General features: G+C 36.7%; 1 long non-coding RNA gene and 1 pseudogene across 1 annotated transcript; one reads left to right on the forward strand and one right to left on the reverse strand.

Moving 5' to 3' along the window:
- Positions 1 to 4105: 4105 nt before the first annotated feature.
- Positions 4106 to 4917, reverse strand: LOC140496937 (pleckstrin homology domain-containing family A member 3 pseudogene; annotated as a pseudogene).
- Positions 4918 to 18825: 13908 nt separating this feature from the next.
- On the forward strand, positions 18826 to 60466 carry LOC140496939 (uncharacterized). Its single transcript, XR_011964455.1, has 4 exons — positions 18826 to 18911; positions 20090 to 20140; positions 59097 to 59182; positions 59623 to 60466. It is a non-coding gene; the product is annotated as an uncharacterized lncRNA (long non-coding RNA).
- Positions 60467 to 72089: the final 11623 nt, after the last annotated feature.

Genomic DNA, 72089 nt, shown 5'->3' on the forward strand with positions numbered 1-72089 from the left:
GACCCGGTCTGATACATTGATGACAGCATTGCTTTTTATTTTCCTTCAATTACTCTTTACTTAAATGCTCTTTACATTGCTACCCTTCTCTAATTCCTGGTTTTCTTTAAATGAATATATGTTCTTAAGAGAATGCAATCATACCCATATTACCCCTTTACCATTCTTGTTTCTTTAAGCTAATTCACAGTCTTATCGATCCATGATCTCATTCCACCAAGTCTTAGTTATATCTAAGGTGTAAAATCTGTTTACTAGCAATAGAATGTCTAGCTAATCTAGCTAGTTAGACACTTTTTTTTTGTCTGCAGATATCTGAGGTTATAGTTTCTACTATTGACTTCATTCTTGGATTTTATTTTACTTGTTGACTTGTTTTGACCTTTTTTCTTGTTTTAGGTTTCTTAACTGGTATCCTTTTTATTTTGAAGGCACTCTTTATGGTCTCTAGCTTAGTGACAGATTTCTCACACCCTCTTCCCTTTAATCTTAAAGCTATCTTTATTTTTAAAAGTTTTTACAGATTGTTTTGTTTTTACGTCACAAATATTTACAGATTACTTTTAAAGATGTTAATAAAAGAAGCTATAAATGGTTTCCTTATAGTACTAATAGTAAATATTAAAAGATAGTATATATCATGTCTGCAGAGATTAAGGTAAATATTTTAAGATTAAGGTAAGTATTTTAAAATGTTTACAGTTTCCACTTCAGAACAAAGTTAAAGAGGCAAAGAAACTAACTTGTTTCTAATTTACATATGTTATCCCGTAACAAAGTTTTTGTATGTTTGTGGTTAGAATTTCACATTATGTCTTATAAAGTAAATGCTGACGAATTCAGTCAGTTCTTAGTCTGATACAGCTTCTGATATGTGCATAATTATTTTAAATAAAGGGGCATCATGAGTACTACATAGCCCTGATTATGCTGATTGGGAGATGATTAGTGATTAAGAGATGGCATTAATTTCCTCCTATTGTCAAATAATTACAAGTTAAAATTTTAGTTTATTATTTTTCTCCCTCCTACTTGAATAAAGTTAAGGTGGAAGAAATAATAATGATCATATTGAAATAGTTGGCAAGAATTGTAAGTAATAGTTTTAAATCTCAGTGAGGAGCAAAGTTGGATGAATTCCATAAAATAGCACGTGAACATTCTCACTATGTACTTATGTAGAGGGTTCAAGGTTCAATAGTTCTTTCATCCAACCTGGGAAAGTTAGGTTACCATTACATTTGTGTTTCACTGACCTCTGTGAGCATTATGACTCTCCACAAGGGACAATATTTTACAACTCCTTAAAATATTAGTCATCAAATTAGGCTATCTGGAATTAGTTTTTACTAATATACAATGACCCTGATCTCATTGCTGTGAATATATTCTCCACTGACAAAACATATAGTCCATCTAGGCCTTTCTTTTACATATTATAGTTTTCTTCTCTGTGTCCTCCACAAGTTGCCATTGAGGGACCACCCAATATCCTTGGAGCCTTCCTAGACTCTCTTACTATTTTAGAGTACCAGTGAAACATATGGGTTGTGTGTTAAATATTCCTCATTTTCATTATGTAACTAACCTATTTATTTTATGATCATACATTTTGTTGATATCATTCTTTATACTGCTTTTCCTTAACTATTCATTATTTATAATGTATTGCAACTTTTCCATGCTCACCATCTTCTTTATTGAACTTTGAGTGTCCCCTAATGTCACTTCTTCAGAGATTGCTAAATTTTATGACTCTTTGCCATACAACATCATCAGAAAAAAGTATTGTTATTGAAAATTTGAGTCTTTTTTTTCCGAGAACTTTGGGGTCACCAAGAGAATTCAGTAATTTCTTAAAGGCAATATTATCTGTTTTCTTCTTAGGTTCAATTCTGGCTATCTTCATGTCTTAGATAAAATACCACCTCATGACAGAGACCTTTCCTGATCTTCCTCCAGCTGCTAGTGCCTTCCTTTTATTAGGTTACATAAAATCTACTTCTTGTATTTCCTATGGTTGGTTGGTCTTCATTCTGAAAGAGGACCAAAATGACATCACTATGTTGGGGTCAAGGTACAGTATGTCTAATAGTGATTGATTAGACCAATACAAACTCACAAGTCTCTGCCACAGGTGGGGCACAAATAGTCCTTATAAAAATTTAGAGCAGAGATGTATAAATTTATGCATTTCATGTTTCTTTTGAGTTACTTCAATTCTGCTTTGTTCACACAGTACCCTACCATCTTCAGTGCAGGCACACTATCCTGGGTGATCCTGTGCCAGTGTCTCCCATGCCTCACATTTGATTCCAAAGACCTTCAGAGAGACTTTGAAAATGTTCTTTTATTGCTTCTTTTGACCTCCATGTAAGTTCTTGCCCTGTTTGAGTTCTCTATCAAACAGTCTTAGACAAAAGTACATTTGGCATTTGAACAATGTGGCCAGTCCATTGGAGTTGTGTTCTCTGAAGCAGAGTTTAAATGCGTGGCAGTTTAGTTTGAGAAAGGACTTCAGTGTCTGGAATCTTATCCTGCCAGATGATTTTCAGCATTTTCCTAAGACAATTCAAATGGAAAGGATTCAGTTTCCTGTCCTGGCACTGGTAGACTGTCCAGATTTCACAGGCATACAATAAGTTCAGCATAATGGCTCTGTGGACATTCAGTTTGGTAGGCAATCTAATACCTCTTCTCTCCCACTCTTTCCTTTAGACACTCTCAAAAACTGAACTAGCTCTGGCAATATGTACACCAACCTTATCAACTATGTGTACATCTTTGGAAAGTGTACTGCCAAGGTAGGTGAACTTATCAACAGCATTCAAAATGTTTCCATCTATTGAACCTGTTTTCTTGGTGTTGTTAGACCAAAATTAACACAAGCAGCAGAGAATTGATGCGTACAACAACAACCAAAAAATCACGCACCTACTCTCCCTCCACATAAGTCTCGACTTGTAGCTTTTCAAGGTAAATAATTTACTGTCAGCATGGTAGCTGACTTTGGTGCCATTTTCATCTTTCGTCACTCTGACATCCTGACTGCTGTCTCTTCTCCTTACGATGACATAGTCTATTAAATGCCAGTATTTGCTGTGAGGTGTATCCACAAAGTTTCAATGCATTTAGGTAAACAGAAGACAGTGTTGGTCATGAGAAAGTCATGAGATGCCCAAGTCTTTGGTAGTAAGTGATCATTGGTGTTTCTGACTCAGTTCCTCTCAAGGACTCCCTGCCATTCTAATAGTCTGTGCCTTCTCTAGTGTCAAAGTCACCAAGAATTAAAAACTTGACCAATTTTGGCACATTGATGATGAAGGTGTCAAAGTCTTCAAAATTTTTTTCCTCAAAAAATAATTTTATTTCTGTTTTAAAATGAACAAATTCACTGCAATATTAACCTCTTTTTTTGGTGCAACGCAGCTAACAACAAATGCACATCTCAAATTTGGTTGTTCACAAATCAGAATGCTGTCCTCTCTTTTTGATGCAGCAGAAAGTAATAAATAAGTGAAAATTAAATACTTCATATTAACAGTTTGGTATCAACAATTCAGCAGCACCACCCCCACATCTGAAGGACAGCACAGTCTGGTTTTATAAAAAAATACTTGATATGTCATGTCACTTGGGCTAAAGATATGTTAAGATATTATTAGCTGTTCCTTTCTTTTCTTCAGTGAAGGCGATGAGATCACCGTCCACCAGAGCAGTGCACTTTTAACAGGGTAAATGAGCAACTGGTCCATGGCACAATTGAATATTTCACACCTCTGTCAGAATGACAGAGGTGCAAAAGGCTCCATGTATAGAAGCTGCAATACAAACTGAAGATACCATCAGTCCTTCACACTTAAAAAAAAACAAACAAAACTACATTTATCCTCATAAATGCCTAAATGTTAAACCATAATTTTTTCAAAGAAAGAGATACACATTCTTATTTTGAAGTTATTAGGAAAATACTTTCACAAATAAACTATATAAAGATAAAATACACTTTAAAGCCTTTTTGTAATTGCTGAGTTTTTTTTTAAACATTTTTCTATAAAGTGCAGAGAAATTCTTCTAAGTAAAGGGAAAAAAAAAAACAACTCCCTATGACATCAATATAATTATAGCAGTTTTTGCGTAGCAATACTTAAAGAAAGTTGGACATTTCAGTTTCCTCAGGAAAAGAAGGATGGAAGAACATCTTCCAATTGAAATCATATGTTGGACATTGTTCTGTTTTCTTTGAGAATGGTTGCTGATGCCAAATCTCCACTGAGAATATTTCCTGAAGAGTTAACAGGTCTATCTGGGTCTTCAGGGGAAATATAATTGTAGTGTGTATCTGAGTAGGTTCTTCTACAGCGTTGCAAGATTCAGTGAAGTGAAGGCCCTGGTTCTTTTATAGTGTGACTACTCCTCTCTGAACTGTAAGAACCAGGGTGACTGATGGACCGTTTCTTCATTTGAACAGGTGAAGGTGATACAGGAGAAACTAAAGGATCTGGATGAGGCAACTGTAACATCTCTGATTTAAACTTGGCATTTACTATCTTCACACATTCTTGGAGTGCGGTGATGAATATACTACATGTGACACTAAGTGGAGATGAAGCTTTGCTCATATTCTCTACACTGGGGGATGAAGGAATGTCATCATGATGTACGAATTCTTGTATGGTACGAACTCGCTTTATTAAGAGGTCACAGTGAAGGCGAAGTTTTGGTTTTGGTTTTCAGAGATTCATTGGTTTCACTTATTTCTTTAATTTCACAAACTGCCATCTTTATACTTCCTTTGTTCCCTTTGCACACATCATCCTGTGAATCATAATAGGATAATATCCCATTATCTCAAACAAACTAGTGAGGTTGCCAATCTATGAGATAATTGATCCATTTGTACAGAACTCCTTCCATTCTTCAGGACTCAACCCGACACATTCTCCTCTCGTGGTGCCACTGCTCCTGCTCAGGTTGCCCCGCCCCAGGGCCTGCACAGTGAGTCCCCTGCGGGAGCGGCTGCAATCAGTTAGCTCCTGTGGGAGGGGGCTCCTCGCACCGGAAAGGTCTGAGAGGCCCTGACCCTGGGTCTGATACAGTAGTGGCTGGGCAGCAGCAGGCCATGGGCCTCGTCATTGCCCTCCAGGGCTCACAACTGTTGGGAACTGAAGCCTGAGCCCCAGGCAGCTGCCCTGTCCAAAATTTTTTTCTTTGACCTCATCAGGGTTCTTCATGGTGGGAGATCATTATGGTAGTATGGTGCTTTCTTGCAAGTGGCAATTATTGTCACTAACTTGTCATTCACTTTTGAGGGAGGCATACAAGCTCGTTGACTAGATTAATTTTGAGTAAATCTGTTGCTAGTTTCTGGGCCACTCCCCATCACTGTGGTCACTCCAGAAAAATGTGTATCAATTGCCTTCATCAGTAAGCTGGTCTTCATTTGCCAATCTTGTTTTCCTCATCACTGCTATTTGGTCAAGATAGCTGTTGAGTTCTCTTACAAGAGCTGTTGGATTTCTTGTTGTCCATAAGTGTGATCATATTCCAGGTAAGTGATAAGTAAATGATAAGTGAAATTATCTTCACAAAAGTGTGTGTGTGTGTGTGTGTGTGTGTGTGTGTGTTTTGACCACAGGGTAGCATCCCTTCCTTGCACAATAAGCAGTCCAAGGTTAGGTTTGGTGAAGCAGTCAGGGCACCTATTCTAGCCCCTTCATTACTCCAGGAGATGAATAGTGTGGTCCTTAAAAAGGCTATTCAGACACCTGTGGGGCTGCAGAATCCTACTGCTGTTTCAGTCTAGTGAGAAAATGACCTTATGCCTGTGTGCAGTGTTGTGATCACAGCTCCCAGTGTATCCATACTTGCTGCTGCTTCTCATTGCCACAGGACTTTGAGGTATGTAAAAATGGTAAAATGGTAATGTCTTTTGACCTTTGCATAAATCAGATTTAAGTGAGGGAGATTTGTACAAATCTATGACTTTACTCCCTTCCAGAGTCCAATGACTCTGAAAGTCTAGTAAAGAGACAAAAGTCAAGACGACTGTAGATGACCCAGGATGAAGTTGATAACCTCAGCGTTTTCAGTGTGTAACTAAGCTCTAAGTGTTCCATAGGCCCAATTTTCTCTGCCTTCATGGAAAAAAATCACTCACTTCTGCCCATTCCACAGGGGAAGTCATTCTGCACTTGGGGTACACTGTCCCTATCCCCAACTCACTGACAGATAGTAGGCTTGTTGATTACCTTCAATGTGAGTTAGCCTATCTGCCAAGTTAGTTTTACTGGAGTGTGGCTGTTTCCATGTTACAGCTTCTCGGAGACACAGGTGAGAGTTGGGTGGCAGATGGACACCAAAGGTAGAAAGCAGCCCTAACACCCGAGATACTGGTCTTCCTTGACACTCATACACCTTGTATTTTCTATACTATGCACATATTGTCTTTCTCAATATTATGTAAACTCCTTTGTATTAAGGGTTATTTTCAAATTTTATTGGTATGACAGCATTTAGTACAGTGCCTAGCAAATGCTTAATAAATGATTTATGATTGATGAATTAATTGCTTTAATTCACTGGCCTCCAGCTTCATAGTCTAGAAAATAGACATTCTTAATCAACTTTTCCCCCTAGGTGAATAGTTAGGCTAAAATCTTTTAATTGATTATAGATCACTTTTGAGATATTTTGGAATATTCTGGAGCTTGATGCACCTAGCATAATATATCTCCCACACATAGGAGAACTTCATCATCTTCAGTAAATTTTTCTGTGAGCTCTATACTAGCTCTTCATGAAAATGTTGAAAACTTCGGACAAGAACATGACTCTCTGTTTCCTACCTTGCTTGACATTAATGATTAGAGGGTCACTGAGCAATATCCAATCACTGTAAAATTTTGACATATACATGATAGAAACCTCTTTCGGGAAAGTCTTCAAGGTCATGTTTTTTTCTCCTGAACCAAATAGATTTTTCTAGTAAACTCTTGGAATGTAAATATGTAATATATGTAACTGTTGCAGAATCAGACCAAGCCTTTAATGAGAAAAAGCAAAAGCCTTCCATTTAAAAAGAAGGTTAAAATGTTTCATGGCTATTAGACACAGTTAGTAATTTAAACCAAAATGAATATAAAATGCAGAAATGTGATTTCCTTAAAAATAAACATGAGCTTATTTATTAATTCAATTATTTATTTTCATAAAGGGATGAAACAACAACAAGAATACAATATGCCAACAACTCTTAAAGATCAGAAAATTATAATTCTTAAATATTTAAGGCTGTTTAAATTCTGACAGATGCCACTCTGCAGACCGTCTATAAATTATATTATTTTTCCACTTAGCTGCAAAGCTTTATCAGTCTACATAGAAGGCCAGCCGTGTAGCATATCAGTAGAAGGAATTTGGGACTCAAAGGGAAAGCTTTCAAGTCTCTGTTCCAAAAGTTTATTTTAAATTTTCTCAGTTTCACTCTCCCAAATTTATATGATGAGGCAATAATGAGCATTCCCTACCTGACAGGGATGGCATTAGGAAGTCTATAACAATTTCTTTAAGTCATTCAGAGAACTTTCAAAAGAATAAAAAGGTACCATCTGAACAGAAATGATCTACAGAGGTTCTTAAACTTGAGTTCATTTACTTTTTGTTTTTTAAAAGTATTTTGATAGCTTTTGATATAATCAATTTACTTTGTAATCACTATGTATTTAAAAATATCAGTATAAGGAGTCCACATGCTTCATTAGACTGCCAAAAGGGCCCATGACATAAAACAGGTTAATAATGCTTTAGATTCTCAGATTATTACTTTTTCCACACACAAAGGAGCCTTTCTATGGATATTGTCAGTCCATATGAGGCTGAAGCTAGGTATATTTGTAAGGTGGAGGGAGAACAACAGGGGGTGTGGTCAGAATAAAATTGTGAGCTTCAGCAGTACTAAATGGGCCTTGAACACCAGCTAAGGAGAGGACATATAAGTCTCCTCAATAAACAGACTTAATCTTGAAGTAAGCAACTTGACTTTTAGAAAGTGTCAAGTATCTGTTATTTGAAATTTTGGCTTTCTAGCTTCTTCCAGGTTCTCTCAAAGGTCAGTTAAAGTTGGGTTTTGGCGTGTTTGTTGGGGGTGGGAATGGGATAGAGTCTGCTGCTGATCTGAGTACATTTAGCCAACACTGCTGGTATATGTTATGTTTCTAGTCAGTTACCCTTTGTTGTAAACTTCCAGGATTCTAGTCAGAGAATGCCACCAGAATGGGAATCACCCGCAGTACAGCTAACTCTATAGACTGAGTGTTTAGTAGGGGTAGATCACTGAGTTCAGAAGAAGACGTTTTCAAATTCTGTCTCAGCGTCAAGTGTGCTAGCTCTGTAACTAAACTCTTCTGTAAAAATGGAATGCAACATCACCTTTATCCCAGGGCTTTTATGGAACTGAAATGAGACAATCCATATATCCATATATCTATATATGTGTATACAGTGTGTACATGTGCACACACATATATACATATGTATGTGCACACACATGTGCACACACATACATATATGTGCATATACATACATATGTATGTATGTTTGTGAGTGTATGTGTGTGTGTGCATACACACACGAGCACGCATAATGCTTTGCAGACCTTGAAGCTCTACATAAATACGAGCTGCCTTCTGCTTTTCCTCTAGTTTGTTCAGTGACTTCCCAAATCTTTGATCATCTATTTTCTTCCCAAGTTACTGCTACACAAAAAGAGCTGCTGTGAAGATTTGGGGAGCAGTGGGACTTTTCCCTGTGTTTCTGATCTCCTTGCACTATAATGGGGTCTCTGAATGAAATAATATCAACAGAATGACTTTTCTTTCATAGTTTCAAATTATGTTCCAGAGAGATGAGGTCAATTCACAGCTCAACCAAAGGTGAATTGTCCACATAGCCCCCACAAAACTAACTCTATTTTTTTCGTAATTATTCTGTTGGGTCTGAGTGAAAACTCAGGAATGCTTTAATTTACATTTCTTAACATTGATTTGGAGCCGTCTTTAATTGGGTTCTTGATTATTCTATATTTGTGTCAAATCCCTATATATTTTGAATAACAGACTTTTATCAGAAATGTGTGATAAAGATTCCTTTCCCAGTTGACGATTCATCTTCCCTTCTTATTTGCATTAACTTTGTTTCCTTTGAAAGTGATTAAAATATTTTATGTAACCTTTTATATATGACCCTGCACCAGCATCTGACATGGCATTACAATAACCATGGAGATGAGGATGCTTTCCCAGGATTCTATCTGCCTGACATCATCAAACTGGAACTGTGCTCATAAGGAGTTCAGGGAAGAAGAAAGAGAAAGGAAGTAGAGTCAAGAGAGTTCATTTTCATTGTTGTCTTTCATTATGATGCCATGTGAACTCATCAAAATCAAGCATTTGTGCTCAACTGCCTTGTTCCCAAAGACTCTGATGGGGCTTGTTTTAAACCATTGTCATTGGAGCATTTGATCGATTCAAATTATGCTGAAAATAAGGTTCAACTTGAGCAATTATTAGGTAAGATGACCTCTATCCTTCCCTTCTTGTCTCAGAGTTGGGAAGGACACTATCTCTTTAATTAAATAATCTTTTGCATCTTCTTTATGAAGGGAAAAGAGATGGATTGAGGGAAACCACACTTGATGCTGCTTCTTTTTGCTTTTCCTGTAATTATTTTTAATGAATTTTATACTACTCAACTCTGTTTAATCAATCTATTTCTCCCTTTTCCCTCTTGAGTTTCCTATTCTCTTTCCTGACAATGGTCAGTCCTAGTTTTATATAAGGAAATTCCCAACCACCACCCTTTGCCCTATTTATGATACCATTCTTGGTGATAGAACTTGTGGAACTTGGAATTCTGGATAAAGGTATAATATTTGTCTAACATTTAATATGAGGAAATGGGACAGGAAAGCTAGTGTTTCTCCACAAATACTCTCACTTAGTGTGCTCTTATATTTCTTACCCACCTAAAGATGGTAAGCAGGGAGAAATTAGAAACTCAATGAGAATTAAAAAAGAAAATTCCCTGAAGACTAGTAGATAATTTTGGGAGTTGTTATTTTTGTTGAGCTTACTCAGGAATAAGAGGATTATGGGTTATGTAATTCTTTTTTGTTTACTTATATGGAACTCTCACTATGTCCCTTTCCTTCCTCTTTCTTATTCCCTGAACTGCTTGTAAGCACAGTTCCAGTCTGATGATGTCAGGCAGGTAGAATCCTGGGAAAGCCTCCTCATCTCCATGGTTTTTCTAATGCCAGGTCAGATGCTAATGCAGAGTCATATGTAAAAGGTTACATAAAATATTTTAATCACTTAAAATCAGATCAAGAATAACACAAGGATTTCTGTTATCACTACTATTTGATATGCTGTTAAAACTGCTGTCTATAGCATCATGATAAGAAAAAAAGAAATTAAAAAAATAAACAGTCAATGAAGAAATAGTTATTAATGTTTTGCAGTGTTTTTAAGAAATTTAGAGTCAACTAAATTAATTTCAAATACTTAATAACCCACAAAATTTCAGGATACATAAAAATCTATTTAAATTATTGACATTTCTATATATTATCAGTAAAATACAAAAGGAAGAGATAGAGATATTTCATTTAGAATTACTACAGACTATATATACTTAGGGCAGCTAGGTGAAACAGTGGAAAGATTGCCTAACCTGGAGTCAGAAAGTCATTTTCTTGGGTTCAAATCTGACCTCAGACACTTACTAGCTGTGTGACCCTGGGCATGTCACTTAATCCTCTTGACCTCAGTCTCCTCATCTGTAAAATGAGCTGTAGAAGAAAATGGCAGACTACTCTCGTGTTTTTGCCAAGAAAAACCCAAATGGTGTCATGAAGAGTTGCACATGACTAAGCACAGTAAACAACCACAACGACAGAAATATGAAATACTCACAAGTATACCTGCCAAGATACTCATAGGAACTACAAGAATACAGCTACAAAATATCATATACAGAAATAGATTTAAATAATTGGAGAAATATTGATTGCTTATGAGTAGGCTGAATGAATACAATACAAATAGCAATTTTATCTAAATTAAGTTAGTTATTTTCATTATCCAGCAATGAATTATTTTTATAGCCCTAGAAAAAATAATGAAATACATCTAGGGGAACAGAAAATCAAAAATCTCAAGGGGATAATGAAACAAAATGGGAATGAAAGGGGCTTCACAGAACTAAATCTCAAATTATACTCCAAAACAGTAATAATCAAAATGGTTTGGTAATGGTTGAAAAATAGAGAGGTCAATCAGTGGAACAGATGAAGTATAAAGCATCTAGAAACAAGCAAACCTAATAGCCTGGAATTTGATAACTCTTCCACCCCGCTGCAACTGGGGGAAAGACTAAGAAAACCAGATCAGTTTGACAGAAATTAGGTGTAGAGTATCATATGCCAAGATTGTCGTTGTAGTGTTTTGTTCTTCATTCTTGAAGAGGACCATGACATCAAGATGACATGACTTGCAGTTGACTTTGATTTGAGTGAGGGAGGGCTGTGCAAGGTCACCAACCTCACTTTCTTCCGCTGAGCCATCTGGATCCAGTGGCCTGATATTCATCAGGGTGGCTAGAGATGGCCCAGGATGCAATGTGAGACCCTGGCCCTTTCAGGCCTTATAGCATTCTCCCTTTGAGTGAGATACACTCATTCAGTGAATAGACTTCTTTAAGCAATTGCTCAAGGGTTGGCCCCTTTAACAAAAAAAAAAAAAATCAAAGTGGGAAGAGAAGACCGTCAGGGTTACTGGGTAAAAGAGAAACAGTTACTATTTAGTATTTAAATCCACTCTGTGCTAGGTGGGTGGGAACTTAATGTCCAGTCTATGGCTCTAGAATGAATTGGGTTTGAGGCTTGATCTCTGAGCAAGAAATGTAACCAGTAAACTCAGAGAAAATAAAAGGTAGCTATGGGGGGGGGGGAAGGAGGAGGAGAAAGCTGCTACTCACTCAGCAGTTGTGTTTGTCCATTGCTCTCAAAGAGGACCATGACATCAAGATGATGACATGACTTGTAACTGACTTTGATTTGAGTGAGGGAAGGCTGTTCAAGGTCACCAACCTCACTTCCTTCTTCTGAGTCATCTGGATCTAGAGATGGCCCAGGAGGCGATGTGAGACCCTGGCCCTTTCAGATATGCCAAGATAATATCCAAATAGACATATGATCTAAATAAATATAAAAGGGCCACAAGTAAATTAGAGGAATGAAAAAAATTACCTTTGAGATCTATGTATATGTTGAAAATATCATGATGAATCAAGAGACAGAGAAGATTGCATAAGATAAAATATGCTGTCCTGATTGCAAAAAATTAGTAGTTTTTGCAGCAGCAAATTCAATGAAGCAAAGATTATAAGGGAGACAGTTGAGGGGGAAAATTTGCATTGTTTTCCTGCTAAAGGTCTCATTTTCAAAATCTATAAGGAAGTGATTCAAATTTGTAAACATAAAAACTGTTCCCAAATTTATAAATGTCCAAAGAATCTGAACAGGCAGTACTCAAGGGAATAAACCTAAGCTATTTATAACCATATGAATAAATATCCCAAATCACTATTAATTAGGGAAAAGCAAATTGAAGTTCAACCTAAGATTAATCAAACTGTCAATTTTGACAAAATGGAAAAATGATGTATGTTTAAAAGACTGTGAGAAAAGAAGCACTTTAATTCTGAAGAGACATTTGGAACTATGCTCCAAAAGATACTAAATTGTATTCCAGTGATACTATAACTGGGCCTATACATCAAAGAGATAAAAGAAAAAAGGAAGTGTCCTGTATCTAAAAAAAATGTTTGTAGAAATTCCCTTTATAGTGGCAAAGAACTGGAAACTAATAGGATGTCCATCAATTGGAGAATGGCTGAGTAAGTTATTGTAATATGAATGTAATGAAATACTACCATGGTGTAAGAATAGAAAGGTCAGTTTATGTCACAATCCTAAAGAAGGGCAATGCCAAAGAATGTTTAAATTACTGAATAATTGCACTCATTTCACATACCTAAAGTATATCTAAGATTTTGCAAGCTAGACTTCAGTAATATGAGAACCAAGATTTCAGAAGAGTAGACTGGTTTTTGAAGAGGCAGAAGAACTAGAGACCAAATTGCCAATATTCTCTGAATTATGGAGAAAGCAAGGGAATTCCAGACAACAAACACACAAACATTTATTTCTGCTGCACTGGCTACACTAAAGCCTTTGACTGTGTGGATTACAACAAAATATGTCAAGTCCTCAGAAAGATGGGAATACCAGATTTGTTTCCTGAGAAATCTGTAAAACCGAGAAGCATCAGTTAGAATTGAATGTGGAACAACTGATTGGTTTGAGATTGGAAAAAAAGTACAAGACTACATATTTCCATCTCAATTATTTAACTTATATGCAAACTATATCATGTGAAATTCAAGTCTGGAGGAATCAGAAGATGGAATTAATGTTCCCAGGAGAAATATCAACAATCCCAGATATGCAGATGATACCACTGATGGAAGAAAGCAAAGAGGAATTAAAAGGCCTCCTGAGGAGAGTGAAAGAGGAGATTAGAAAAGCTGGCTTGGAGCTTAACATAAAAAAAACACACTAAGATCATGGCAACTAGTCCCATCACTTCCTGGAAAACAGAGAGAGAGAAGAAATAGAAGTAGTGTAAGATTTTATATTCTTGGTCTCAAACATCACTATAGGTGGCTGCTATAGCCATGAAATCAAAAGATGCTTGCTTCATGGGAAAAAAAAGGCTATGGCAAATTTGGACAGCATACTAAAATGTCAAAACATCACCTTGCTGACAACAGTTCATGCAGGCAAAGCTATAGTTTTTTCTAGTAGAAATATATGGCTGTGAGAGTGTACTAGAAGGAAGCTGAGCATTGTAGAAACAACATTTTTGAACTGTGATTCTGGAGAAGACTAGAGAGACCATTGGATGGCAAGGAGGTCAAATTAGTTGATACTTACAGAAGTTAATTGAATCTATTTACTGAAAAGTCAAATACTGAAGCTGAAGCTGAAATACTTTGACAATAAGTGAAAAGATGGGATTTACTGGAAAAGACTCTGATCTTAGGAAAGATTGAAGACAAAAGGAAAAGAACCCAGCAGATGGATATGGAGATGGATAGATGGTGTCATGGAAACAATGAACATGAACTTGGACAGACTTCAAAAGATAGTGGAGGATAAAAGGGTCTAGTTTGCTATGGTCCATAGGGTCATGAAGAGTCGAACATGACTGAACAAATGAATAATATGTATAGGGAGATATTGAATGATAGGTTATGGAAGAACTGACAACATCTGAAATCTGTGTGTGGTACAATATTTTTCCCTTTAACTATTACCAATATGTGCCTACCTTAGAAGAGACTTGATGTCCTTCTGTGATACATTTGAAGTGGAAGAGACAATAGGGAAAAGTTTATAGAGAAAACTGATTTTCACTCTGACAGAAGCTACATAGCCTTTGGTGGACCAGATGATTTTAAGTTATTTATGATGCATTTATTCTGTAGTTCTTAAGATGGAGCATATGCATATTTCTTCCAGTCTTCATCAAGCTTTGGTATTTTGAATAATGCAATAGATGGATTAGAATAGCCACAATTTAGAATGATATCACTGATGATGGATTGGTAGGGCTATATTTCTACAACTCTATGCTATATGACTAAAAATCAAACTTAAGTCCTACTGATATCAGTCTTTTAAAGCATCCTTTCTATATGAACAAAGAAAATGAACAATCTTTACAATGCACCAACTTCTTCTGGAGGACAAATTACACAGTCTGTCTATACAATATCACCTAAATATCATGAATGTTAAAGATTGAGATATTAGTAATGTTCATTATCATTTCATTAATAATATCTTTATACACACATATCTATACATTACAACTTACTATTGTTATTCAGTTGTTTCAGCCATATCTGACTGTGTGATCCCACTTAGGGTTTTCCTGGCAAAGGTACTGGAATGGTTTGCTGTTTCCTTCTCCAGTTTAATTCACAAATGAGGAACTGAGGCAGAGTTAAATGACTTGCCCAGGATCACACAGCTAATAAGTTTCTGAGGTCAGATTTGAACTCAGGAAGATGAGTCTTCTTGACTTCAAGCCTGGACTCTATCTATTGAACCATTTAGCTGCTCCTCTTATTAGATATATTGTAGATATAATCATAGATATAATAAACTATTATTATATTACATATCTATGTTTGTAATGTAGAGTCAGTAGGTATAGAAAGACTCTATTAAGCCTCCTCTACAGAAAATAGAGAAATACCTAGCTTGAAATATCTGATGGTTCTTCACGGTAGATATGTGAAAATCATTCATTTATTCATTCACCTTATACAGTACTATTGAAAATCTTGTAAATATCTCAAGTATTTATCTTTGAGTCACATTTTCAACTATTATATCTTTGCAAATTTACCTAAAATAAAAAAATCCAAAGTGGATGAAAAGCAAGTTTTCTTCCCCCTCTTCTTAGCAGACAATTCATATATACACATATATACATATGAATTGTATATATATATATATATATATATGAAATGAGTGAACAAGAATTGGAAGCATGTATAAACAATTCTGTACATAAAATACAAAAATACCTAGCCTAGGAGTAATGCATTCCTTTAGAGTGAAGTACTTTTCCCTTAGGAAGATCTTTTGGGAATTTTCTGTGACTTAATGCTAAGTCAGTTATGTTTAACATTTAGCAATTAGTTGATCTACTTGATAATTATACACATGTTCACTTCTGTTAAGCTCTTCCATTTCTTCATTTTCCCTTACAGAAGCCATTACTTCACATAGGAGAGATAGTTGAGTCCAATTTGTCCAGAACACAAGGTAAATAAAGGGTAAAGAATCTAAAATAAGGCTCAAAAAATGGGCCAGAGCCAGATTGAAGACAGTCAGTCTGAAAAGCTTACATTTTGCCCTCAAGACAATGGTGAACAACTAGAGGTCAAAGGGTTTTCAGCACAAGAGTAACAAGATCAGATCTGTGCCTTAGGGAAATGATTTCAGGTTTTTTAGAAATGATAGATTGGGGAGGGGAACTATTATAAAAAGGAAGTCCAATTAGGGGGATACCAGTATTTCAGGGAAGAGGTGATAAGGGTTTAGACAAGAGTGATGGCAGTGTGAATGCAAAGAGGGGAGTAGATAGAAGAGATGCTATAGAGGTAGGTCAATATGACTTTTCACCTGATTGGTTATGGGAGCAGGGGGGAAAGGATGAATCAAAGTTTATTCTTTTTTTTCAACCTAGATAACTGGGAGGTAGTGATAACATTAATAAAAAAAGTTTGTAGATGGGGTAAGTGGCAAGTTTTAGATCTCCTGAATTTGTGTACTGTGGAACATTGAGATTGAGATGTCCAGAATGGAGTTAATAATTCAGAGCTAGTGTTCATAAGAGATTAGGGCTGGATAATGATTTATATATTATCTGCATAGAGAAAATAATTGAACTCATGGGAACAGATGGGATCACAGAGAGAGAGGATAGCATTGAGGGGCAAATTTTGGAAAACACATGCTTGGGAAGTTGGCGATGAATGGTGAACCAGTAAAGGAAACTGGGAAATGATCAAACCGGTAGGAGAAGAACCATGAAAGAGCAGTATCATGAAAGCCAAAGGAACAGAGAAATTACAGAGTGATGTTGCAGAGAAGTAAAAATGAATGATAATAATTAAAAAAAGAGAAGTCAGAGAGGGCCATCAGATTGAATAATTCAGAAATCACCAGAAACCCTTGAAGAACATGTTTCAGTGGAGTAGTGGAGTTGGAATATATGTTGCATGAGGTTAGAAGTGAGGAAATGGTGATTATGGTATTGAATTTAGGTGAGTCTTCAAAGAAGCTTGACAGAGAATGAGTGGAACAAAAATGGTAGCAGAAGGGTTAAAGGTCAAAGGAATTTTTTTTGAGAAAAGAGGAAATCTGCCTATGTCTGTAGGCAGCAGAGAAGGAGCCAGTAGGTAGGTATGGAAGATAAAAGAGAGAGACTGATCACAAGTTTCTGAAGAGACATGAGGAGATAAAATAAAGGATACTAGTAGGCAACTTAACTGTGGGAATGGAGTCATCTCATGTTCTGTTATTACATTAAAGAAAGAGAAGATGGGTGAAAATATAAAGTATTAAAGATGTGGAGGAGAGAAGATGAGCAAGCCCATGACTGATGCATTAGACTTTTTTTTTTTTTATCATAGTGATGATATTATGGCATCCATTGAGGACTGCCATGGCATTGAAGGGTCATCTAGTAACATGATTTGGAATTGCCCTGTAGGTAGTATAATAGAAGATCAATTAGAGGGCTTCTGATTTAAGATGATATTGTGAAAGGACTAGAAGAGCCCATTTTTCCCTCAGACACCAGCAAAGTTCTACTTTTGAAAGCATTCTTCTCCACATTGGCTTTTTGAACCTCTTTTGCCAATTGAGTTAGCCTATTGTTCAAGGTGTTATTTTCTTCAGCATTTTTTTGGGTCTCCTTTAGCAGGGTGCTGACCTGCTGTTCATGCTTTACCTGCATGTCTCTCATTTCTCTTCCCAGCTTTTCCTTCACCTCTCTAACTTGATTTTCAAAATTCTTTTTGAGCTCTTCCATGGCCTGAGTCCATTGAGTGGGCTGGGATACAGAAGCCTTGACTTCTGTGTCTTTCCCTGATGGTAAGCATTGTTCTTCTTCATCAGAAAGGAAGGGAGAAGATATCTGTTCACCAAGAAAGTAACCTTCTATAGTCTTATTTCTTTTCCCTTTTCTGGGCATTTTCCCAGCCAGTGACTTGACTTCTGAATATTCTCTTCACACCTACTTTGCCTCCAGATCCTCCCAGCCAGCACTTGGGGTCTGAGATTCAAATGCTGCTTCCCAGCCTCAGGGCTGTGGGTGGGGGCGGGGCTGCTATTCAGTGTGAGATCAAGTTCAGCTGCTCAGGTGGGGGCAGAGCCGCCTCACAGGCTCAGTTCCCTCAGGGAGTTTATACAGAGACCTTCAACAATGGATCTGGGCTCCTGCCTGCTTGGGAAGCCTTGGTCTGCTCCCACCTCCGCTGCTGCCTCCCGAGGGGGCCTGAGTTATGGGGGCACCCCACTCCCCTCTCGACCTGCCAAAGAGACCCTCTCACCAACCCCTGTCACCTATGGGTAGGGGACCCGCATGGCCACTGGAGATTCTGTCCCCGAAGCCTGCTCGGATCTGCTCCTCTCGGTGCCCATGGCCAAGGCAGGGCTGGGCTCGGCTCCTGGTCTGCAGCATGAAGGACCTTTTGCGAGAGGTTTTCAGGCTCTCTGGAACAGAAATCTCCTCCACTCCACCGTTCTGTGACCTCTGCTGCTCCAGAATTCGTCGGGAGTTCTTTTTTACAGATGTTCTATGAGCTGTGGGTTCGGAGCTATGTGTATGTGCATCTTTCTACTCCGCCATCTTGGCTCCGCCCACCAGCAAAGTTCTAAAAAGGAATCAGAAGGAACAATGATAAAGAAAATAAGAGACATAGAGCCAAAAGCTCCATCCAGTTCAGGACTGCAGTGGAGAACTGCCAGAAGCCTAAGTGCAAATCAGGGGAAGTAAAAGCCACAGCACTGAGACAACACCTGCCAGACCCACATTAGGAAGCAGGGATGTTACAAAGCCACTACATCCACAATGGAAAAGGTAGCAGCATAGATACAAAGGGGACCAAGAAGGATCTGACCAGCCTAAGGAAGAGTGCATAAGGGAGTAACTCATATCTGACCAAAACACAAATTTCACAATCCTGAAACTGAAGATAGGGATGTAAGTAAATCAAAGAAAACATCTAGCACAAAAAAGAAATAATGTGTGTTCAGAGAGGCCCAATAGATAAATCCAGAGGAGAGTAGTTCCACAAAGTCAAATGGAGCCTCAGGGAAAAGAATGATTTGGCCATGAGGACTACAAGAATGAATGAAAAAGTACTAAATGATGAAATGATTAAGTTCTAATAAAGGAAAAAGAGAACATTCTTATAGAATCTCACTTGTTTCTAATGTCACAGAGAGAGGAAAGAAAAAATTTAAAATGCTTAAGAGGGGCTTGATTTTGTGTTGCTGGATTTAAAAGAGGAAAGAAAGGGATCAGAGAAAGGTATACACACTATGTTAAATGACAAAAAAGGGAAGGAACTTATTTTTCCTAATTAAGGTTTGCAAGAAGTGTTTACAAACAGAGGAGTGGTTGGAAAGAGAGTATGTCATGAATCTCATTTTTATCTGATCTGTACAAAGTCTCATTGAACATAAAAATACAAATAGTTTGCCACAGAAATTCTTTAATTTCAATAGAGAAATAAAGTAGATGTTTGGTGAAACAAAGTAATCACTGATACAGAGTGATAAGAGATCTCAGATGGTATCTAGTTCCACTCCCTGATTAAACAATTGAGATCCGGAAAAAACTGAGGTCCAGAGATTAGTAACTTATCTAAGTCAAGTGGCCGATAACTGAGAGATTCCATATTTCAACGTTAGTCCTCCTACTCCAATGCCATTGTTGATTCCACTATGCCATGCCACTTTTAAATGAGGTATAAAGCTGGAGGGAATCACTCAATCCATCTAGTCTAAATAATTTAGGGAAGGATGGGAAGCCCAGAGAAGCTAAAGATCTTGCCTAAAGTAACAAGTATAGTAAGCATCAAAGGCAAGAATTGAACCCAAGTCCTCTTAGAGCAAATATTGTAGTGATGTGGGGTTTAAGAGGAAGGGTAGAGTTGGGAAAGAAATAATCATGAGAAAAACTACAAAGGGTGCTGTAGGGATGGTGTGATAAACATTAGGATAGAAGGTCAATCCTAAAGGGAGGATCAAAAGGTAACAAATTATGAGAATAAGTAAATATAACATGAATTAGGTAAAGAAAGGAGAGTCAATGGAGTGGGATCAGATAATTTCAATTTTATTACTGGTGTTAACCACCTAACTTTTCTTTTACAGCTTTCTTCTTCATCGTAAAGAGAGGGTTGCAAAGCAGACCAGAAGAAAAGTGTAAGAGAATATATTAGAGTGAAAAACAACAATAATGATTTTTATTGATAATTTAAGTGTAAATGACATTAATTCACATCAAAATGGATGAAGGTTGAAGAATGGATTGGGAAGTAGAATCTAAAATACATTGTTTATAAGAATTGTGCTTGAAATATAAATATTTACAGGGTTAAAGGAGGACTTGGAGAAGATTTAATTAGACATCAAGTGAATTATTTTAAAAACTGTATTGTCAATCGTTATATTAGAGGAAACAAAATTCAAAATTGACATTGTTAAAAGTGAACAACTACAAAACTCCTCTATGCGGTAAAGTTATATTAATCTTCAGTGCCATAAAATGAATTAATATCAAGGCTTACTATATTCTAATTGAATAGCTTAACATCTAAGAATAGAAACAAGACATTTGGTGAAGTAACAGAAGAAAACATGCATTTTTTATATACTACCAAAAACAAAAGCAACAGAAAGGAAAAGACATTCCATGCGAGTAACTGTAGAATATCTAAAATATCTTGGCATTAGTCTGATGAGATACAAATGACAATTATATGAAAATAGCTAAAAAATATTTTTAGAGAAATAAAGATGAATAATTGGACATTACCTGGAATTAACTGTCATGTTAATATGATAAAAGTGACTTAATTTATAATTTGACATGTTAATCAACTACCAACTGTTTTGCCTTGTATAACTAGACAAAATTATAATATTTATCAGGAACAATAAAAGGTGAAAAAATGTCAGGTAGAAGTGGAAAGGATTCAAGTCACAAACTATCCTTCAAAGTTCAATAAAAATAGTAATTTTAAAAAGTAGTATTAGCTATAAAATAGAAATGTTTATTAATGGAACAAATTGGATACAGAAGACCTAGGCTTATTTAAAAATAATAGAATAATGTTCAATAAGCCCAAGGGTGCCAAATTCTTTAGTAAAACTCAATATTAGACAAAACTGCTAGGAAAATTTTAAATGCCTGCTACTTGAAGGCATATGCCACAACAAGCTCCAAATGGATATACAACCTAGATATGTAATGTAATTTCATTTACATATTAAAAGTGTTGGGAAGGGAAACCTTTCTCACAACTATGGATGGTAATCAAACATGGGATACAGAGAATTCTAAGACGCAAGATTGAATGTTTTTATTACATCAAATTGAAAAACACAAACAAGGTCAATGAAGAAGTCAGAATTTAAGTGAAACAATTACTTTAAGGGGAGATGAGTATCAAATTTCTCTAACAGAAGTCTCATATGCAAGACATATAGAAAATGAATACACATAAATAAGAAAAAAACATTCTCTCATGAATAGATGTTCAGAGGATACGAATAAGCAATCCTCAAAAGAAGAAATGTAAGCTATGAACTACCATTTAAAAAAATGCTTCAAGTCACTGATTATAAGAGATAGATTAAAACAACTCTGAAATTATTCTTCACATCTTTAATATTGGTAAAGATAAAAAAAATGGAAAATGACAATTGTTAGAGGGGCTGTAGAAGGAAAGACGAACCAAGGCACTGTTGATGGAACTGTGAAGTGGCTCAATCATTCTGAAAAACAATTTGGAATTTTGCCCCCTAATTCACTAAACTGTGCTTACCCTAGTTCTAGACCACTCAACACAAAGGCTATTCCAGTCCTTCTCCCCTAATGCTCTACCCCACTCCCTCAGCTGAGGACCTTATCTCCCATTTTACTGAAACAAGGGGTCATTCCCCATGATATTTCTCTTCTCTTCTGCTTCTCTCATACCTTCCACAGCTATTTGACAAAATCCCCAACTATCTCTCTTCACTCCAGTCTCTAATAATGAGAAGAATGTTCTGCTTAGCAAGGCCAACCCCTTTACGTGCACTCTTGTTCCAATTCTTTTCTGTTCCCCAGCAGTTTGTCCCTACTATGATCCCTTTTGTTTAATATTTAATTTCTGCTGTTTCCTTCTTTGCTGTCTACAAAAACACCAGTTTCCCTTATCCTTAAAAGAAATCATTTGATCCTACCATCCTCCCTAGTTATTCTATAATATCTCTTCTCTTATTCTCATTGAAATTACCTGGAAATGTCTTTCTGTCCTATTTTACCCTACTCAACCCTCTGCAATCTGACTTCCAAATTCATTCAGCAGAAATTGCTTCACTTCAAAGTTATCAATAACCTCATAATTAACTAATCTAAAAGCTTTTAAAAATCCTTATTCTCTTTTTGAATACTTTTTCTTTTTAAATACACTTATGAAATTTCTGGTTCTCTTTCTAAACTATATGGATGATCTTTGTTGATTCTTCAACTATATCATGCTCACTAGATGACTGTATCAGAAAGTCTGACCTGGATCTGCATCTCTTTTCTCTCTGAACTCTGAGTTGGTGATTCCCATCAGCTTCTTTGAATTCATTTATCATCCCTATGAAAATGAGTCCCAGATGCGTGCATGTGCATATCCAGCGAGCAAGCCCTAATCTCTCTGTGAGCTTTAGTCCCTCATCATTCCTATTGGACATTTGAAAGTTATATTTCTTTATATTCACATTAGTAATAGTATTTATATAATATTTTAAGGTTTACAAAATGCTATATATATTGAATCATCATTTCTCCTATTGCCCAATCAATTGAAAATAAAAAATGAAATAAAACTCTTTTAACAAATATGTATAATCTAGTGAAACAAAATTCCTCACTGGTCAGGTGAAAAACTTTATTCTGTACTGTACATTCATCACCTCTCTGGCAGGAGATGAGAATGGCATATTTCATCTTTAGTCTCCTATAATCCTGATTAACAATTGCACTGATCAGAGTTCTAATGACTTTCAAGGGCTACTTTTCTCTATAATGTTGTTGTCATTATATAAATTCTGATTCTGCTCACTTTATATCATTTCATGGAGATTTTCCGGTCTCCTCTAAATCTATCCATTTCACTATTCTTAATGGCACAATAAACATTTTTATTCCATAACTTGTTTAGCCTTTTCCCAAAATATTGGTACAATCTTAATTTTCAGTTGTGGGCTATTACAAAAAGGACTGATGTAATTGTTTTGCATGTATAGGATTCTTTTCCTTTTTACTTTATCTTTACATGGGTAAAGGTTATTGAACATTTTTAAAGAGGAGGTCCCAGAGGCATCTCAAAATCAGTATATCTAAAGCAGAATTTGTCTTCCCTTCAAAACTTTTCCTTCTTCTGAACATCCCTTCCTTCTGGTCAATCAGGTTTTCAATCTACTCCCCACTCTTGCCTGACATATCCAATCAGTTTCCAATTCTTGTAATTTTCACCTTCATAACATCTATTATACACATTCATTTCTTTCTACTCATGCACCTACCACACTAGTTCTGGCCTCATTATCTCTTCCCTGTAATATTTCAAGTCTCTTAATTTGTCTTCTCAACTCAAGGCAAAGTTCTCCTCAATCATATCTATCTCTTTCTCTCCATTCACACATTCACCATCTTGATTCAGACCCTCATCACCCCTTGTTCGAATTATTGCAATAGTCTCCCATTTTATCTCTCTGCCTCTTCTCTTTTACTCCGTCATCTACACAACTGCTCAATTGATTTTCTTAAAGTACAGGTTTGACAATTTTAATACCAATCAATAAATTCCAGTGGTTCTTTGTTACTTCTTAGAAAAAATATGAACTCCTTTGTTTGGTTTTTATTCACAATATTGCTTTTTCCTATCTTTCTAGTCTTTTTACATATTACTTCCTTCCAAGCACTTCATGGTCCTATCCTAGCATTTTTGCTGTTCCTTGTTTGTGATATTTCTGACTCTGCCCCATTCCTGGAGTTTGCTCTTTCTGCATTTTAATCTCTTAGATTCCCTGAGTTTCCTCAAGACAACTCAAGTATCACCTTTTGCAGAAAGCCATTCCTGCTTTCCTCCTCTCCCCTTCCCTCTAAATGTTACCTTGTATTTACTTAGTATATATATCATACATAAGTACACATGTATATGTCCTCCCCATTAGAATATAAGCTCCTTGAGGTCAGGGACTATATTTGCTTTTTCTTTTATCTCCAAGATTAGCATAGTACCTGGTGCATAATAACTACTTAATAAATGCTTGACTGACTGATAAAAGAAAGAAGTTTGGAATATTGTCTTTTCTCTCCAATTTTTTAGTATGGTTGCTAACTGTTCTTTAATTGTTTTATACAATTTATTTGTGAATCTGTCCAGTTCAAGTTTTCTTTCCCCTCTGACACTTCATTTAGGCTCCCCCAACTTCCTCTCTCTACTTCAATTCCTTCCTATGGTATTAAGATGTCTATTTCTCATTTTATTTCTTCAGATATTTGCTATTTTTTGCTATTGCCCATTAATATACTTTGAATTCTTAGTTTTCCTGACATGTAGTTGTTAATAATAGTTTCCCACAATTCCTTTAATTTTTTTCTCCATAGTGAACTTATCTTGTTCTTTTTTTAACTTGGGAATTTGATTTTCCCCCTCACTTTTTCTTGGATTGACTAGTGGTTTATTGATTTTGTTAGTGTAGTGAGTATGTCCCGGCTTTTTCTCACAAAGTCAGGTAGGTTACATCTGCCTCTCAGGGTTTTAGGGGCTTTATCCATCCTGATTGAAATATTTCTTTTCTATAGCCCTAAACTCAAGCCCCTAACATCCATATTCTATCCATTGTCGGGGTCCAGTGATTCATTTAATCACTTAACCTGAAGTAATTTTTACAAAGGGATATTTACTTCAAATTCAAGAACAAACATGCAATATGTCTCCCAATACCTCAGGAGCATATTGTCTCCATGCTACTTCAATCTTTGAGGTGAGAAGGCTCAAAAAAATCAAGAAAGCATGGGTCCCACTAAGTTCATACCCAGATACAATATGGGATCTCACTGGATGTCAGAAGTGGAATGATCAAATGAAGCAAAGAAATGTGATTGAAGTTGACTCAGTCTTCTTTGGAGATGCCTCCAGTTCAGGCTACAGTTTTTTGAGAAAAGGCTCCTCCCAACCATATGGTCAGCACACTGGAACAAGTTACATAATGTCTGTGGATGCTCCAAGTGTCTCCAGGGCATCTCTGTGACACATCATCATGAATCTCCAGGAAACAGCTTTCCCAGCTTCTCCATGTAAGAAAGGTGCATCAGCAAAGCAAGCTGATGGGGTCCATACATATGCCAGAACTTGCCCTGATTAATCATTAAGGGAAAAAAAAGGTCTTACTTGTATATATCAGTTCTTTACCCTTTTTGTTATCTAGTTTTACCTTCTTTTAATTTTAAAATTTTATTCTTCTATAGTTTTAATATGTCCTTTTATTACCTGGTTAATTTATTCTATCTTTTTCTATTATGTTATATGAGATTTTACAGATGTATATTTTCCCATTAAGGACTATTTAGCTGTGTACCATAAGTTTTGGTATCCGTCCTGTTTTGTTTTCATTCTCTTGCAGATAATTGTTTTATTTTTCTTATGACTTGTTACCTCATTCATTATTTCATATGCTATCACTTAGTCTCCATTCTGGTCTGTACTTTTTCTCATATTTGCTTTATCTAGTCTTACTTTCATTGTATTATTAATAAATGATCCACTTATTTTGTCTGTCTTTTTATATTTGTATAAGTCTTTAGCATATATGTGACCAATCTTGATAAAGGTACTACAAGATGCTGTTAAAAATGAATATCCTTTAATATTTTCATTCAGAAGTTGCTAGAGACGACCAAATCATGTGCTCTTGAAATCTTGGATCTTTTCTTGATTGTTCTATATTTTTCCTTTTACCTCTTCATTCTTTCATTTTAATTCAATTCTCTTTTTCAGGGAATCTCTTGATAACACTTCTTTTGTTTTAAATTCTAACTAGAGTCTATCCTCCTACTAGTCTGAGTCAGCCAAATCATCTGGACCCAGCACTAGGAGGTACCAAGGGACAACTCCAAACTCATCAATTCATCTTTGCTCAGTCCCAGTTATTCAGTACACATTAAAAAGTAATTGCTCTCTTTCTTCTTATCGAGGTCCCACTGGAACCTTGTGATTATCACAATCACATTTCCAAACAATATCTAACAATCCAGTAACCCCACCAGGTTAATTGGAAAACTAACTTCCAACCAACTTCCCTATATACTTAGAATCATAATATTTCTCTGTAAGTCAGAAATCACTACAATATAGTTTTGGAAAGCTCACAGAAGAAATAAAAAGTGCAATTCAGAGATGTCAGGCAAGGTTGAGGCATTAAACATTTATTTATTAATGGTCCCTGCTATGTGCCAGGTACTGTGCCATGCTCTGAGGATACAAAGAAAGACAAAAAGTTTTCATAACCTAAAGAGGGGAGATAATATGTAAACACACATCCACAAACAAAATACATACAAGATAAATTGGAGATAAACAACAGAGGAAAGGCACTAAAATTAAGAGTGATCTGAAAGATTTTTAGTAGTAAGTGGGATTTTAGCTAGGACTTTAAGGAGACTGGGGAAGTCAGGAAATGGAGATAATGAGAGAGAATTCCAGACAAAAGAGACTACCAGTAAAAATGCAGAATCAGTAGATGGACTGTTTTGTGCAAGGAACACCTGGAAGATCAGTGTCTCTGAATCACAGATAACACTATGTATGTATATGTGTGTGTGTGTGTGTGTGTGTGTGTGTGTGTGTGTGTGTGTGTGTGCTGAATAAGAGTTTAGGACTAAAAATGTAGAAAGGGGCCATATTAAAAAGAGCTTTGAAGGCTAAATAGATGATATTGTATTTGAACCTGGAGGTGTTTGAGAGACACTGAATTTTCCTAAATGGAAGAGGAGGGGAAAGGAAGCTGACATGGTCAGACCTGTGTTTTGGAAAGAATTAACGGGAGACTGAAGAAAAAGCAGTTGTCATAGTTCATACATGAGGTGATGAAGACCTGCACCAGGGGTTGTACCATTAGAGGAGAGAAAAGGGCATATAGAGATTATGTGAAAGAAGAATCAACAGGACTTGGCCACAGATTGGAAATAGGTAGGGTGGAGAGATTGAGGAGTCAAGGAAGATGTTTAGGTAGTAAGCCTTGGTAACAGGGATGATGGTGGTATCCTAGACAATAAAAACAAACAAATATTAAGAAGGGATGAGTGTTTAGGGTGAAAGATAATGAATTCAACTTTGGACATGTTGACCTTAAGATGTTTACAAAACATCCAGTATGAGATGTCCAATTGGATATTGGAGTCTGGAGATTAGAAAAGAAATTAGAATTGGATAAGTAGATCTGAGAATGATCAGCATAGAAGAAATATTTGAACCCATGAGACCTAATGAAATCACCATATGAAATAGTACAGTAGGATAAGAGAAGAGGTCCCAAGACAGGTCTGTTACATGGGTAGGGTGAGAGAGATTGAAGAATCGAGGAAACCATTTAAGTAGTAAGCACTAGGACTATGGGACTAGGATGATGGTGGTATCCTAGACAGTAATAAAAATAAAAGAAGGAATAAGTGTCAGTATCAAGTGGATGATCATGTCTGTAGCTGATGTGAAGTGTAGGAGTACATCAGGTGAATTAAGTAAATTGAGGAATTGTGAGGTTAACAAGGTTGGGGAAGTATCAATATATATGAAGTCTACTAGTATGAAAACAGTAGTTGGAGAAGAGAGAAAGACTGAGTCAGGCACTAAACTCATTAAGGAAAGAAGGCGAGTGTCCCAGAGGTCTGTAGACAGCAGCTATAAGAATTTTGATTGCATGGTAAGTATGGATTGAGTGAACTTCAGGCAGAGAGGTTTCTGAATGATGGCTGTAGGAGAAAACCTGGAAGTGGCAGTGGGGAGTAAGGAGAATTACAACCTTTGTACTTCAAACTTATTAGCTTGCAGAATTAAAGTAGCTTGGAAAATATGAATATTCCACAAATGATATTTTTGTTTGATCACCTAAAATCAAGTGTTAACTGATGATAACGGTGATCTGTGGAATGTTTAACTCCTCACCTTCCATTCTTTCAATGGTAAGCTCAAGTCAAATCTATTAATATCTCCAGCATTTAGTACAGAACCTTGCACATAGTAAGTACTTAATAAATGTTTTGTTTGTTCATTTATTTAAATCCCACCTTATACAAAAGACCTTTCCCAGTCTCTCCAAAAACTAATATCTTCTTCCTGAGGTTATCTTCCATTTGCACTGATATCTATCTATCTATCTATCAATCATCTATCTATCTATCTATCTATCTATCTATCTATCTATCTATCTATCTATCTATCTATCATATGTGTACAGGTTTTTTATGGTTTCCTGAACTTGAGATCAAGGACTCAGTTTTTGCCTTTCCTTGGGTCTCAAGCACTTGACACAGTATGTCATAGAGTAAGTATTTAACACATGCCCATTGCCTGAATGTTAAGCACACACACACACACACACACACACACACACACACACACACACACACACACACACACAGAGTAAACATTCCCAGTTCACTATGGCCAAGAAAGGACATGAGGAAGTAGGGAGAAGTGAAAGTACACTTGAAAATATTAGAGAAATAAGTCAATACAGACAGTAATCCTCTCATTTTTCCATGGTTGAGGGGGGCAGAATTGAAATACAAGAACTTAAAATGCATTTCATTTTTTTTTCATTTACACCATGGTCGATATTGTATGCATCAGATTTAACACCCAAAAAGTTATGTCTTGCTCTATGGATTTTTCCCTCTCTAAATACTGGTCATAAACAATAATTATTTTGCCTTCTAAAGTCATGGTTCATGTGACAAATCAAGCTTTTTGAGGGTAATGAAAGGCATATGACAGCTAAGCATCAGGTGTGTGCTGATAGGCTGGAAACCACAGAGATCTCCTCTGCCTTTTATGAAACCCCCTATCTCCATCCCTTAACTTTTCCACTTATATAAGGTTAGATTTTTCGTTTACATCTGCAAAATTTAATGTATATTTTATTATTAAGTTAGAATATTGGTAAAGGAGGAAGGCTTTGATTTGAAGATCACATCTTTTTGCTTTCAGCACACTACAAATTGGGCCCTATTAATGCAAAATTGTCCTACGAATTTCCATGATGAAAGACTTTTCCACATCATGGTCATAGAGAAGATGTAGACCTTGTGTCATCCTATTATTTATGAGTTGCTCTCTAGAGGTACCCAAAGCAAGCACAGTTTCAGCCAGTTGTTCTTAGTACCACAAGGTCTAAACAATCAGGAAACTAACCTCCCTGAAAGAAAATGAAGAAAAAAAAATCTAGTCTTGAAAAATTGACTGACACCATCATTCTATGGAATATAACCTTCTGTTGGGATCAAACAGTGAGTTAATGATGACAAAGTTTAGACTTTTGTAACATTTGGGTCAGCTAAGTGACAGAGGGGATTGAGCACTGGACCTGGAATTGGGAAGACATGAATTCAGATTTTGCCTTAGAAACTTAGTAGTTTGTATGACTTTGGGAAAGTCATTTAACCCTTGCCTGCCTGTTTCTTCATCTTTAAAATGGACATAATAACATCTATCTCCTAGGGTCCTTGTGAAAATCAAATGAGATCACTATTTATAAAGCATTTTGGAGACCTTAAAGTGTAACATAAATGTTGGTTATCATCATCATTTGGAGTTGTGCGTGCTATTATATAGCATCTCAAAAAATGACATACTTCAAAGAACTTCATGGGGGTGAGTATTTCCTCTACCATTGCAAAATGAAATATTTCCTTGTCTTTTAATCCTATGTGATTCTTGTTCCTGTCTTTCTATAAATCTACCATGGCTGATCCTCTTGATGCGGTAAAGCCAATTTCTGATTCTTTTAATATTTCACTTATACAAGTAAATTTAATCAATTCCTCCATTCTTGTTTTATTATTACAGACTTTATCTAATCTGTAGTTTGTTTTCCTTATAAGAATATAGACCAGGTTTCCTCTGCAACACCCACCACTTCACATTACCTTGTCCATTCTCATTTCTTTCCAAATATTGAATCTTCATTCCCGTTACTTGCCTGTCCCATTTCATTTTCTAACTATTTATGTGATATCTTTTTTTCTCTTCTTATGTACAACTCATCCTGTGAAGTATTCTGCCAATAATCATCATTGCCCATGGGTTGTTGTTCCTTGTATTATTCCAAGGTTGTAGCGCTATACGATTTACAACCATATAGAACAACTGTATTTTTTAAAATGGAATTGTAAAACATGGTTGACATTTTTAATTTGGTGACCTTAGAAATCTTACCAATGAAGAATAAAAAAGAAATCAAAGAAATAAATATTGACAGCAAATAAATTAAATTATTTGTAACAGAAATAATGAGGAAGTGTATTCCAGGCAGGGAGGGAAGCTAATGCAAACGTTCGTATAATCACATTATCCACAAATAGTTTAATTTATTTGTTGTCAATATTTATTTCTTTTCTGATCATCCCAGCTTTTATCCTTTCAAAAGTTACCTATTTTATGTAGACAGACATATATATGCATATATACATATATATGTATATTTATTTATGTGCAAGTTTTCTTCCTTAATGCAAGGTAGTCTACTTAAGGGAAAGAATGATTTTATTGCTTAATTTGTATTTTCCTGAACCTAGAATAGCACTGGAATGTTGTAGTTGTTTGACGAATGCTTATTGGTTGATTACAGCTTGATTTCTTTCCACTAATGCAAATAATTAATCCCATGAAATGGTCATATAGCAATATGGAGATATATATCATTTTTGTCATTTGTCTTGAGTTTTCTAGGTGTATGAAGCTTGGCTTTGATTAGTTCTGTGAAGTATTCATATGCATTCAAAATTGGAATAGTCAAAGTTATAATTATGCATAGTATAATATAGTAACTGGTTCCAGCTCAATGAAAATTTGCAGTGCAAATTCAAATAACGTGGCCACATCATGGGATTCATTATTTGCACTAATTGGAAGCTAGCAATATACACCTAAAAAACCCAAGATGCATGGCAAAAAAGAAATATGTGATTAAGAAAATGGTATTTAAGCAATGCACAAAAATCATTTTTGTATGTGGCCATAAAAAATCTGAAGAAACTGTTAAGGAACTCCCCCACCCCCCAATAAATTTACAGTCATGGCCAAATAGAACAATTATTTGGGCTTTAACTGATCAAAACATTCAAGAGACCTATAGAAAGACAACCTTAAGATGCTTATGGCAAAAATCAAGAAGATCTGGACAAATAGAGTGATATCTCCTCTTCACAGTTCTAATAAATTGCAAAACCCATCGGTCTTCTAAAACAAACACATATTTAATACATCCAAATCAAAATGTATTTAGATTCTTTCAGAGAATTAAAGTAAGGAGAAATTCCCATGGCAATATAGATCAGCATGAGCAGAGATCTGTGAAAAAATAAAACCATTTTAGGGGGCTAGTACTAATAGATACAAAACAACTAAAGCGTAATAATAATATAAAATACACCTTATAATCTACCATATAAAAGAAGAACAAAATATCTCAAAAAGCATGCAGAATCCTGAAATGGAACTAATTAATTTAAAATATTAGTGATTGATAAACTTACACATGAAAAATAAAAAATGATGGGAAAAGTAATAGCACTATGGCAAAAAACGATCTTGGATTCATGCTTTATAACTTAGAACGTCATATGATCTAACCAGGTTAGTGATTTAAAATTTTTTAAAGAATCAAACAAAAGAACCCCCTTCATCTCAACAATAGAGAAAGGTAATTTCAGCAAGCAAACCAATAGATCAAAAAAAGACACAAAATTCACAGTAGCTTTGATCACATAAAAACAAAATTACTTTTGCACAACAAAAACAATACCTTTAAAATTAAAAGCAATGGGATGGGTTAAGGAAAAATTGTTTGCAGTAAATATATCATGCCAACATCCATAATCTGTAGGCATCTCTATGTGAAAATGTACAGCACTAGGTATTAATTTATCTGAGGTTTTATAGAAAACACAATTATCTTGGTGGTAGAGCAGAGATTGGAACAGAGATTGGAACCTATAGGCCAACAATGTTGGTGCCAGAATGGGAAGTCTAGAAATTGGAAGAAAGTTAGGAGAACTTGATTGTTTTTCCAGGGATTCTTCAGCTAGAGGTAGAGGTTAATAGGACCTATTCTCTGGATTGGATTCCCTTCTCAGTAAAATCAAAGCGTTGGACCAGATGATCTCTAAAGCTACTTCTATTTCTTTTTTTAAAATTAATATATTTTTAGTTTTAAACATTCATTTCTACAAGATTTTGAGTTCCAATTTTTCTCCCCATCTCTCTCTACCCCCCACCCTGAGATAGCATGCATTCTGATTATCCCTTTCCCCAGTCTGCTTTCCCTTATCCCCTCCCCTCCCTTATCCAAAATATTTCCATAACAGTCAAGTTATGAAAGACTAATTGTATTTCTCTCCATCCTATTCCACCACACCCAATGATTTTATTTTTTCCTTTGACCCTGACCCTTTTCAAAAGTATTTGCTTCTGACTCCTCCTGCCCCAATCTGCCCTTCCATCATTCCCTCCTTATCCCCTTCCCCCTATTTTCCTGTAGGGTGACATACCTGATTGAATGTGTATGTTATACCTTCCTTAAGCCATATCAGATGAGAGTAAGGTTCCCTCATTTCTTCTCACGTCTCTCCTCTTCCCTCCACTGTGAAATGATTTTCTTGCCTATTTTATGTGAGATAATTTACCCCATTCTATCTTTCCCTTTCTCCTTCTCCCAAAATATTCCTCTCTCACCCCTTAGTTTTGTTTTTAGATATCATCCCTTCATATTCACCCCACCCTGTGCCATCTCTCTCTCTCTCTCTCTCTCTTTCTCTCTCTCTCTCTTTATCTACCTATCTATCTCTTTCCTCCAATTACCCTAATACTGAGAAAAGTCTCATAAATTACAAATATCTCTTTCCATGTAGGAAATTCTCTTTAATAAGTCCCTTATGATTTCTCCTTCTTGTTTATCTTTTCATGCTTCTCTTGACTCTTGTATTTGGAAATCAAAATTTCTATTCAGCTCTGGTCTTTTCATCAAGAATACTTGATAATTCTCTATTTCATTGAATGACCATTTTTCCCCTGAATGATTATCCTCAGTTTTGCTGGGTAGGTGATTCTTGGTTTTAGTCCTATCTCCTTTGATCTCTAGAATATCATATTCCAAGCCCTTCAGTTCCTTAATGTAGAATCTGCTAGATCTTATGTTATCTTGATTGTGTTTCCACAATACTTGAATTATTTCTTTCTGGCTACTTTCAGTATTTTCTCCTTGAACTGGGAGCTCTGTAATTTGGCTATAATATTTCTAGGAGTTTTTCTTTTGGAATCTTTTTCAGGAGGCAATCAATGATATCTATTTTGCCCTCTGGTTCTAGAATATCAGGGAAGTTTTCCTTGGGAGTTTCTTGAAAGATGATGGTTAGGATCTTTTTTATCATGGCTTTCAGGTAGTCCAATAATTTTTAAATTGTCTCTCCTGGATCTATTCTCCAGGTCAGTTGTTTTCCAATGAGATATTTCACATTGTCTATTCTTTTTTCATTCCTTTAGTTTTGTTTTATAATTTCTCAATTTTTCATAGAGTCATTAGCTTCCATCTGCTCCATTCTAATTATTAAGGAATTATTTTCTTTAGTGACTTTTTTGGACCTCCTTTTCCATCTGACCAATTCTACTTTTTAAGGCATTCTTCTCCTTGTTGACTTTTTGGATCTCTTTTGCCATTTGAGTTAGTCTATTTTTAAGGTGTTATTTTATTCAGCATTTTGGGTCCCCTTTAGCAAGCAACTGACTTGGTTTTCATGATTTTCTTTCATCACTCTCATTTCTCTTCCCAAGTTTCACTCTACTTCTCTTACTTGATTTTCAAAATTCTTTTTGAGCTCTTCCTTGACCTGAGACCAATTCATATTTTTCTTAGGGGCTTTGGATGTAGGAGCTTTAACTTTGTTGTCACCTTCTGGTCTTATGCTTTGGTTTTCCTTGTCACCAAAGTAAGATTCTATATGCTGATTTTTTTCAGCTTTTGCTCATTTTCCCAGACATGTGCTTGACTTTTGAGCTTATTGTCAAGGCAATTCTCTGCTTCCAATAGGGGTGAGGAATATACTGTCAGTCCCTTGATACCCCCATAATCTGTGGGCCTAAAGTTCCAGAAACAGCCACTGCAGCTGCCCCTGCTGTGGCTGAAACTGCTTCAGGCTCCTTTGTACCCTCTGTAGTTCTGTGGCTGGAATCAGACCACTCTATTATTTCACAGGGGCCTGTTAGGGTTTTTCCATGCACCTTCCAATTTCTCATCAGTGTTTTGGGGTTGTGAAGTCTGGAAACTGCCACAGGTGCCAGAGATTCAGTCCTCCTGAGGCCTACTCCAGTTTTGTCTGTGTCAGCATGACCCACCCTGAACTGTACTCTGCTCCCAGGATGGCATGATAGACACTTCCCTTGGGGATTCCAGGGCTTAAGATTTGCTTCAGTCTGTATTTCTGTGGGTTCTACTGCTCCAAAATTTGTTTAGAGTCATTTTTTACAGATATTTGGCTGGATTTTGGAGGAGAGCTCTAGCGAGTCCCTGCTTTTACTCCATCATTTTGGTTCTGCCCCAATAGTCTATTTTTTTAAGGTGTTATCTTCTTCAGTATATTTGGGCCTCCTTTAGCAAGCTGTTGACTTGATTTTCATGATTTTCTTGCATATCTCTCATTTCTCTTCCAAATTTTTCCTCCATTTCTTTTACTTGATTTTCAAAATCCTTTTTGAGCTCTTCCCTGGCCTGAGACCAATTCATATTTTCCTTGGAGGTTTTGGATGTAGGAGCCTTGACTTTGTTGTTTTCCTCTAGTAGTATGGTTTGATCTTCTTTGTCACCATAATAAGATTCTATAGTCTGAGTTCTTTTTGTGATTGTTTACTCATCTTCCCAATCAAATACTTGACCTTCTAATTCTATTAAGGTAGGATTCCGTGGAGGTGGGTGTACTGTCTCAGACTTCAGGCATTTTGTATCAGCTGCTCAATCCCCTACCATCTATGAGCCCAGAGCTCCAGAAGCAGCCTCTGCCTCTGCCTCTGCTGCTGCTGCTGTCACCACCACCAGAAGCCATCCCCCCCTTCAAAAATTGCCCCAGGACTGGGGCCAGATCTGGCCAGCCTGCACACTCCTCTTTCATCCAGGTCCCACAGAGTTTTTCCCTCTGACTTTTTTGGTGTTTGTAGGTTGAACAGTCTGGAATCTGCCATAGCTACCCTGCAGAGTGCTCCAACCTATATGTACCAGTACAGGCCACACTGGACTGCACTCTGCTCCCTGCCCAGTCAAACAGATTCTTCTTGTAGACTTTCCTGGTTGTCTTGGGCTGAGAATTTGCTTCACTCTGTTATTTTGTGGGTTCTGTAGCTCTAGAATTTGTTTAGAGTCTTTACATGTATTTAGAAGGCTTTGGGGGAAAGCTCAGGAAGGTCCCTGTTTTTACTCTGCCATATTAGCTTCACTACTACTTTTATTTCCAATATAATACTTTGAAGGCTAGCGGTAGAGGAGAGGTGATGATTTCATATCTTCTCCTGTTAAAGTTCCATTTTTTTAACCCTGTACAATTACACTCAGTTTTGTGGGGTAACTTATCTTTAGCTATAAGTCTTTTGATATTTTGTGTTCCAAGATTTTATTTTTTTAATGGTAGCCATAGCATACTATTGCATGGCTTTGACTATGTTTCCTTAAAACTCAAATTCATTCTTTGCTGTTTGAAGTATTTCTCAATTGTAGAAGTTCTGGATTTTTGCTGACATTACTAGATATTTTCAGTTTGAAGTTTCTTTAAGGAGATGATTAATGGAGTTTCTTTATTTTTACTTTGCACTTTAATTCTAAGAGTTTGGTGGCAATTATCTTTTATGATTAATTGGAAAAAAACTGTTGCACAGCTGTGAGGCTCAAGTTGAGATTCAACAAAATAAACTTATAATGGAACCAGCTAACATGGTTGTGTGACTTTTGTCAGTGGCATTCAATAGCATACGTATAAAAATACCAATGGTGGGGTAAACATATGGAGAGGGTTTGGCAAGATATGTGTTGATGACACAAGGGTAAAGGTACTCAAAAATAGAGAGAAATGCACATTTATTAAGCACTTGCTAAAAGATACTGCTGTGCTTTAATTACAGCATGAAGACACTGACAGAAGAAAGTGAGGCCAGACCAGGGATGATGGGGTTGGGAGAGAAAGGAGAGTTGAAATAAATGGTGGTCCCAGGGAGGACAAAGGATAAGCTTAAGAGCAATAAGGCAGAAGTCATGAAGAAAAGATGGGGAGTTTGGTCTGGTCCAAGAAAAGAATTCCAGGTTTCTGAAACATAAAGGTGGAGCACTTATGGGAAATGTTAGTCACATAAACTTCATTCTCAATTTACCCATCTGTCAAGTGGGGGTTTGCATTTAATGATCTATAAGATCTCTTCCAGCTCTTTTCCAAGTCAGAAAGGCCAGAATTCTACTCCTGTCTCTGATACATATTAGCTGTATAACCCTGGGAAAATCATTTAACTACATAGTGCCACTGGCAATTCTCTAAGGGTACAAGTTATAGAGCTGGTGTGGATCAATATTGGTAGAGGGTACTTCCCTTATCAGGACTTCTTTATACTGATAAAATAATTTCTGGTCGATAGATAGGTGAATGAATGAGCGAAAAAAGAATGAATAGATGGGTGAAGAAATCAGTAGATAAATAAATGTTCATTATAGATATATATTTCTTTTCAAAGACATCTCATTTTGTCTATGCAGCCTTTTTATATGTGGTCCACATAGATGCTAGTTTAACGACTTATAAACCATTGAAGCCAGGAATGGCTTGGGGAAGGGAACCTCAGAGTTTATCTAAACTCTGGTTGCTAGGTGACACAGTGAATAGAGTGCCAGGCCTGGAGTCAGGAAGATTCCTGAGTCTAAATCCAGTCTCTCTATGTGACCCTGCACAAGTCACTTAACTTGGTTTGCCCCAGTTTCCTCATCTGTCAAAGAACTAGAAAAGGAATTGGTAACACACTTAGTATCTTTGCAAAGAAAACCTCAAATGGAGTCACAAAGAGTCAATTGCTACTGAAACAACCGAACAATAACCACAATGCCTAAACTTTTACTTTAGAGATGACAGATCTGACACAGAGATGAAATAAGTGGTTTGACAGTTACAAAGACAGTAAGTGACAGATAGAGTACTCAAACCCAGGTCTTCTGTCTCCATTTCTAGTGTTTTCTCCACTATACAGCACTCTCATTTTTCAACTGACTTGATGTTAAAATTCCAGATTCAAGTTTTAATACAACACCCTTTAGGTATTTTGAAAAATGCACTGAATCATTCATTAAACATGTTTTAATTAATTAATTAATTAAATGGGCATTACTTTGAGTAAGTTGGGATGTGTTTTTTATTGTCCTTTCCTGAATTTAGAACACAAGGGATGAATTTGTGTTGTCAAAACCTCAAGTATTTCTTGTTTCATTCATTTCCCCAGCTGCTTTGCAAATATCTAAATGGGATTTTTGCATTAAATGAGTAAATTGAGGCAAATTTTACAAAGCTGAAAAAAAGGCAGTCATGCTGTTGCAGTTCTAACATGATCATTTAGTACAGGCACCATGTTTCTCTGGACTCAGTTTCCTAAAGTTAAGGATGATGCTGTTTTGCATGCTTGCATAATAAAGACATACTTATCTGAAATAAACATGCTGTGAGCTCAGATGAAAGAAAGAACAAGTGACTTTTCCCCCCAAGAACTAAGGGAAAATGAAGTAAAAGACTAGTATAAGAACATGCAGCCAACTGATCGTAAGCAAAAGCAATATGAATTACCTTTTTGTCTGACCTATTCTTACACTCTTTACTATACCCCATCGTGCTGTCAGTTTCCTGTTGATTTGACACATACTTGATAATTTATTCTTTGACCAGAAGCTGAATCAATTTTTGTTGTTTGTTTGTTTCGAGTAAAGCTTTTGTTATTGATTTTGTTGGGATATGGTCATATAAATTTTCTGACCAAACTGGCAATTTTTAGTATATTATTTCTCCCCATTGTTTGGATGCACTCTTGATATTTTTTCCAGTGGGAATAGGTTTGATTTTTTATTATATTATATTTATAGGTCTATGTATTAGGTATATTTTATTAGGTATATATTATAGATATATTTAGTATATTATATTTATAGGTCTATTTTAAACAAAGTTCAAGTAAAAATTTGTGAGATAACTTTGTAATTTTGTGCAAAAACATCTCTCCTTGAGTTTACATTCATTATTGTTAAAGGATCTAGATAAAGTGGTCACCTTCACTAACAACCATCTGGATAATGGTTTGGTAGTGTTTAAAAAAAATCTAAGCAGATTTTGATGGTATGTGAAGGAGAAAAGAAGCTACGTTAATGGAGGCTATTTCCTCATTCCAGAAGGCAATTAGGGGCTGCATTTGGAATTGAGTCTCTATGTGAGGACATTGCTGAAATTTGTAGGAGAATTGAAGTGTGCAGACTTTTTATAGTATAGGAAATGAGGAAAGGGTAATAAAATGAGACTTTCATAAGTGAATAAAAGGAGGCTCGGAGAAGCTGAATAGGTTAAGCTGATAAAGAAAAAGACCTTAAAGAAAAACAAGGATTAAATGGAGTCTGGTTCTTCCTTCATAGAACCTTTTGTAAAGTAGAACTGATGGCTTCTGTTTGGGGAGAGTCCCTTGAAAGCAGAGAGGAACTCTGGAAAGCCCTGTCTCCTGACCCTATGGAACCTCAGTAGGATTTTGGGTGTGAGGTTACTTTAGAGACTTTGTTCCTGAGAGAAAAGGCTGGAAAAATCTAGAAGTGGCATTCTCTTTCTAGTATTTCACTCTGAAGTTCTGTAGTACAAACAGAAGCCAGGATTTTGGGCTTCCCTAGCAACCTGTGTAAATGATTAAAAATTCTTCAAGGTTTTAATCAATAAGGAAGATAATACATATTTGAATCTTGGTGCAAAACATTACATAAATAAGCATTACATATCATCTTAAGATTCTTTTTGGTGGACTTTTTTTGGGAGAAAGAAACATACAATATATTTTTATACATCTACATGAGACTTTGGTGAATCAGTTTCTGGGCTTTAGTTTTCTCATTTGTAAAATAAAGGGGTTGGACTATATGACCTCTGTAGTCCCTTGTAGCCCCAAATCTGCTAATTTATAATTTCCTGGGGCTTTAAAACAAAAAATGACATATTTTAAGGAAATACATGGTATAGCTAATTCCCCAGCTGTAGCCTTTCCTACTGATTTACCAAGGGTTTCTTGACATTTAAAGAAGACTCCTGCAGAGTCCATTTCAGAAGAGGTTCTTCAAAGGAAAGTACAATAAATATGTTCAGAATAGCAACTCCAGGACTAATTTAGAGATGGTAGACACCAAACTTAGGTTGGATGTATTATGGACTTTGCATCATTGACACCACCTACCAGTAAGGTTTCAATGATATCTGTCACTACTCAGGTCCTATCAGTCAAAAAGGAACCACAGTGATGGTATTCCATATTTCAGCTAAGTTGACAAAACCTGTTCTTTTCCAGGGTTAAGGGTAGCAGCTTTCCTGAAGACAGCAGTTCAAATAGCACTCTGTGGCACTGAACCGATTCTTGCTCAGTCAACCATTCAGTGCAATGACAAAGGTTGGCAAGAGTAAACGTCCTGGAATGGACTACATTATTTGCAGCTGGCCCATGGCATGGTATTGAACCTTAACTGATTCTGTCAAAATGGAATTCTTTAGCAGGAGGCCTAGAGCTAATAGTTCCTAGAGGATAAACAACTCAGAATGTGCAGATGTAAGATTTCTGAGTCTCATTGTGGTTACTGATGGGTGGAGCTCAGAAGATTCCCAGAACTAGGGAGTGTCAGACATGCAAATGCTTTGATGTATTAAAATTTCAGATAAAAAAAATTGGTTTGACCTGACACATTGCTTTGTGTGTAACTTATTTCTACTAGTGGCTTGATCAACATTTCTGAGATACTTTCACAAAATCTCTGGGATAAGAATGATTCAGAATTTTTAGGAAAGTGGGGCACCTGGGGAGCTTGTGAATTTCCCTTATAATCATACTTCAGCATTAATATGAGTTAGTAAAAAGGAGACTGAATTGAGAGTTGAGAGATCTGAGCTAGAATCCATGTGCTATTGGGCAAGCCTCTAGGTCTCACTTTGTTATTCCTCCTTAAAATGAAGGGGTTGGATTCAAGGAGTAGTCATTAGCATTCCTATGTCAGTTTGGAAAGCGGTGTGGAGCATCTGTTCTTGGCTATGTGTTGTTTAATGTTTTATGAGTAATTTGGATAAAGTCAACAGACATTTATTATAGGCTTATCATGTGTCAAACTCTCTTTAAAGTCCTGAGAATACAAGTAGAAACAAAAAGAAAACCAGACTTCTCTTTCAAGGAGCTTATATTCTAATGAGGGTAGACAATGCATAAATAAAAGCTGAAGATTTCTGAGAAGCAGGTACCTGGTTCTAGGCATGGTGAAGTGCAGTGGAGGGGCAGAAATAAAGAGCTACTGGCCTGGGTATGTTCCTTAAATGGCGGTTTTAGGAGAAGCTTTCCTCCAATAAGAAGGAGAAGCCCCAGGGTCAGAGGGTATTGATGGTATGAGTAGCAGGGCAGAAGTGATCTTACAGGATGTAAGATTTCCAGGATACAATGAAGAAATCCAGAGGAGTACAGTGGATGGAAAATGAAGACATGGGATGTTTATCAAAATTGAAGATGTTTTAAAGAAAAGAAACTAGGAAGAATTTCTCTCCTGTAGATAATGTCAGGATTTAAAAAAGAAAAATCACAAAGGGCTAAAACATTGGATTGAATCTGATGAGATTTAATCGAGGTAATTGTAAAGTCTTATACTTAGGTTTAAAAAAGTGTTAATATAAGATAGAGAAGATAAGGATAAACAAATTTCTTTGGAAAAAAGTGTACAAATTTTATAAGACTGCTGAGTACATAAATCAATATTGAGTTAAGGTACCCCTAAAAGTTAGGGAAACATTAAGTTACATTACAAAAGGCATAGTTTCCAGGACTAGGTAAGTAATGGCCACATTGTGTTCTGACCCAGGTTGGACTGTTTCTACAGTATTGTATTCAGTTCTTTTGGTCCACATTTTATAATGGATATTGCTCAACCAGAGTATGTAAAATAGCAGGACAAGGTAGAATTCACACATCATAAGTAATTCTATCTTTGTAAACTATCCTTCATCAGGCCTGAAACTAGAGAGGGCATACATCTGTTTTCCTCCTTGCTTTACAAATTGTCATATTTTTCTGGTCTCAGAAAAAGTGCCAATCAGGAATATACTTCCCCCAAACACGATGTTCACTTATTAATTTTTATTAGTGTGTAAACTTTTAGGTCTCTGATACTCACTGTGAGATGTCATTTAAAAACTGGGGCTCCCAAGTATTCTAATAGGGGAGGGGAAATACAACAAGTATTTATATAGCGAGATGCAGAGAGAAAAAAATCTGAATAATTGAAGTTCTCCAAAATGCAATAAGTTGTCTCAAAAAGTAGTGGATTCCCTCTGTTTATAGGTATTCATGAAAAATCTGGATGAGCTATTACCATGAATGTGGAAGAGATTTTTGTTTAGATTTTGGTTGGTCTGGGATTCTAATCCCGTGATTATGGAATTGCTAAGTACCCTCCAACAAAAAATCCTATGATCCTTTAATGACATTCTCCCTATTTTTTCCATGCGCTCTCACATTCTAATTTCACTGCATGCCATGGCTTTATAAAGTAGATCATATTCCTTTCTGAGATAAAAACTTCATTTCAAAATAAATATTCATTAGCTCAAAGTTATTTTTCCTTTAAGGAAAATAGCTATGGTGAATTATTCTATCCAAAGATATAACTCTAATAGTCTTTTGGCTTACGTCCCTAGTACAAACAATGGTATTTACAAATAGACTGCTTTTTTAAAACACTCTTTCTTTTTTTAAAGTCTTACTGATGCTCTTTTTAAAAACATTATTGTCATTTATCAATGATGCCTCTCATCCCATTAGTACTCTCTCTTTCAACAAATAAATTTAGTCAAGTAAAAAAAAAGTCAACATATTGTCCATGTTCAAAAACATAAACCTCTTTCAGTACCTAATGTTCACTATTAGTATTAATAATTAATAAATCCTTGCTGATTGATTGACCACCTCTTTATTGATAGGTGAGGGACATGCTACACCCTCAAGACTTCTCAAGTTTTCCACGTTGTTTTCCTCTACATCACTGTGGTCACTGAATAAATTTTTCTCTGCATCAATTCATACAAATATTTCTAACCTTCTCTGAATTCTTTTGGGGAGGAAGCAAGGCAATTGGGGTTAAATGACTTGCCCAAGGTCACATGGCTATAGTAAGTGTCAAGTGTCTGAGGTCAGATTTGAACTGACCTGACTTCGTGGCCAGTGCTCTATTCACTGCACCACCCAGCTGCCCCCCTCAATTCTTTTGAGGTCTCATTTTGGAAAATATTTTTTGACAGCATGTGGACTCCATCAGCAATTGTAGCCTCAAGGTTAAATGTCAACTTGCCTATGTTATGCTCTCATACTCTGAGACCATGAAGAGATTCACAAAGAAGACATCACTGATGGATTATTTCAAGCTGATTCATCCTTTATGATCTCTAACACCATCCACCAGCTATGAAGGACAGAGCATTGAAGTGTTGGAGGTGATGTCAAGATCTCTCCAGTCTAGGGAGCAGTGACGTCTGACAACAATTTCTGACAGCAGCAACTAAAAATCCAGCAATCTCTCCCTTTGTTTTCAGAGGGCAGTCAAGGTAGAGAGGTTGACTGAAGTATAGTATACAGTACAATACCTCACACTGCCATCTCACACACAGGAAAATGTAAGATTTAAGTTAAAACAGTTTAAGAATTTTATTTGATGTATTGGATTTATGGTACTAAAGATTTCACGTGCTATGAAAAATTAATATTGACTGAAAGTAATTTTTTTTAAAATTAAGATGTTAGCACAAAAGGTCACAGAGTTCTAGGTAATTACTAAAGAGAAGAGCTGAGTGGTTAGGTGACACAATGGCCTCACCCACTTACAACTGTGTGACCATGGGCAAGTCACCTAACCCTGTTTGCCTCAGTTTCCTCATCTATAAAATGAGCTGGAGAATGAAATGGTGAATCACTGTAATATTTTTTCCCAAGAAAACTACAACTGTGATCACACCGAGTCATACATGACTGAAACAACTGAACAATAACAACAATGACAAAAGAAAATGTGATGGACGTTCACGTCACAATTTAGAGAGATGATACATGGCTATCTGGGATGCTCTACTGATGCCCTCTTAATATCAAGAGAAATAGAGAAAGGTCTCCAGTACTTTGATGGACCCTTATGGTGACCTTTTTAAGATCAAACAAGATGGGAAATCAAGGAGGAGTTGTGATTTGCATTGTGAGAAGAGACCCCTGACATCACAGATCCATTTGAATATTGAACATTTTTGAAAATATGAATATTGAGTATATATTTAAGAATATGTAATACATGAACTTTTTTACAAAAAAAAATTGCTTCAGAAGGCATAGCCACAAACGTATTCCCCCCATACATGGGACATTCTCCTTCTCCCTCTTCCCCCCCTACCCCCACCTATCTTCCATTTTCCTTGCACTACAATCACTCTCTGCAAAGGAGAAGAGGGTTAGGCTCATAGTTTAGCTCAGGTCCCGTAGCGAACATCCTATTTCCAAATTCAAATCCCATGTAGCCTTGAGTCCCAGGCACCCTACTATCTCAGGGCTTCTATTGACTGCCTTAACCTACCTACCATTCTGATTCCATGGTAGCCACTCTGACACTTGAGATTAAAGGTAAACCATGGAACAGAAACAAAAACTCCCAGACCCAATTCTTGGAGCTGAGGTTTAAAAAAGAAAGAAAGGAGGAGGGGAGGCAAGTCCCTCCCTTCTCACTGGTTCAGTTCATGGCATCTCTACTGGGCACAGCAGATAGGAAGAAAGCAGCCATGGCAGAAAAGAGCAATGCCAAAAAGATGGTGGCAAAGAACAAAGGTCTCAATCAGTTTCATCACTCTGAAAGAAGAAGGAATTCAACCAAGGAATCTGCCCTCATCTAGGTGGGATAGAATGTAGAAGTCTCCATGCTATTCACACTGAGCATGCTCAAAATGCCCCTCAAAGGAATCTCCATATTAGAACTGAGCATGCCCAGAAGTCTAAGCTACATATACATAGAAACACACAACTAAGCCACAGAGGTGCTAGGCAAATTTTTCTAATTTGAGATTGGAAATCTTGATCATGTAAATTTCTATCAGTATAATAATTTTCATCACTCTCCTCTAAATGTTTAGTATAGTTAAAAGGAAAAGTTTTGGTCTTTCTAAACTGTATTGTCAAGAAAACCAACAAATTAACCGGTAAGTTGTTTACTCTGATAGACAGTCTATAACAGATAGGGTTTATTGTGTTTATTGTGCTGTATCAAATATATGGCTCAGCCCTGCCCTAGAGAAGTTTATGATCCAGGTGGAGTGACAAGTGATTAATTACCAGATTAGTATCACAATGGAGATGGATTATACTTATATTTAATTTATACAAATTAAACTCAAGCATGAGTATTAGGGAGGAAAGGAGAAAAGTATGGGAGGAGAGACAGAGGGATAGACAGAGGCAGAAATAACTTTTGAGAAGGGATGGGGAACCTTAATGATATTTGGGTTCAGTCAAAAGGCCACACTCAAGGACCTAGAAGGACATGTGTGGCCTTCAGGTCACAGGTTTCCCACCCCTGCTCAGACACGCCATTCCATTCAGTTGGCAGATGCCCCAGTGTGAGCTTGAGATGGTATGTGTGAATCTTCCATTTCCTAAGTCTGCCTCATTTCTCTGTCCTTTTCATTGTTGTCGTTGTGCAAGCATTTTGATGCTTAAAGGGTGATTTTAGAATAACCTCTTCATCATACCCCCAGAGAATATATTCCTTATGTGTAGACTCATTGCAACTAATGCAACTAACATAACTTTCATTTAGTTGCCATTCGTGATCTGCTGGAAGCAGATTTTTTCTTTGATTTTTTTTCTTGTTCTTTCTTATCTCAAGGTAAAGCAGTAGAAGAAAGAGCGCTATGATTTTATGATCACTTTCTAATATAATCACATTTATATATGACTACTTCAGGACTATTTCCCCTTAATATTAGGGTTCTTATTGGCTAACTCATTTTGTTTTCTTCTGAAATACTGGGCTATTCAATGAGGTCCCAGTCCTTAGAGCATCCGCAAAAATATTCCTTCTGTGGATTCAATCAAGCATGTGGAAATTTGGTGAGCCAGTTTCCAGCCATCAGTGATGGAGAGGTCATGGGGGACTCTATGGTAAGGACCAAAGAGACTGGAGGGCTAATGACTCTGTAGAAGCTGAGCTGGAACTGAGTACAAACATTTTGAGCTCAAGAGCCCTCTATCACTTGCCTGGAAGCTTTGAGTGAGGTGGAGGATGCCCAGCTCCTCTTCATTCTCCATCTAGGATAAGTTCATCACCAGGAAACTCATTATAATGGAAATTGATTTAGTTTTTCTACTGATCAATACCTTCAGTTGCTTCTGCCTCTCTGATTAGAGGGCTAGAGGGCAGAGCAAAACCTCCTCCCCTAGCCTCTTTTTTTATAGAGGGCTCAAAATGTCACCCATCTTTTTCTACCAGCTTCTCTGCTTAGTTTTGGCTCTACCATCATTTTTATCATGACCCTGCACTGGATATACTCTGGCACTCCTGCCACCCTCTTTTCAGCTTCTTGTTAAGCATTGCCTTTCCCATTAGAGTGTAAGCTCCTTGTGGGCAAAGACTTTTTTTCTTTTTGTTTTTTGTATACTGTAACTTAACAGTGCCTCCCAAACAATTGGTACTTAATAATTGTTTATTATATCATACCTTAAAATATTACATACATCACTAGATATTTTTATTATTGCTAATATATTTGTTCTTTCCCCATTAAAATATAATTTTTCAGGGTAAGGACTGGGTTTTCTTGGTGGTTGTTGTGTATGCAGCTTTTTATTAGACCAATTGCTATTTGAATTTTTGCAGATTTAGTCTTTCCCAGCATGGAAAGATCCCAAACCATAATAAGATCTTGGCTAGAGGTAGGAGTTGTGAGAGCCAGGGAAACTTGAAAGCATCTCTCTGCATTGAGCGGTGTGCGTGTGATGGTGGGTGACAGGTGACTATAGGAGCAAGGAAAATTCAAGGCCAACTGAGAGTTGACCATAAGGTGGAACAACGGGGTTTTTCCTTTTTAATTGATTTGCTTATGGGAATAATCCACTTGGAAAGAACCCTAAGGGATGTGTCTGTCCTGAGAGATTGATGAAACTGGTTAGTTCTTCACTCTCCATTTTCCTCTCTGCTTTCTCATTTCCTGGCAACCTAGCCATATTTATTATTAAGCACTTTCCTCTTCTTTTTAATTTTATTTGCTGCTTCTATTTTAATAATGAATATTACATACAGATGAAAATAAGATATTTTAAATTCTGCTCACGGTAAAGGACTTTGCTGTAGAGGATGTGGATTTGGGAGGGAAGGGAGAGCAGAGTTTGATGCATATTCAACTACATAGAAGTAACCTGTTAGAGAAGTCTTCTTTTCCAATCTGTAAGTGAGAGATCACCTAGGTGCTCATAGCTTTCTACTATTTTTTTTATTAATATAAGGGGGGGAATCCAGTATATAAACCTGCCAGACACCGACCTAGACTAAAGCCAGCAGAGCAGTCACTTTTTTGAGGAGAATTTTAAAATGTTTTATTGATATCTCTTGTTATTTTTGTTAATCATTTTCCATTGTGTCTGAGTCTTCGTGACCTCATTTGGGGTTTTCTTAGCAAAGATACTAGAGTGAGGGTTTGCTATTTCCTTCTCCAGTCCATTTAACAAATGAGGAAACTGAGGCAATCAGAGTTAAGTGATTTACCCAGGGTCACACGGCTAGTGAGGAAGATGTGTCTTCCTGACATCAGGTCCATCACCTAACTTGCCCCTTCATTTTCTGTTCCAATTTACAATTCCTTGATTATCTTTTACTCCTATTCCACTTTGGAGCTGCACATTGATTACTGCAGTCTGTTCATGCCTAGCATATGGCTCTCCCTTGTCCTCTGTGTGATACTATTAATTTTTAGTCTTCTGAAGCAATAATGTTCCGCATCTGACATAATAATACCAATAAAACTCTAGCATTAAAAATTTGAGCCCTCATTTTCCATCATACTTTGAAACATTTTACAAATGAGTTTTGTTTTTTTTTTTTTGTATTCTAATCTGATGTTGCCTTTGGCAGCCAACTCTCTCCATTTGTCAAGTAAGTTGGATGCTTGCTGGCTAAGGCACTTTCTGGGCTCTTTTGGTCTTCTTATTGCGACAATTAATTTACATTGGTTAAACTTCTGGATAAAAGGATCATAGTTGGCAGTGAAGTCATTTACCCATTTCCTGTATTTGATTTTCAATCACTTCTTTGAATAATTCAGGGATAAATCATTTTAATAGTACATTGAAATTTTTCTCATCATTATTCTTTAAAAAAACAAACAAACCACAAACCTAATTCTTAGCTTCAATGAATTAATCATCTGACTATGTGCAAATAGCTGACTCATGGATAAGTCCGTATGAATAACAAGTCTTTTTCCTGTTTATAAAAATGTGATTGATTTCATTCTATTGTATTTTGTGTTCACTATATCCATTGACTCTTGCTTCTTTTTTTCTGACATGAGACTTTTGTGTAATCTACAAGTCTTTGCACTTTTTCAGTTGCTCTTGAACCATGCATTCTCATGTATTTCCCCTCATCTTCACTTTTTTCCTCCTTTGTATTGAAGTCAATGGTGGGTTGTTGCTTTGATTAGTGAAACTTAGTAAGTTCTTTATAGAATTCCATTACCATTTCATCCTTGGTAACTGATATAAGTACATAAGCTTCAATTATTTTCGGAGTGGTCTTTTTGTTTCTTGAGAATTCTTATCATTAGTATTACAATATATTACATCCAAATATTTTATGAAATTTCTACTTTTGGCATACAATGTGACTCATTCTGCCAATTCCCTTCTTTGCCTCTCCAAAAGAATCTGTGATCCATTCTTCTGTTTGGCTGCAACTTCCTTCTGTCTTCTAGTTTTATTTGTAGAATGAATTTCAAGGTTAATATGATTCAGCTCCTTCAATAGTATGTCCACTCCTTAGTCAATAACAAGGACCTCAGATTTGGAGCATCTATTGTTAAATTGGCACTTGACAGTCTAAAGGACAATTGGGATTCTTTGCATGTTCTCTCTATTTCCTTTTCTATTCTTCCCTCATCTTTGTAGAAGTAGAAGGAAGCCACATAGAAATGAGGGGCATTTATTATTTTTCTGTGTTTCATGAGTTGCCATAACTACAAAAATTCATGACTTGTCTTCATCTGTTACTGAAACCATATCAAGCCTTTCTAACATGGTGAAATCTGTCAGAGCCTATGGCTCATTGGCATAGTTCATAAAAATCCAAGTTCACCTCAACACCTCTATTAAGCATTGTAGTAGGACTTGGTGTATGTATGTGTGTGCACACGTGTTTGTTTATGTTTATGTTAAATAACATGTGGAACTTCCAATAAGAATACTTTGACCAATGTGGATCAGTACTAACAACTTACAGTCTTACAGAATTGTCTAGGACACGGAAAGGTTTAAGTGCCTTTTGTTTGGTCTGACACAAACGTGTGTGTGTGTGTGTGTGTGTGTGTGTGTGTGTGTATTTCGCAGAAGCAGCAGGGCATAGAAAATTGATCTTGAGTCAGGAAGACGGGTTCAGATCCTGACTCCTAACTCTGACAAATACCAGCTGTGTGACCATAGACAAGACATTTTACCTCTCAGTGCTCCAGATAGTTCTTTAAGAGTTTTAGTTGAAGGTCTGGTACTGAATTGCATTGTGATGATTAATTATCACCTCAGAGAACAAAACCCCAAACTGTAATAAATTAGAAAGACGTTTATTAAGTTGCCTGGCAGAGCCAGAAAAAGGGGTGGCCCTTTACTCCCGAGTGTTTGTAAGTTTTACATTGTATAGTGTTCAAACAAAGGAACAAGGAAACAGTTGTCTGACTGGCCAGCATGGAGAGTTTCCAGATAAAACCCAGGGATTGTTTGAAATATAGATTGGGAGGAAACTCCCCACATCTGTCTTCAGAACTGACTCCTTTGGAAGATTTTTTGGGGGAGTCAGCATAACCTGGATGCTGAGTTAAAGCATTAAACAATTCAGGTCTCTAAACAACAGATCTGGTCTCTCAGCCACAGAGTGCTAGGTTCAAACAGCACAATAAAGTTTTCCCACAATTGGTAAAGAGAGTTGGGAGTACCTCATACTAGTGAAATTATAATAATAATATGTATATGTACTATATCAACATATATGCAAAGATTTATATATCCTAAATCTTTATCTCTCTGGTTCTATTTGTCTATATAAGTACACACATGTGACTGTGCTATGTATTTGTGTAGGAGAGAGGCAGAAATAGACAGGCCTGGGCCAATAATTTCATCTTCAAAGAAACTGTAACCATTAATAACGATGAGCATCTTATCTGTAATTTATAATCTTGGAATGCATTAGTAGGGTAAATGACTTGCCAATGGCCACACAGCTAGTTGGTGTCAGAACTTCCTGTCTCCAAGATCAACCTTTTTATCTACAGCTGTATTGTTGTTCACTATCAATTGTGTCTCACTCTTGGTTTTCTTGGCAGAGATACTGAGTGATTTGTCATTTCCTTCTCCAGTTCATTTTACAGATGAGGAAACTAAGGCAGACAGGGTTCAGTGACTTGCCCAGGGTCACACATCTAGTAAGTATCTGAGATTTGAACTCAAGCCTTCCTGACTCCAGACCTGACACTTTATCCACTGTGCCAACTAGCTACCCTTGTATCTGCTGTACCATACTGTTTCTCTGGGATATTTCATTACTCCAATTTAATAGATGGAAAAATGGAGTCAAAGGCAGTGAAATGAATTAAGTTTTAGATTTGAGATCAGTACCAGCCCTGTTAAAAATCTCTCTTTGACACATACTATATGACATATACTATATATTCTATATATGACCATGAGCAGATCACTTACCTCTCTGACCCTCAGTATCTACATCTTTAAAATGGGATCAGGATACATAGTTCTATAAGATTCCTTCCAACTCTAAATCTGTTGCCTAGGATATTATGATTTGCTTGTGGTCAATTAGCATCTCAAATGAATAACCAAAATGAAAATTACAGTTCCCACTTTCTGATTTTTATTTACTTTGCTAGTTGATATAGTCCATCTACTGTAGTAGCATATAACCGGTGGTGTTCTGGAGCCAGGCCTTCAAGAATCAAAGGTCAAATCTTCAGTGTGAACACTTACGTATTGAAAGTTGACAAACACTACCCATAAGGGCATGATTTATTGTTTTGTTGATTGCCTAGACTTAAGAAAATGAGAGAGAAAATGTTAATAATGGGTAAGTTTAAACCTGTACTATACATATATCTTTTTTGTGGGGAGGGGACGGGAACCACTGAATCACTTGTTAAATCTCTATCAGCACAACCCTGAATGCTGGAATCATACTTCAAGCAACTTTTCATGAGAAATATGAATCTCCCCATTTCTCTACTGTCCTACTTTTGATCCAGTGTTTCTATGAACTAAGCTACATATAAACCACATATGAATTTCAAATTTTTGTTTTCCAACTAAACACCTGAAATGGGGAGCAGGGAAGGGGAAAGGAAAATAATGCGCAACATGATACATATGACTCAGTGGAATCATAGATACTTGATACAGTAAAATCCAGGCACCTTCCATTAAAAGGTATAAGGAGGATGAAAACTTCTACCATTGATATCCAGTGGAAAAAGGGGGAGGATAAAGGAAGGGGGAAATAGGAAAGCAAAAGTAGAGCTTATTTCTATGAGCGACTGTGTTTGCAAATTTCAGTAGCTGCTTAGAACAATTAAGAATTAAAATGGAAGTATTCATTTCTTGACTCTAAAATTACTTTCTACATTCTATTCAAATAGTAGAATTCTCTGTTAGGTAGTTTTTCAGTGAGATCTAATATGTAAGTTGCTTCTCATGAATATAACTGAAAAAAATGGATCTTTTAATTTCATTTCAGTGGATATTAATAGTCTATTCCAGGGGTGGGAAATGTGTGGCCTTGAGGTCACATGTGGCCCTCTAGGTCCTCAAGTGTGGCCCTTTGAGTCACTTGAGGACTTAGATTCCCACGTTTGGCCTGGAGACTACAGGCTCCCCCCCCTTGGTATTCACTCAACTAATACTTATTTATTAACACCAAAAAAACACAGGTGCTTTATCAGCCACCATCATATAATCCATATGTGAAACCGTTGGTTACAACAAATGGAGAAGTTTTGAATGCTGTGGATAAGTTCACTTACCTTGGTAGTGTACTTTCCAGGGATGTACGCATTGATAATGAGGATGATGTATGCATTGCCAGAGCTAGCTCTGTGTTTGGGAGGCTCCGAAGAAAGGTTTGGGAGAGAAAAGACATTAGACTGACTACCAAACTGAAGATCTACAGAGCTGTTGTGCTGACCTCATTGTTATATGCTTGTGAAACATGGACAGTCTACCAGTGCCATGCCAGGAAACTGAATTGTTTCCATTTGAACTGTCTTAGGAAGATTCTGAGGATTACCTGGCATGATAAGGTACCAGATGCTGAAGTCCTTGCTCAAGCAGAACTGCCAAGTATTCAAACTATGCTTCAGAGAGTGCAGCTCCTATGTGCTGGTCACATTGTTCAAATGTAAAAAAGACTTTTGCCAAAAAGACTATTTTATGGAGAACTTGCATGGGGCAGGCGATCACATGGTGACCAGAAGAAATGATACAAGAACACTCCCAAGGTCTTTCTCAAGAACTTTGGATTTGACTGTGCAACATGGGGGACACTGGCACAGGATCGCTCAGCATGGCATGCCCGCATAAGAAAAGGTGCTGTGCAAAGCAGAATTGAGACAGCACAAAGTAAATGCAGGATGCACAAATTTGGGATATCCACCCCAAAGATTCAAATGGACTATCTGTGCCCAAAATGTGGTAGAGCATTCCGAGCTCATATTGGTCTGATCAGCCACAGTGGGACACTCTGAAATTTCACTTTACAATGGTGATGTCATATTGGCCCTCTTCGAAGACAAAGGACGACAACCACTTATTTATTTTATCTTTTTTTCCATATAAATTTATTTATTTTCAGTTTTTAATTGAATTTCAAATTTTCTCCCCTTCTCCCCTCTACCTCCACCCCAGGACAGCGAGCATTCTGATTCTCCTTTCCTCCAATCTACCCTCCCTTCTATCCCCTTCATTTCTTTTTTCCTGTAGGGTAAGATAGATTTCTGTACCCCACTGCTTATATATCTTATTTCCTAAGATAAAAGAGGTAAAAACAATCTCTAACATTCATTTTAAAAGTTTTGAGTTCCACATTCTCTCCCTTCCCTTTTCCCCCTCCCCACCCACCCTGATTGAGAAGGCAAACAATTAGATAAAGGTTATACATGCGTTATACAACAGTGATGTTGTGAAAAACTAACTGTATTTCCCTCTAGCCTGTCCTGCCCTCCATTTATTCAATTCTTTCCTTTGACTTATCCCTCTACCAAAGTCAACCAATATTTATTAAAAAGCAACTACATACTGTAATAAATGCTGAGGTATAGGGTAAGTACAAGGGCATGTTACAGAGATAAACAAATCAAGGTCCCTATACTAACAGAAGTTTTTTTTAGAACATTATCTTTTTTGTTGTGGACTTAGTTATCAAGAAAAAAGCAAAAAATATTTTCACTGTACAATTTCTGTTAAATATGGGTTTTCTTAAATGTATATATCAAGAGAGTATAGATATGGATATAAATACACATATATACATGTGTACATAGACATATATCTATATACATACACATATACACATACTCATATGCATATATATGTAATTATATACACAAACATATACATATGTATATATATCCTTTTGTGAGTTTTTCTGAACTTTTTGATTTCTTTTTCCATATAAGAAATTTCTCAATCAATAATGAAAGGGCAAGTAGGCAAGAGTAGAAATAAGAAGTGTATAGATTTGATGAGAAATATGGCTTGTGATTCCACAATCTTTGATAATTGCAACAACTGAGAAAGCAAATACTAGTCTTTTGAGGGTAGGGAAGGAAGAAGGCACCATTAGGATGTGTAACATAAATAAAATTTTGAGACAACCTCAAGGGCAACATTATACAGTCATTTTATGAGATAAACTTGATTTTTTTGTTCTGACTTGATTTCATACTTTTAAAAATCAATTACTTCTCTGAAATTTAGAATCTTAAAGTCTTGTTTTTTTGTGGAAGGGTTGGAGGTTGGCACTGGCAGTGCTAAGTGATTTTGATTTGCCCATGATCCCAAAGATTATTTTTGCCAGAGGCAGTACTTGAACCCAGAACCACAATACTCAAAGACCAAGTACTTATCTACTATGTCACACAGGCTCTACTGAAGTTTTGGTATCATATATACTTTGCAATTGAGAATAATGTGTCTGTTTACTTTAAAATGTAATCTCAAAAGACAACACAACCTAAAGAGGTGTAACAAACTTTCCTCCTGTTCTGTGACATATGAATAATTCAGACCTATACTTAGTTTAAAGTGGTTTTCTTTTTGGGTAGCTTCAATTTTGGTACCCATGGTTATTTGTGTGTGTAACAATTGCATATGCAAAAGGTCAAAGACTAAAAGTGAGTCATTACTGTCTTGTATTAAACCCTAGTTTATGTCGCGTAATATTTTTGTCAAGTCGTTATTTTTTCTTCACATTTTAGAATGAAAGCTGGCCTTAATTTACAAGCAGTAGCATAGGAATGCTCAAATTCAGACTATCAGAACTCCCCTATCCATTTGGATATCCCACCCCTTCCTGCTACCACTGAGGATTTCCCTTTCCCATGATATAGGATAAGCTTCCCTTCATCTTCATTGATTTAGTCCTTCATGAAGCCCAGAATATTTCAATTGCTAAATTCATAATTTCCCATATGATGGTTATGGTCTATAATTCAAATATATTATGGATCAAATAGCTGTTTGTAAGCTGAAGGGGAACCTTAATTATCATGTATAACAATGTCTGTATGAGAAGCTATATTTTTATTTCTAAACAACTAATTAAGAAATGAATTTTAGGATTAGCATTGTTTTGAATAAATTAGGAAGGATTACAAATTGGAAGAATGATTTTTAGATAAGTATACAGGGTTCAGCAAAACTTGTATTTCTTCCTAAACTTGTGTAAACCTACATTCAAGGTGAAGTAGAATAAGAGAAAGAAACAAGAAAAACAGCTAAGTGAAACTTTATAGTTCTAAAAACTTATGTCAAGTTTTTTATAATACTAAAAAAGCAGCAAAAAATCAGTGTTACTCCCCAGTAGAAGAATAGATATTTACAAAAGAGGTTGAAAAACAAATCTCAACTTTCATCTATGAAAGGAAGTCTTAGGGCTTTTAAGTAAAGAACAAATACTAACAGCTGTCTTTTATTAAAGGATCTCAATGAAGAAGAATGAATCCAACTCTTTGAGATCACAAAATCTATAACAGAAGAAATAGAAGCCAAGAAGCATCTAAAATTGAATAGACGCACCAAAGCAAGAAGTAGTTTTTCAGATCATCAGAACATAGGAGCAGTCTAGATAAAGGCACTGAAATACTTTCTCCTTTTTATCATCTAACAAAAAACCTTGTAAACTAAGGGATTGTCCATCAATAGCCCAATAAATTATGGAATATGAAAGTAATAGAATATTACTACCCTCTAAAAAGTGAAAAGGTATAGTTTGAAAGAAATCTGCAGACTTATATGGACTGATGCAGATTAAAGTAAGTAAAATTAGAAGAATAATTTATATGCTAACAATACCAGTATAAAGAAAACTATCTTTGAAAGATATAGGAATATTGATCAACACAATGACCTACCATGATTCCAGAGGACTTAGGCTGAAGTACTCTACCTACTGCCTTACAGAGAAGTGACTAATACAAGGTTCAGAATGAGACATTTTCAGATATGAACAATATGGAGATTTGTTTTGCTTTGACTTTATATATATTGTAAAGATTTTGATTTTCATTTTTTTTTCTGATTGGATGGAGAGGTAGAAGGGAAGGTGAAATTTAATGATAGGGATGCTAAAAAGAAAAAAAAGAATAAAGACATTAAAACTTTTTTTGTGTGTTGCATAGTAAGGAGCAGAAAGAAATGTAGATAGGAAAGCTTTGAAAGTGATATGTTGAATTTATTATGTGTTTGAAAAGCAACCATACATAATAGAGGTCTACAGTTTCATATTCTTCTGTTCATATTCTTCTGCTTTGAATATGGAAATGTTTCTTTTATTTAGTTCTCCTTGAGGTCAGAAGGGAATCCTTCTTCCTTTTCATAATCAAACTCAAAAAAACCCAAACATGTTGACTTTGATGGCCTCCATTTTCTCTCCTCCCTCTCCCTTCTTCACTCCAGGCAGTCTGGATTCCTATTCTACCACTTAACCAAAGCTGCTCTTTTTAAGAGAACTCTTAATTATGACATCCAAAGGCTTTTTCTCAATCCTCATCTTTCTTGACTTCTGCAACATTTGATACTGTTGATCACCTTCTTAGAGTACTTTCTTCTCTATTTTTTCTATGACCCTCTATTCTCTTCCAACTAACCTTGTCTTATTGGTTTTTTTCCACTAAGTGTTCTTTGCTCAGTTATCATCCCTGGTTTTTCTCCTACTAGTGTGTGTCTCATAGGGCACTATTCAGAGCCTTGCCTCTCCTCTCCTCCCCTTCCCTCCCCTCCCCTCCTGTGTTATAACTAAATAGAAGAATTTCATAGTGATAGATTATGGAGGTGGCATCCTTGTCGTGGATGATGAGACTAAGAGTATGAATTTCCTCTTTTATGGCTGAGTTGAAGTGAAGTTTTGAGAGCATCTCCACTCTTATAGTATATACAGTATATATAGGATATCAAGTGGTATAGTCCCCAAACAGTGGTTGGAGTGGTGATGACTATATTTCATGGCACTGCATCCAGTGAAAATGATGGAAGAATAGCCTGAGAATTTGGTAGAAAATTGTAACTTATAAGTGAATGGAATGAACTTTAAAAGAAGAGACATTGTGGAATGATGTTGAAGGGAGAGGATTTTGAAGTAGTGATCAGTAGTACGTCTTTTTCTCCTCTGGGTCCAAGGTGGATTATTGTGGGTTTTTTTTTGTCTTTTGTTCTTTTGGGGTTAGGGAGAGGGATATGAGAAATATACATCAAATTTTGGAAAGGATAGTCAGAGATGCAAGTTTCAGTGATTGAAGGAATATGGTAAGAGTGATAGAGGAGAAACAGAAATAAGTTTGAGATAGCTCAATGAATGAGGGAGGCCACGAGGGATGGAAATACAGGAGAGATAGGTCTGAGATGGGATGGGTATCAGTGATCAGGAAGAGATAGCAGTTATAATATATTCTTTAAAACCAATGCATTATAATCTAACAAGCACCTAGTAAGTACTAGGCACTGTGCTAGGGATTGGAGATACTAAGACAAAATAAACAATCCCTCTCCTCAGGGAGCTTACATCCCATGGGAGTGACATACTACACAAGTGCAGTGCCACACAAACCTGATTCTGAAAAGCAATCAGATTAATTTAAAGTGGTAGCTGAAATTTCCCCCTGTATAATCAATTTAATTTTTAGTCAGAGTATTAGCAACAGAGAAAAAAATGAAAAACTTTGAACTGCCAACTTTTTACAAACTTCCCTGATCTCAAAAGATAATTTCTCCCCCACCAGCAGGTAATCTTTTAGTTTTTTTCTGAGCTTTCACTCTTGGGTCACTTTGTTTTAGAAAAGGGATTTTTCACCTTTTATATGTCATGGATCTCTTAGCCAGTCTGGTGAAGGCTAGGAATACCTTCTCAGAACAATGCTTTTAAGTGTATAGGTAAAATACATAGATTGCAAAGGAAACCAATTATATTGAAATACAGTTATTAAAATAAAAAACAAAACAAGTTTACACACCCCAGATTAAGTACTTTTGTTTTAGAAGCACTAGAAAGATGGTCTTCCTGACAAGGTGAAATCAATGCCTATTCAGAGGGAGAATGTCAGACTGGCAGGTGACTGTGTTTTTTTCTACTAGTAAGCTTTTTTCCCCCTTCTTTTGCAATATTAAGTGTTAAATAGAATGCCATCTATTTTGTCAAATTCTTCTTTTTGAATTAGAGATGAGTGAATTTATAAGCCTGGGCTGACTAGAAATTTTCATTTTACTTTATTTTTGCAAAAGAACTTAGGAAGCAAGGGAATTAGGGCAAGTAGCTAGATTATTAATCTTCTATCTCCTGAGATTTATGCCTTGAGTTCATCTCACACAGAGGATAAGAGAGAAAAAAATGTCAATCTACTTTGTGTCCCTGAGTCAGATATTGAATCAGGTCTGAAGATGAATAATCTTGAAATTGAAAATATGATCCCCAAAGCTTTTGACTGCCCAAATTACTTTTTGTAATTACTGAAATAACCACCCTGCAAATGCAGTCTCCTTTTCATGACCCATCTTTTTCTTTTCTTTTGCACTGCATTTTATGATTCTCATCCAGGCAGTTGCCAATTTATAACACTTTATATCTTCCTCACCCAATTCTCTTAACTCTATTGTCTTCAATTCATGTTTACTCTCAAAACTTGCTCAAACCACTGGTAGCTTGGAGTGTTTTGATTTCTTTCTTGTTGTCTTGTAATTCTTCCTAACTTCAACTTTGTTTTCAGCTAGATCTAAATTGCCATTAAAAAATCATCTCAACTATTGCTTAAATGCATCACTCTCCTTTTTAGGAGTTTCCATTTTCACAAATCATCTATGCCCAGAGCAACGTTTACGTGGAATTAATGCCAGGCCACCATGCCCTTACCCCAGCCCCATTAACACCATTAAAGCTGCCTCAATTTTATCAAATTTTTCCCATTTTCTTCCACACTACTTTTCATCTTTCTCTATACAGTTCAAATAGGTAGTTATCCTTGCTTTCACTTGTTCGTGTTCCCCAATAGCTTACCTTAGACCCTTGGCAAAAGTTCTCCCATGTCCACTAAAACACTTTCTCCAGAATTTTCTGGAGGAATTTTCTCCAGAAAAAAATGACTCACTGAAACTTTCTAAAACATTTAGAATATTACTCCAATAACCTATTAATCAAAAAGTAATATTTTTCTTTGTGGATTTTTGTTACTATTTATGGGCATGCCCTTTGAGAATCTTATGTATTTTCTGTATCTGGCTCTGGACTCCTATAAGTTCCCTGTGTCTTCTACATTGTCTATGAAATAAAACAAAGGCTTTCTTCTACCCATCTTGTTCCATCGACCACTCATATGAGAGCTGGGTGCCGCTTAATTCACAGTTGGGGAGTTTGTTTCTGTTATGTGATTCTACAGGTTCTGTCTCTTGCTATGGGAGAGTTTGCTCTCAGGTCTCTAATGACATCTAACAAAGCTATGAACCATGACTTGTCATTTCCATGTGCTTCTGCCCCAATGCCACTATTACCCATTCCTGAAGGGAGGCCACAATACGTATACTAGTTTGAGATTCCTTTTCTCTTCTTCCCCACGTCATAGGTCTACTCTGCTGTATTCTGGTCTATCCTATGACCAGGGAGAAGTGAAGAGGAGGCCAAAATTTTCTCTTATCCAGTGGAAACCACGTAAGAACTGTCAAGTATCCCCTTATCCATGTACATATCCTTATTCTGGAGCGGGAGAGAGATGCTTAAGTTGATCACTAATTGGGAAGAACTCTTGCCTTCATCAATTACTCTCCCTCAAAGTTCTGACTTTTTCCTTTTCTTTCAAAAGGAGGATAAAAATTAATAATAATAATAATAGTACCTGAACTCCTCACCTCCCAGGGATTTGATGAAGAGAGACATGTATGGTTAGTGGAAACAGAACTTAGAGCACATCCAAGTACAGCCTCATTTAATGACTAAGAAATGAGACCTAATGTCCTGATGTGAAGTATTTGCGTTCTTAGGAGTTAAGCATCAGAGCGCATTTTGAGCGCAGATTGAATTCTAAGTGCAGTTCCTTGGACTCCAAGCTCCTTTAAAAACTGATTTTGATATCTTTTTGCTCTCCTCTGCAGTTCCCAACTACTATGGAAAATATTACTCCTCTCCAGAAGCTAACAACCTAGGTGTCATCCTCAGCTCTCCACTCCCCATAACTGATGTATTCCCAAGTCTTATCTGATGGAATCCTAAGAAAACTGCCCCCAGCCCTGATATTCTAACTCTGTTCTATTCCTTATAGGCCAGACTGCCCCTACCTAGCCACCCCCTTAATACTCTGACTTCTTCCTATATGTCTCACTGCTCACTAGAACAGCAGGTGTGTCCATGAACTCATATCTCTCACAGAACAGCAGGCGTGTCCATGTGATGGGATCCCAGCCATGACCTCTAGCTACCCACTGCCTCCAGACCCATTCCTCATGTTTCCCACAGAAACAGCAGATGTGTCCATGCACTCAACCACAACTGTATCCATCTGTTGTCAGACAGGACCACAATACTCAGGCAATCAGAAAGTAGCACCATCAGGATGTCTAAACAGGATGTGGACCCCAAAACAATGGAAGGGACTTTCCCTAAGTAGGTACCAGTGCAGCAATAGTAAAGAACTGACCTAGAGTGAACTTATGATGTAGAGAGGCTTATTATAATATCATTATCATATATACATACCCCCCATGGGTTTTTCTGTATACTTTGGGGGTGATTGGATGCACAGTTCCACTGTGGCTGGGATCCCTCCCCTATTACCTAATCCCTTAACAAACCCTTTTTAGTATTCATAATTTCTGTTATGTAATTGCATCTTTACCCTATAAAACTCCATCTTGCTTTCTCTGAAATTTCTGGTTTCTCTTGGAATTTAACCCACTTCATGAGAGACATCAATCTTAATAAATGCCTATACTTGGATTAGAGGTGGTCTGACTCTGAATTCTTTGAGATGGTTCTGCCATAACAGTTTTTGGCATCCCTGGGTAAACAGAAGTCTAAACTCCAACATTATGTACTCAAAAGCTCTTACATATGCCACCTTTTCTCCTCTGACCCTGCCCTCACCCTAATGAAGAACCTCACATTTAAACTATTACAATAGCCTGCTGGTTGGTCTCCCTGCCTCAAATATATCCTCACTCGAGTCTATCCTCCACTCTACTGTCAAATTGATTTTTCTAAGGTTCAGGTCTGACCATGTCAACCCCCTATTCAATAAACTCCAGTAGCTCCCTATCATCTCCAGTACCAAATATTAAATCTCCTATTTGGCGTTCCAAAACCTTCATAACTTGGACCTTGCCTCCCTTTCCAGTTGTCTTGAATCTCATTCATTTTGTCACGTACTCAGCAGTCCAGTGATGTTGACCTTCTTACTGTTCCTCACATCAGATACACAATCTTCAGACTGGGCATTTTCACTGGCTGTTCCCCATGACTGAGACTCTCTTCCTCCTCATCTTCACCTCTTGCCTTTTTTCAAGTCTCAGTTAAAGTCCCACATTCTGTAAGAAGCCATTCTGTATCTCCTTTAACGCTGGTCCTTCCTTCTGGTAATCATTTTTAATTTATTCTCTTCCTCTTTCCTCCCCTCACGTTGTGTGTGCATAACTGTTTTCATGGTGTCTCATCTATTGGATTGTGAGCTCCTTAAAAGCAGGGACTGTCTTTTTTACTTTCTTGTAGCCCCAAGTGCTTAACAAAATGCCTGGCACAAAGTAGGTAAGTAATAGATACTCATTAAGTAATTGACTCCAACTCTAGCACTCTTTCCACCACACTACGTTGACTCTCCTGGTGTCAGAACAGAGCTCATTTAGCAGCCAGAAAGGAAAGATCAAGTAAGAAAAAATGATTAGGAAAGATGCCTTCATAATTAATAACAGGAAGTTTGGGCAAGCAGACAGGACTTGGGATCAGGGAAATCTGACTGTTGATACTAAAAAGTACTTAGGCCCAAGGCTGTGGGAAGCAAGGTAATTCTTAAGTTATTAAGCAGGGAATCAAGCCAAGATCCCAGTCCCTGGAGCCAGGGTGTAAGATCAAAGATGCTCAGCCACTGAATAATATAGGTCTCTGGGCCTTTTAATTCACTTACCTGGAAGCTTCAAGTTGATCCTAGAAGTGGGAGGGCAGAGAACTAATTTTCCAGGTTAAGTGGCCCCAGCTGTGAATACTTAAAGACAGGTTGTTGGGTAGGTGATTATATCACACTTTTATTTAGAAGATAAGCATGCTATTTACTCTAATCAAGTACCAGTTCATCCCTTATAAATATGAAGGCAAGTTAATTTACCACCTGCTACTAAGCTTCTTCCAATTCTAGTTTCCATGTTGCCATGTGGGAAGAAATAGATTTAACTTGTGTAGGTTTGGTTTGGTAGTTTTAAAATATTCAGGCTTGAAAAGAGCCTTGCCTCTATTTATTCAGTGACAACCTGGATGCCATCTGGCTCCTGCTTTCCTATGAGGCAGACCCCATGCTCTCTACTTACTCAAGTCAGATGGACATGAAACTTGCCAGCAGTGACACAATGAAGAAATTTCTCAGTGATCACCTTTGAGATCCCTAGGACTTTCCAGTGGGTGATCCAAGAGTCACCTGCTGTAGATAGCAGCTCTGTATTGGAGGGGAAGGTCAGGGCCAAGTTCAACCTTCTGGACAACCTCCCTAGAGCCTCAGACAACTTCATATTTGAGTTCTCAGAAAAGCTGCTGCTTCCCATTTACAAGCCCCAACCTTTTCTCAGATGTCCTGAAGAGACTGATGCTTTCCTCCCAGACATTTCAGCCTTGCTTTCTGTACTTTGACAGCATCACTTTGCTCAACGTGGAGATCTGCAGGCAGGTGGTCTCCAGCCAGTTGTTCATCCCTGCTAAGAGGCATGGGAACCTGGGCTCCAGACCCCTGCTCAGCATTGAGACTATAGAGCTGATCTGCTGTGAGCCTGAGTTGCTGCAGCAGCTAGGCTCCAGGAGAAGATGGCAGGCTTGTCCCAGGCTAGGAACTAGAGAACTCTAAAACCAATCATTGTTGCCAGACAGTTTCTTGGGTCTGCCACAACTGTTGCAACCATGAACTTAAAAGACGCTTACTTCTTAGAAGGAAAGCTATGGCAAATCTGAACACCCTACCTGGAAGAAAGTATGCACGTGGTAAGTATAATGCTTCCCACAAGAAGAGTAGATAAGTTTCCCAAAGCAAACACCCTTTCTCCCTCAGACTCTATGAGACAAGTTATGAGTGTTAGCAGTACTTTAAGAAACCAATAAAGCCAATGCAAACTAAAGCACCATAGTGGACATCTGGATATGCTATATTCTGCCATATTTGACCCTAATCAGACCAAACCAGGAATATTCTGTTTAGTTGTACATGCCGCTTTATAAGAAAAACAACCAGAAGGGCATCTAGATGAAGGCAAATTGAATGATGAAGGTCTCCTTCCTGAATGAGATAATCCAGTCTTTCTGTGGCCCCACTTTCTGTGGTCCCTTTAACTCTGTAAACTACAATCAACCTCCCTAGCTACCATTTATATACCTTTGTTGGGCTCTCATCACAAGATAAGCCCTATTCCTGCTGGAACTGATTTTACTTGGTATTTATATCTCCAGCACTTAGCACAATATTTGTACTTATTAAGTATTTAATAAATGTTTTCCTCACTGTCCCTTCAGACTCCCTAGAGAAACCTAAATCCAGCATGATCTCAGCCGTGACAAGTTGAAGTCACCACAAGATAAGGCCAGCTCCTATGAGGTCACTGCTCAAAGTGACTGAATTAGTTGAGGGGAACATGTGAATGCCTCAGGGTCCTCCATGTGCCTGACTCCAAAGAGGATTCTGGTTGGGGACTTGATTGCCTAGGAAAATGGAGAGAAATATTCCCCCTACAGTGTGTGCAAATGTGTGTGTGTGTGTGTGTGTGTGTGTGTGTGTATATGTATGTATGTATGTATGTATGAGTATATGTGTATATGATGGAAGAGGTCTGTCAGAAGTCCACATTAAGGAATCAAGGTGATTGAGTTGCAGGGGATCTCTGGCATTCTTCAGAAGGTCTAAAGTCATAACAATTCCAGTATCTGGTCAGGTTCTGTAAGATCTCAATAGGAAACAAATCCAATGTCTAGTAGCTAATTCTATAAGAAGCCAGATAAAGGGTTGAAGCCAGATCTGGAATTGGGGACTAGGAGATAGAAATAGAAGATAGGCATTGGGGAGAAAAATAGAGTGGATAATCAGGAAACAGCCAGGATAGGAGCTAACAAGGCCTGCCTACTATATGTAAGAGTGGAGAAAGGGGTGGGGCCCTGGCCTTAGAACAAAGTACCAATCCAGAGTCTAAGGCTAATGATATAAGTAATGAAACACTCTAAATAAACTGTAGAAATACTCTGGGGTGAAAAGAAGTCCAAAAGGAAAACCCAGAATAGAGCAACTCTACATAACTTGGGTTTCTAGCCATGCCTGGAACATTTTTCATGAGTGCAACATAACCCTTTCTGATTGCACGAGAAGTAGCTTTGGAGTCTGGGCAAGAGAAGAGATTCATTCTTTGTTTCTTTGCACTCTCTTTTGAGACTGACTCATAATGTGAATGCATTAAAAGAAAAGTATACAACCATGAAGGATAATTTGGGAAAGCGGATTTCTCATGAATCTCCATTCAAAATGGGCAAAAGTGGGCTGAAAACACACATAGAATCTGGTGCTGAAATATATTAAATAGGGAAATAGGTGGGGACAGGGGGAGTAGAAACAGGGGCTTAAGACAAATGAAGATGGGGAAGGAAGCAAACCAAATTTCAAATATTGACTGAATGATAAAGTGGGATGCGATGAAAAGGAGAGAAAGAAATTGTAAGAACCATTTGTTGCAGTCTGGGTTGGCTGAAGAAAGGAGGTCATTCACTACTAGTGTTTATCCCATTCTTCTTCTCCCTTCATTTCTTTTTCTTTATAAAGAGAGGAGTGGGGAACAAATGTAGGGAAAATTGAAAGAGGATATGACGGAGGAAAATTGAAATTTGCGTTCATAATTGTGTATGTGAATGTATTGGAATATGCACCCAAAGCAGAGAAAAGTGGTAAAGTAGATTAGAGAAAAGAATCTAATAATAAATTTTAAAGAAACTTGGATTTAAATCATTCCCCAATAGATAGCCAAAGGATATTTTGTTCCCAAAAGAACACAAATTATTTATAACTACATAAAAAATGTTCCAAATCACTAATAAAAAGAGAATAATAAGAGAAATCAAAACAAGTCTAAGGTTTTATCTCATACCTTACAAATTGTCAAAAATAACCAAAAATTTTAACAGTCAATATTGAAGAGGGGTTGTAAAAAGACAGGCACACTAATGTATCAGGGAAATGGTAAATCAGTGAAATTCCAGCAATCTGGAATTACATAAATGAATTTACTAAAATATCCATACCCTTTGAATCAGAGAATACATTGCTAGGTTTATACCCCGAGGAAGCCATTGATAGGAAGAAAGTCCTCATATCTTCCAGATAATTTAAAGCTGCACTTTTGTGATAAATAAGAATGGGAAATAAAGTAGAAGTCCATTGATTACAGAATTATTAAACAGATTGTAATACATGAATGTAATGGAATATCATGGTAGTATAAGAAGAGATGAGTGATGAAAACAAGAAACCCATAAAAATCTTTATGAACTGATGCAGAGTGAAGTAACTAGAGCCACGATGACAGCATACATAGTAACTAAAATAATGTAAATGAAAACAAGTGCACAACAGCAACAACAACAACAACAACAAAAGTAAATGCAACAAAATAATAAATTTCAAGCAGGACTTAAATAAGAAAAAATGGGAAGACATGTCCAGCTGATCCCTTTGTGGAGGTAGGAGGTGCCTAGGTATCACATATCACAGAAGTTATCAGATTTTTTCAGGGTATCAATTAATCGTTCTGACTTATTTTTCCTCTCTAAAAATACTATTTATCATATGGAATGATTCCCTGGGTAGGGAACAGGGGAGAGAAACTTGGAATATCTGTGGTGCTGAAGAAAAAGAAAATATCCATATAAAGATTAAAAAAGAAACAATTGGAACATAAAGATTTGCACAAACAAAATGGGGTTGGAATAAATTTAGTCCAGTAAAGGTGGAAATCATAATCCCAGAAAAGGCAAAAATTAAAGTTACATATCATTAAAAGAAAAGCAAGTAAACTACATGTTTAAAAGCACAAGAGATGATATAATATCAAACACACACACACACACACACACACACACACACACACACTGAATGTCATAGCATATAAATACTTAAAAGAAAAACTAATCAAGTTCCATAGAGAAACACATAGCAACCTCTAACCAAGTTACCTGTCTTAGAAGCAGCACTGGTCATTTGATGGCTGCTAATTAGATTAGATAATCTTACAGCATGTACTTTGAAGAGCTAGAAAAGCTGTTATGGAATTGCTTTTTAAATTTAAGTGTTTTTGAGGATGAAATATATTGTGATTTTTTGGAGGTTTGGTTGAAGGTGACAGCTATACAGAATAGCAAATCATTGCAAATTAATAAAAAAAAAATGGTAGGCTGATTGTAGTCCTTCATTCTGGAAGAGGACCAAAGTGACATCACCATGATGAAGTCAAGTTTCAATGTGTCTGACTGTGGCTGTTCAGACCAATATGAGCTCGGAATGTTCTACCACAGGTTGGGTACAGATAATCCGTGTGAACGTTTGGGGTGGATCCTCCAAATCTGTGCATCCTATGTTTACTTTATGCTGTCTCAATTCTGCATTGCTCATAGAGCACAGCACCTTTTTTGATGTGGACACACCATACTGAACGGTCCTGTGCCAGTGTCTCTCAAGTCGCACAATCAAATTCAAAATTCTTGAGAGAGATTTTGAGAGTGTCCTTGTATTGTTTCCACCATGTGATTGCTTGCCCCATGCAAGTTCTTCACAAAACAGTCTTTTTGGCAAGCGTACATTTTGCATTTGAACAACGGTGGCCAGCCCATCAGAGTTGTGCTCTCTGAAGCATAGGACCTCAGTGTCTGGTATCATACCCTGCCAGGTAATCTTCAGAATCTTCCTAAAACAGTTCAAATGGAAGCAATTCAGTTTCCTGCCTTGGGCTGGTATACTGTCCATGCTTCTCAGGCATACAACAATGAGGTCAGCACAACGGCTCTGTAGACCTTCAGTTTGGTAGTCAATCCAATACCTTTTCTCTCCTAAACTTTTCTTCAGAGCTTCCCAAACACTGAGCTAGCTCTGGCAATGCGTGCATCCACCTCATTGTCAATGTGTAACATCCTTGGAAATACACTACCAAGGTAAGTGAACTTATCCACAGCATTCAAAAGTTCTTCATTTGCTGTAACCTATGGTGTGGTAGTGACTGATGGAGCTCCTGTGTCTTCTTGGTGTTAATTATTAGGCCAAAATTAGCACAGGCAGCAGAGAATTGATCCATTCTTGGTTGCATCTCAGCTTCAGAGGCTGCATTGAGTGCACAATCATCTGCAAACAGAAAATAATGCACTAACACTCCCTCCACTTTGGTCTTGGCTTAATAAAAAAACGGTATAGGAGGGTTAAAGCGTGACTGGCGAAATATACAAGTGATATGGGCTTCCTTTTTCAGAGAAAAGTAAAGATAGCAAAGGGGGAGAAGTGCTCAGGACTAAATTACGCTGCAGGACAAGAGAGAGCTTTATCCCTTTAGTTGTCTTTTGTAAGGTTAAACTTTCAATAACTTATAGTACAGGAATCCTATTTTTGTTGTCCTGACAAGCTGAAAAGATAGGTTTCAAATAGGAGCTGGCCACAGACTGTGTCTGTTGCTCAATGATCAGTCTAGCAAAGCTCAGGAAAGCTCTTCTTCAGTAACTGGTCACCACATACATGATGAATTTTGAGCCTCAGTAAATCATGAAACATCTCCCAAGGTTGATATCTAAATTGGTAGTAAAAGGAACCAGAGCTAGTGAATCTATACCTCCTTGTACCACTATATCCAAAGAAATACGTGTCAGAAAATATTTTTCCTAGTACAACTTCCTAGACAGATTAGAAACAATTGTTCCAATTTCATCTGCCTTTGGTGCAAGGAAATAAGCACTTTAATTATAGACAAGCAGAAAATATTCTTGCAATGGTTTAGAAAACTATACAGATATATATCATGAAATTTCTCAATAGCAGCCCCTATTTCACTTTATTCTAATCTGACCATGTCACCCTCCCCCTGCATAATAAAAGATAATGACTGACTCCCTGTTGTTTCTAGAATAAAATTCAATTTCAGCCTGGCATTTAAAGTCCTCCACAGTCTGACTTCAATCTACCTTTACATTATTGTTTGATATTTTTGCCCTTAATGTACTCTCTATTCAAGTCAAATCACTCTGTTTACTGTCAAGAATGGCCTAGTTCCTCCTTTAGTGCCTTAATATGGATGGTCCCCATGTCTAGAATATATGGCCTCTTTACCTTCATTTCTGGAAACCCAACTTATGTCTAATCTCAACTCTAGCGCCACCTTCTGAATGAGGACTTTCCTGTCCTCCTTCCCCTCCAGTTGGCTAATTCTCTCTGCCTTCTGAAATTATTTGTTATTTACTTGTGCACATATATAAGTTTCTTAAGGGTAAGGAATGTGTTTTAATTTTTGTCTCTGTATTTCTAGCTTCTAAGACAGTGCCTTGCAAATGGGAGACATTTAATATTTTTCATTTGAATTCATTATTAAAGAACAATGATATTTCCCACCACAAAGTCATCTAAAATAGCAGGGTTGAGGAAGAATGGAAAATATAACATATGAATATTCTTGGGCATGTTAAAAGTTTTAAAGGCACTTCATATGCATTATCTCATGTGATCTTGATTTTCTCATGCTCATGTAACCCACTGGAATTAGAAGTGAAATTCAAATCCTTCATGCCTGCCTTCAAGTCCAGGATACTTTCCACTTACATCAGTGACATAATATTCACTCATCTCGTATCAAGATTGAGTGTCATATCTAGATATAATACACAACAAGGAGGTCACAGAGCCACATAAGCTTGTGGATTTAACAACAATATGTGATCAGATCTATAAAGTACATAAAAACAGTTGTTCTGCTATGACATAATGAGCTTTTTATTCAAACAATTATATTTTCATTCTGTGTTGACACCCTGATTCAGCCTTAATTAAAATGTTTGCCTGCAATAATTTTAATTCTATTCAGTACAGTGACAATGAAGCATAAGCCTGATTGATAACCTCTTTTTTTTGACTCAGCTCTTCAGAGACTCAGTTCATAATTTTTGCTGTTAGGTTGCATTATCCCTTAAAGTTTAATCTTTGGGTGAGAAACCAAATATTCTTGGTGAAAATTTCCCAGAATCCATGCAATACATCGAACACCCACAATTTTTTAAAATTCAATTTTATTTTATTTTCAGTTCCAGAATATCTCCTTCCTCCTTTCTGCCTGTTGAGAAGGCAAGAGTACAAAACCCATTATAAACATGAAGTCATGCAAGACATTTTACATTAGTCATGTTCAAAAAGAAAAAGAAAAAAATATACGCTTCTCTTCGTACTTTGAGTCTATTAGTTCTCTATTTGGAGAGAGATAACATGTTTCATCATGAGTTCTTTAGAATTTTGATGGGTCACTGTGTTGATCACAGTCACTAATCTTTCACAGTTAATTTTCTTTACAATATTATTACTGTGTAAATTGTTCTGTTTCTGCTCATTATGTATTCAATTTTTTCCCACTTACATATAAATATAATTTTAATATTTATTTTAAAATAATTGAGTTCCAGATTCTCCCCCTCTATCCCCTTCCCCCTCATTGAGAAGGCTAGCAATTTGACAGAGGTTATACATGTGTAGTCAAAGTAAAATATTTCCATATTAGGCATTGCAAAAGAAAACAGAGACAAAAAAATTAAAAAAAAGTGTAGCTTTCAGACTCCATTGCATTCAGACTACACCAGTTCTTTCTCTGGAGGTGGTTAGCATTTTCATTATAAGTTCTTCAGAATTATCTTGGATCACTGTATTCCTGAGAATAGGTAAGCCATTCACTGTTGATCGTCATATCTGTTTTGGGTACAATCTTTACCTGGTTCTGCTCACTTCATTTCACATCAATTCATGTAAATCTTTCCATCACTTTGTGCTGTCCTTATAACCCAGGACTGCCAAAACTTCTGAAATTTATTCTTCATGCTCTCTGTGTGTGTGTGTGTGTGTGTGTGTGTGTGTGTCTGTGAGATAGAGAGACAGAGAGACAGAGAGACAGAGGCAGACAGAGACAGAGAGAGACAGAGACAGAGAAAGATGAGTGGGAGTGGTCTGCTTCCTGAGTGTCTTGTTCAGTGTTCCTCTGTGCATTTTCCTTTCAGGTTACTGTGATCTCATTCCAGTTTGAAAGCTACTAGCTCTGGTCCAGGAGATTGGGCCTCCTCTATTTAAGAAGAAGAGTAATTTCCCTTTCCATCCAGCCTGTGCCATGTGGAAGCTCATTTTTCATTGAGTCGCTCTCCGATGTGTTTGTCATAAGGCAAACTCTTGATTTTTATATGTCCTAATACAGTGTGCTTTTAGTGATCTTTGCAACAATTTCATTTATGTTAAGAGATCCAAGCAATCTAATCTTCCTACCCCATCCCCTAAATTTCCTCTTCTTATTGAAACAGATATTATAGGAGATTTTGAAACTGACTTTTGTTGTAGAGTGAGCCCTAGAGGGCAGTGACTGCCTTTTGCCTTTCTTCATATCCCAGTCTCTTAGTAAAGTGTCCAACACATAGTATATGCTTAGTAAATACTTACTGAGTGATTAGTGAAGAATGTGGTGAGGGGATTCAACTAGAGCTAAATCAACTTAGTTTCTTAAATTGCATCATTTTAGAAACAAATTCTTGAATGAAAGCAAGCTATAAAATGCCTATCCAATTTAGAATGAAAAGCTTGGTAGGGATGTTTGACATCATTTTCTTTTATCCTAAGTTAAGTGTAAATTCCTTGTTGGATTCACTGAGGGAGAAAAAAATAAATCATTTATTTGCAGACTCTATTTTTTCCCATTGAGTTAACCTGGCTTATATAGAAGTTCTATCAGTACTAAGTAACAGTTCAACTCTCAAATCTCTGCTCAGAAAATTACTTTAAAAAATCTTTAAATGGGAGATTAATGAAAATAATATACTGTTATTCCCATGAACAGAAAAGGATGTCAATTCTCATGATTTCTCCTGAAGCAGATTCTTTTTTATAAACTGATTAATCTCAATTCCTTCTTTCACTTATGAGAGCAATGCACTGATCTCAGAAGGTTTGGGAGCCCGATCAGATTACATTAATTTTACAAAATATATATGCTTAGAATCCCTTCAAAAATAGTATTTTAAATGAACCCTTTGAAATTTCAAAGGGCAATCTGGAGATTCTTCTTTAATGGGGCTTGCCTGGGTCTGACTTCTTTATTCTGCTTCCTACAATAACAGATGAACACTTGGAAATAATCATAATCCTTTATGAATACTTGATTTAATAAACATTTGCATAAGGCCTTTGGGTAGTGTTCACCATTTTAAATGGCTATGAGGACGGCTTACTGGAGATAAGATCATGAGAAATTAAAAAGAAAGATTCATTCTTTCCCTCATTTAACTAATATTTATTAAGATATTACATACTAACATTGATATCCTTGAAAAGAATCTAACTACAAACTCTATGTGCTAACTGCATTCCTTCCAAGGATCTCAGATACTCTTTCAGGTCCAAATTCAATTCAATTAAGGAAACATTTCATAAGCACTAAGTATGTTTAATGTATCACATTGGAGATACAAAGACAAAAATGAAATCCTCCAGGTTCTATCATTCTGTATCTTTTTTTATCAAGACATTTACTTGATACAAACCAAATGTCCACTTTGGGGACACAAATATACAGAAATGTAAACAAAAAGTATGTATGATGCAAGACAAAGCAATTTCAAGAAGGGAAAAGTGTTAACAAATGGAAAGGAGGAGAGATCAGGAAAGGTTTCCTGGAGGATATGATACCTGGGCTGTGTCTGGAGGAAATCTTAGAATTCCAAGAAGTGAAAGTGAGAAAGGAGTATATTCCAGACAATGGAGGCCATGTGGGCAAAGACACAGAGGTAAGATCTAGAATGTCATGTATGAGAGCAGTTAGCAAGCTAACTTCATGAGAAGGAAAACGTCATGAAGAGAAAAAAATACAAAATAAGGTTAGCAAGGTGGGTGGGGCAGATTGTGAAGCCTCTTAATTTCCAAGCTAAGAATTTTGCATTTTATGCTTAAGGCAAAAGGGAACCCTGAAGATTTTTGAGGAGGGGGAGTGACATGGTTAGACCTGTTTCAGAAATATCAATTTGGAAGGTGTGTAGGCTGTCCTGAGACAAGTTCTTGCAAGAAAAGGACAAATTCACCTTTTTTCCCCACTCAAGACACTTTGCAGTCCTGAGTATGTGGCAGATAAAG

This window comes from Notamacropus eugenii, chromosome 3 (assembly GCF_028372415.1).
Source record: "Notamacropus eugenii isolate mMacEug1 chromosome 3, mMacEug1.pri_v2, whole genome shotgun sequence".
NCBI classification, from domain to species: domain Eukaryota; kingdom Metazoa; phylum Chordata; class Mammalia; order Diprotodontia; family Macropodidae; genus Notamacropus; species Notamacropus eugenii.